Below are 72,089 nucleotides of genomic sequence, written 5' to 3'. Positions count from 1 at the left end.
AATGAACAATAATGGTATTTTCGTGTATAGAGAAACATATGTACTATTTGAAATATCCATTGCATGTATACTAAATTAGCACACCTAGATGTTTCTTTGATGTGATATATTCATGAAGCTGCAGATGTAGGAATTTTTTGTTATATGTGCTAACATGTAAAAATTCCATATATGTTGTCTATTGACTAATTCATACAACTTATGGAAGATCAATCATTGGACAGAATATAAAAATTCTAGGTATCGGTTCATATTACATACCATATGATGAACATAGGTTTAGAAGCTTCAAGCATGAGCAATTTTACACTGAACTATAAGGTAGAAACACCATCTAAGAAAAGATAGTTGAGTTGAGGATCCAAGCGAGTATTTTAATGTGGTTTAAGATATAAAATCACGGGGTTGGGGTGTTCTGGATACTACCAATGAGTTTATTAATCTATAAATAGTAAATCTTACTTTTGATGTACATGCAATAAGGTTTGTTTAGTAGTCTAGTGATCGGTCACCATTTTTACTGTGTTTTCATCACTTATTCGACAAGAAGCCAAGGATTCTGGAATACTTTGTTCGCATTATGTCACCTTTTAAGTTAGTTTTCATTTCTGTAAGTTAATTAAGCATTTTATCAATTTTTAGTTTTATTTCGTGTTTTCGGGATTTTATGATTTGGTTGTCTGTTTTTATTCCCTTCAGGTCCAAGTAAAAGACCAACGGACTCAATGCAAGAAAGTCGAGAATCCTGGCGTTCGAGGAAAGAAGTTATGAAGTTTCAGGGGGCCTGACACGGGCCGTGTCATCCCACCTGAGAGAAAGTTGAAGATGGAGGCCAAGGCAGGGGCCTGACACAACCGTGTCAGCCCGGGCACTAATTTTCCCAGTTTTTGGGCTTTTAGTCGGGCTTGAGCAGCAAAGGCGTTATGGGGTTTTCCGACCAATGCTAAGGGATTTTCACTATTTAAGAAGAGTTTCCACAAGAGGAGGAGTGGACTTTGGAGTGAGGGAAAAACAGAGCACGGAGAGTTGTTAGACGATCGAGAATTACAAAGATCAAGGAATTCATAGAGCATGAGATTTTCATGAGTGGAAGAACGGAGATATGCTTCTCACGTCAAATGGAAGATAAACCGTCATCCAAATTCACATGATATAATCTTTGATAACCCGGAGCATGAACGGAGATACGCTTCTCACATCAAATGGAAGATAACTCCGCCAAGGTACTTATGCTCTGATACGTTATTTCAATTGGGTCTGTCAGAAGAATTGGATAGGATGTTCCATGTCCTTAGAATGCTTGAATTTGTGCATTGTGAAGCGCCTACCTATGAGCGCATCACGTTAGAATTCTTGAGCACCATTGAGTTCAAGTTGAAAAAAGGTTGGACAGGTACAACAATGTACTTTGGAGGAACGATGACTTTCAGGTTATACAATGTCGACCACGAGCTGACAGTGGAGCAGCTGGGTGGAATTCTCCGTCTACCCCTATATGGCCCCGGAGCCGTACCAGATAGTTTTGATGCTAAGACTTTCTGGTTGGCCATTACATGGCGATCAGATTATGTGGCAAAAGAGGCGAAAGCATCTGCCATTCAGAACCCTTGTTTCAGGTATTCCCAAAAGGTGTTGGCTTTCACGCTTTTTGGTAGGGGTGATAGAACAGGTGTAGCTACCCAGAGGGAGCTCTTCTTTTTGTTTTCCATGGCAAACTGAGTAGTTGTGAGCTTTGCAGCATTTACAGCGGATTACCTGGGTCGAGTGGGAAGAGCAGCCTAAGGGGGAATTTTCATAGGGGGCATCATCACACAAATTGCCCACCATTTCGGATATGACCCTGCTGCACTTAATGAGACGCCGGTGGCAAGTAAGCATAAACTGGACATGAATGCATTGGTTCAGCAAGGTATGATATCACAAATTTCTGATTATTATGCTTTAATGAGTTATGGTCAGTTTATTATGGCTCTTCCTGACCCTGCATGAATTAGCATTTCCAACATGATCACTTGGCTATATGAGAGTGTCGTCCAAGATGATATGGACGAGCACAATGCTGAATTTGCTGCAGGTGACCCACAAGAGGAAGAGATGCAGGAACATGAGCAGTTTGTTGCTCCGCCAGAGGACACCACACACTCAGGTGTCGGGTCGTCATATGTGACGCCAGACCAATAGTCATGGATGCAAACAGAAATCGGCGATCTCCGAGCGGAGCAAACACGCCAAGGCCTAGAGAAAGCCCGTCAAGGGACTCTTATGGAGGAGATGTACGCGATGATGCAGCAGCTGATGTTATAATTTCCGTCACCGCAGTGAACCTGAGTGAGTCCCTCTCTATCTTGGATTAAACATTGCGGACAATGTTTAGTTCAAGTGTGTGTGTGTGTGGGGGGGGGGGGGGGGGTTATTATTTGTTATTTTTGTTCTTAGTATTTTTCAGCATTTTATTATGTGTGTTTAAAATAACTAGTTGTGTGGTATTCTGTGTGTTACAGATAGAGGATATTTGTTCCTGATGAATAATGAGGCTTGGAGCGATTGGATGAAAGACACACTCCTCTACTTTCTCTTCTGGAAACCCCCGAAAGTTGATGCTACTGATCTGAACAATCGGATGTGACTCTCTGTCACTGGACTTCTTAGGAATACTCTGTAACCGAAGCAAAGACGAAGCTACATCACACTGAGAGGTATCTTGTAAACCTGCAAGCTATACCAAACATGGTGAGGACTACAAAAAGCCAAACACTTATCATCATGAGAGCTTTCCAGGTATGTCTCTGTCTCTCTTAATTTGCATAAGAGATACTGGAATTTCATAACACACTTTTACACATTGAGGCATTGTTTTTATTTTAACCCTGAGCCTTTCCAGCCAACCCGCCATTATTACCCTTCGTTCATCCAAGTTGAGCCTTATTTCCTTTTGTTAGTTAGTTAACCACTGTATATAACTGCAAGCCCATACACTACCACGCCTTACTTAGATAAGTGTTGTTTACCCCGGATCTGTGGAAAAGCCTAAGTTTTGGGACACCAATAAAAAGTAGATAAGTGCAGAAAAATGAGAAAAGTACGAAACTTCAAAGAAAAAAAAGAGAAATGAAAAAAAATATTATGAGAAGTATGATGAAGCACTTATCTAGAATAATTGAGGTTGGTAAAAAGCATGCTCAAAAGAGCAATAAAAAGAAGAAAAAAAAGAGCCAATGAATTCCTACATGAACGGTGCCCAATAGGAATACCCCCTAATTAAAAGATTGAACATAGTTACGAGGGTAGCAACACAGACTCTGAGCCTGAACCCCTAGTATTTCCCCTTTTTGTTTTGACTCCCCACCTTACACCTTAGCCCCGCTACAACCCAAAAAGCCCTTGAATAGTGTGTGTTGTATGTTTCTTGTTATGAAGGTATCTGTATTTCAAACCTAAGAGTTGACTTTGCATGCTCTGTTTTTATTGAGTGCAAACACTTTGATCCCGAGAGATTTGGTGAGAGTGTGAAAAGTTACAGGCCGAAAGATACGTCAAGGTGAAAGTGTGGTGGAAGTCAAAAGTCGGGAAAGAGTAAAACAATGAATGAAAAGTGAACAGGAGATCGCAAAAGATCACAGTAGCATTGTGGATGCAAAATTTGGGGGTGACCGTCCTGATGTCTCGAGCATCACTTGAGGACAAATAATGAGATAAGTTTGGGGTTGTGATCAGTCTCCAATTCTACTTGTTTTCTGACACTCATTCGACACCTTTTTCACAAAGTCGGTAACACATTAGTCTACTTGTTTTATTATTCTGTTTAGTAAATTAGATGTTTTGCATTGTTGTTTCAAGTTGTTGATTATATTTGGTTTGCATCATTATACTCCATTTTATGTCTCTTTGTGGTAGTTCTATTGGTTTCAGGTGTAAGCAAGAGTACCGGAGGAATAGACAAGCGAATTGGACGTTTCGGGCCCGTCGAAAGAGGAAATTGGGCAACACAGTAGTCCTGACACGTCCACCTGTGTTGCCCAACACGGGTCGTGTCAGGAGAGGACTTCTTCACCAGACAGCCAACACGGCCTGTCGTGTTGCCTGACACGGCCAGTGTTGGCTGGGACACCTCATTTTCCAATTTTTGATGTATTTTGGCACGGCTGATCCCGGAGGGCATTTTGGACTTTTGCTACATCAAATTTGTCATCAGAAACTATTTAGGGGATTTTTGAATATGGAGAAGGGACGTTTTCACGATCACAAATTGGAGACGATAATGATTGAAGCGGTTAAAAGCGGCGAAGAACGGAGATTCTTCAAGAGCGGATGTGATTGAAGATCAACGGAATTCTCATTCTTTTGTAATGAATCGTTTTTATTTTGTATCTTATTTGAATAATATGAGAGGCTAAATACCCCAATGCCAGGGGGTCCCTGAATTGATCGTGTAATGACTCTGAAGTTATAATTTCCTTAATACATGTTATTTGTTGTTAATTTCACTGTGTAATTTACGTAATGCTTTCTTTATCAAAAAAATCAAGATTGATGTATGGTTAACAATTAACAGGATTGCAATTGTTAAGGTTTTTACACAGTGAAACCATAGTAGATATCACTAGGACTATGGATACCTTATGGTTACCGGTTTATTCTTGTTAAAATTATAATTGCTTGGTTTCATCATAATCGCCTAAGGACTTAGAGGTTTGATCGAATGACCAAAGGTTTCCCTCTGAGGACTTAGGGGGAAACATTCTTAAGATCTGGTAATTGAAACAATTTTCATTATTAAGGAGATATACACTCAAGGGTCATTACAGGAGATTCTCATACACCATCCTTGGCATATTATTATAACTTGTGAAAAGATTTATTTTATTTTCTCTTGCAGTAACTTTTTATAAAACCCCAATTATTAGTTTTGTTCAATTGAGTAACAATTTACACATATATTGTTGCGCAATCCTCGAGATTGATCTTTGGGAAACATCCCTATTATTACTATATCGGTAAAAAATAGTACACTTGTTATTTTCCCGATCAATAACAAATCATTAGATACCTCCTTGGCACCCCAAAACGTGGTTTATTTCTTCCTATTGATTCATCAATCAAACTACAAGCATATAGTGATGTTGATTGGGCTGGATGTTCATATATAAGAAAAACTACTATTGGATGGTGTATGTTCCTAGGGAATGCTCCTATTTCATGGAAATATAAGAAAAAAAATTCAGTCTCAAAGTCGTCCACTGAAGAAGAATATCGTGCAATGTCTGCCGCTTGTTCTGAAATAATATGGTTGCATGGTCTTCTTACTGAGCTTGGATTCTCTCAACAACAACCAACTCCGCTTCATGCTGACAATACCAGTGTCATTCAGATTGCAGCAAATCCAGTTTATCATGAGCGGGCGAAACACATCGAAGTTGATTGTCACTCTATTCGGGAAGCCTGTGATAGAAGAGTCATCAATCTACCACATGTCTCAACATCTGTTCAAATAGCTGACATTTTCACTAAAACCTTGACACGTCAGCGGCACAGTTTTCTGCTTGGCAAATTGATGCTTGTAGATTTACCAGCATCAATTTGAGGGGGATGTCAACATAATTATTGACAATAATTAGCTAATTATTAGAAATAATTATGTTGAGATTGTACATTTATTTGTAATAGTTATTCTCTTAATTAACATAATTAGCTATAAATGTACCTATGACAATTTAGCTAATTTAGTGGGTTGAAATTCAACCTAAGAGCTTGTAACTATACTATTTATATCATAAATTAAAATGAAAAACATATACCGTTTTTTAAACAAATCTTTCTGAGTTAACAATATTGGCTACTCATAATTCTTATCCGACAAGTTTGAATAATGAGGACCATGATTCCAACGTTTCTAAGCAGATGAGGGAAAGAGTCACATCACATATTTAGAGTATATAAAACATCCATTTTTAATGTTTTTTTCTATTTTTTGTATAGTAGAAGATTTATGCTAACATGGTTCATACAATTCTAAAGTTGAAGAATAACTAAAAGAAATTACTGACTTTGAATGACACGAAGGTAACATTAATATTTAATTGAGTGCTCATTGATTGAATGTTTTCATTGTCAAATAATGATGATACCTTCACCAAAATAAAATAATAATGATGCAAATAATTGTTTTGTATTCCCCCTAAAAATCTATGTATCTCAGTTGGTTTTTTTATGAGATTTTCTGTTTTTCATATTGTTTTTTCATGATTATGTTTTTCATTGTTAAAGTAAGTCATATATTTTTTTTATTAACATGCTTAAACTTTTTTTTTCGATCTATTTTATGACGAATCTTCTTTCATTTTCATAAATTGTGTTTATGGTTTTTTTTATTTGTAATAGGATATGAAACCGTACATCAAGTTTAACAATGCGTTCAAGTAAGAGATCTCAAAGATGAGACAGGTAAAAAGAATTCACCTTCCATATCTATTTATTTTCATGGTGGTTACTATTTTCTTTTTTCTATGAACATACTCTAATCATTTTTTCCCAATTTCTTCTGACGAGGTTTTATATTTGTCATGATTAGGAAATTGATTTTGTTTTTCATTATTCATGTAACTCCTGATTTCACATACAAAGTATTTGATTTCACATACAAAGTATTTGAGTTGTAAGTAGGGGTGGCAAACGGACATGCCCGCCCCGTTTAGGCTCGCCCCGCAAAAGCCCGCAAAAAAACGGGGCGGGACGGGGCGGTCATAGTTGAGGATGTGGGCCTAAAACTTAGACTCGCCCCGCAAAAAAGTGAGGGCGGAGCGGGGGAAAGCTCGCGGGCACTGCACTCTTTAAATCTAAAAATGCAAAAATTTATGTAAATACACGTGCCCGCAAAAGCCCGCGAAAAAAACGGGGCGGGGCGGACACATGTGAGGGTGAGGGTCTAAATCATTGGCCCGCCCTGCACAAAAGTTCAGTAAATTGTTTTCTTTTTCAATTACAAATTACTTTTTGACAACTTTCTAAAAAATTTAAAAATTTAGCGGACTGAGGATGAGAGAGGCAATATGTATTATATATTATTGAAAAAAACTCAAGTCCCACATTATTTAAAGACATAGTCCACAAAGTCTTTATATAAAGTGACACTCTTTATCTTAAAAATCAATTTTATATTAATGAGTTAGGGCAAACTCTAATCCTATTATATATATTTTTAGAATATAATTTAAAAATAAATGGTACATGTATTAAATTATTTTTTATTATTATTATATTACTTTCTTATATTACTTATAAAATATTTGACCAACCATTTATATTTGTGAGATAATTGAACATAAGTGTAATCTTTTTAACATTAACAATAATATGTATATTAATTAAATTATATTTAAAATATAATAATATATTAATTTTGTATGTAAAATATATATTACTTTAAAAAATAAATATTATTACTGTAATATTTTTTAAATTAAATAATAATAATGATTAAAAGTACATAATTATGAGATTTCAAATTCACAAATAGAAGTTATAAATATTTATCATTTATTAATATAACAAAATTTTAGAGACAATACTGAACCATGTTTATTGATAAATAAATATTACAACTTATAATATTAAAATTATGAATAAAAAATATAATATATTAAATTATTGATATACTATAATAATTTCAATTAAAATTTATAATTACCAATTATCTTACCTTAAAAATATAATTAATTATATGTAATAGATATTAACAATATACTTAACTATTTTATATTAAAAGATATTATATATAAAACATAGTTAATATTATCTTAGCAATTTGTATTACATATAAAACACATTTAACTATGTGATTGAATTTGAGTTTTATAAGATTTATCATATAAAACATAACATTATTTGTATACATTATTAGTTGAATATTAGTGGGGCCACATGCTTAATTCTATACATAACTCCGTCCATATATATATATATATATATATATATATATATATATATATATATATATATATATATATATATATATATATATATATTTCACAATAATAATAATAAATTATATTTTAATAATTATTCTATTTTTAAGCTTACAATCTACCATTAATTATTATCTAAACAACTTTATTACTTTATAATATTTTAATAATTTAAAAAACCTTATCTATGAACTATTTAACTATCATTGAATATTTTACTCTATTATTTTGGTCCATATCCTTTTGTTATTTGTTTATTTAATATTTATTGTAAAGAGTTATATATTGTCTAGAATTAAAAATATTAAATCATATTAAAACTCTAATTTCATGTACTGAAAAAAGTAATTAAAGATAATAATTGGCATTAAGTTTTACTTATGGTACAATATTATTTTGTATCGTTTGTACGGTTGTTATTAAAATATTATTATATTTTTTTGTGCAATTACAGGAAATAAAAATAAATATATTTAAAACAATGTATGAATCCAAACATGGAGTTAAATGTGTTGTTTTTTTAATTATTTATGTTACTAATAAATAAATAAATAAAATAAGACAAATATTTATGTTACTATTCTTTTATAAATGATAATAAATAGTTAGATCTAAAATAAATAATATTAAATAAAATGTATGACAATATAATTGTTAAATACATAATTGAGGTATAAATTAAAGAATGTTTTACAAAAATAACTCAGTTTTTAAAAAAAAAATCCTAAAATTACCCTGCTTTCAAAAAAACTATCAAACTGAAAGGAGGAGACATCAATCCAATTGACGTCTCCTCTTAAAATTAGAGTGCATGCGCCAATTGGATTGGCTAGGGCATATGATGCAGCCAATTCAATTAACGTCAATATGTATTTTTTGAAAAGAGACGTCAATTGGATTGACACCTCAGTTGCACATTTCTTTAGTTAAACAATGTACGTGATACATAATTTCGAAATATAACCAATTCATATTAATATAATTTTTTGTTTACACACAAAAAAAAAAGACTAATGTTGGTGACCGGATCACCTAACCGACATCCGATCCCACATCAGGTAGGTCCTACATCCCCTAGCTACTCGAACTCGTGGCCCTAACCTGCGTTGATGATTCACATCTAGTGTTTGAGCATTTGAGAGGCCAGAAACATCACTACCAATTACAGGAGATGGCCTTTTGAGATAATCAGACAAATTGAATTATTTTGGTAAAAAATTCTAAATTAAATTATACTAAAATTTGATACGATAGAATGAATAGCTCATAATTATTTTATGATCACAAAAGTAAAATTTACATATGGTTCTTCATTTTTTTATTAATTAATTATATGAGTTGTATAATCATATATATATATATATATATATATATATATATATATATATATATATATATATATATATATATATATATATATAAATAGGATATAAAATTGGAAGAGTGGAAATTTTAAAATATTTAAAAATATAATATATTCTAATATAATAAAATTATAAGATTATAAAGGATAGTGTCAGAAATAATAAAATTTATAATAAATAAATAAAATGGAATTATGCACATATGTTTCTTAAATATATAAATAAAAAGATATTAGACAAAAAAAACATAACTAATGTATTAATTAAATGATATTAAAATTAGGTTAAATAGTGAATGATAGAAATATTTATTTTTACTAATTAATTTTAAAGTTATAATTAAATTAATATTAAAAAATTAATAAATAATATTTGATTTTAAAAAATATATATTGAGTTACTAACTGAACTTTGATATTAAAAAATTATTAGAATAACTATATTTTATTATTAACAACAGAAGAATTATAAGTTTATCATTATGATATATTAAAAAAAATTATTTTAAAATTAAAATAGATTACTTATAATTATAAATACTATAAAATATATTAAAATATAATTAATAATATTAAAATTTAAATTTATGATAAATTAAAGAAATTATTTTGTGTTGTTTTTTTATAGTAGTTTTAATTAATTTATCATCTCATTTATAGGTTTTTAAATAATTAAATCATTTATTTATGATCATGGGAAAATATATTATTAATCAAAATATTTTTATATATGAAAAAATTATATTTATGATCCAAATATAAATAAAAATATGTATTTATTTAAAAATAATAAACTATTTTGGTTAAGCAATCTCTCTTACATTTCATTTTTATTGTATTTTAGAAACAAAGGTGTGTACAACAAATCTATTTTTTATATTATTGTAAGAAAAAAATTAAATATTAAAACTATCAAATATTTAAAATGAATATCATTATAAATACATAAAATGCCATTTTGTAAAAGAATGGATTTTAATATTCCAACCATTTCCCCTTTTTTATTGTCAAGCCATATATTACCTTTAATTTTTATTTTTTTGATTTGTTATTTTTCATTTATATTTTTGAAAAATAATACTGTAATTAAATATTTATTAAATTAATATTTATATATAAATAGATTTCATTTTCTACATATATTACTGTTTTAATTTAAATTTAATATTATTTTTAAGTTTTTTCTTTTTTCAATTTTCTGTTTTTATTATATTCTACTAACAAATGCGCATACAAAATTATATCATGCCAAAAGACACATGTATGTTAAAATGGATAGCATAAAATGAAAACCAATGACATTGAAAATATAATTTAGTTCTAAAATTTCTCAATTTATAAAAGTAACAAAAAAATTAAACTAACTTTAAGATTTAGAAATTAAAAAAAAATTATAATAAATTAGGAATAAATGAATGATTTAAAAATATTTATTACACATTTAAATACATTTAAAGATGATATTTTATATAATTAATGTAAGAAAAAGAAAAGGAGCATTGCTAAATAAAGTGATTTTTTCATTCAGAAACGTAACATGTGGCACAATTTTAAATTTTAATGATACAATTTAATATAGTCTGCATTTTAAACAATAAATTAATTAATTAAAAGACTGAAATGAAAGTAAATAAAGATAGTGTGGTGCAGCCAATAATTTATTTAATTATGAATTTTTGACACATCATTTTGGGTAAAAATTATATTGCAAATAAAATATATATAAAAAGTCAGCTATAGTTAATGTTATTAATTAACATTTATACAATTAAAAATTATTTTTTATTTAATTTTATGATTTAATAAAGATAAAAATAAAAAAATAAAAAAAGACTAATTTATCTAATAAAAATTTCATTAATTTTTATTTTTAATCTTATTATTCATAATATTATTGTTTACATTTTGTCTTCTACCTGTATTATTACTTCAACTTAAATTTATTATTATTCTTAAAAAAAATTTAACTTGTTATAACATTATGCAAACAAATATGCGTCCAAAATCATATCTCATTGAAAATGTATCTCGTGCATAAACACGAGTTTGTTATTAATTTTTTATGAAAAAAACTATACTATATACATAGATCAAAATATTCATAATAAAATCCTTTATTCTTTTAATTTATTATTTGCATAAATCATAGTTGTGATTTATTATTAGAGTCTTATAGCATGATATAATGATTTACTTCTTTATTATGAATTGTTTTTTTAGATGATCTTACACTACTATAAAAATTAGGAAAATGTTATTGAGTGCCTGAGATCAGAGATTAATATCGTAAGTTGAATATTATTTAAAAGATTAAAAAAAACATATTTTTTTAAATATATGTGTATTCAATACCTTAAAAATAAAAATATTTTTTTTTAAGAAATATCGTTAGTATTCAATGAACTGAACATAACATATTTTCTTTATTTGAAATTTTTAACTAATGCCTCGGGGCACTAATTAACATGACCCTAAAAATTATTAAATTTCAAAGACTCTGCATCCTTGGATGAAAATCACTTTTTCTTTAAGGCTAGTCGTGATAAGATGTTGCAGTTCGATTACACTCATATCATTTCTAAACACCATATTATCTTTGTTCCTCCTGCTTTGACACATAGACATATTGACGTTATATTTGATGATTATGAGAGTCATATGATACTAGAGGATGCAAGAAGTACCATAGTTGAGAGCGACTGGAGCTACGTCGACGAGTACATCAGGTGGTTCTTCAGCGTGTCACACTTGTACAGGGTCAGGCTGCTCTAGGAGATCCATCGAGGTCAGCTCATCAGGAGATATTAGAGGAGGTGCATGCACATGGGACATTGCATAGGACGTATTGTCTAGATGTCATTGCATAGTAGAGATTGCGCACAGGGGACATTGATGTATCAAAGACAACGTCAGAGGACGGGGGTATTGAAGGCCGAGGAGTAAGAGGAGTCAGAGGAGATGTAATCCGACATGCACAATAGTACAATAGTATATAGTATTTGTACTTTGGATTTATTATGAATTGTACTTTATTTTCACCTCATGTTACTTTATGGTATATTTCGACTTTATTTATATATGACATTTTTGGACTATCTAAATTTATATATGTCATTTTTTACTTATCGATTATATGATTTAAATCTCACATAACATAAATAACGTTTATAAATTTTCATATGAATAAACATAAATAAAACATAACATGCACTATTCTTATAGGTTACAGAAGTATATCTCCAAAAAATAAACGGAGATGCATCTTCGGTATAGTATGTGTGTCAAATATCTTTTATAGTTAATGTATGGTGTATGACTTTTAAAATATTATAAAAATGCGTCTTCGAATCATTTAAGGTTTCGAGATGTACCTCTAAATTTTAAAGACATTTTAATATTTTCTCATGATATATTAATAATGTATAAGATGAATTAAGAAATTTTCAAATAATTTTAGGTGTATAAAAGCTCAAACACTAAATAATGTAATTCCAAAGTTTTTTAATGGATTTTTGTTTATATATATATAATATATATATATATATATATATATATATATATATATATATATATATATATATATATATATATATATATATATAATAACAAAAACGAAAAAAAAAACACGAAGAAAACCGAAATGCAGTATCTTTTTTTACTTTTGAAGTAAATAAAAAATCACACTTACCTGTTGTTTTAAATTGGTTTGTGAAAAAACCTGAAATAAAATAATAAATAATTAATAAGCTTCCTCCAACTTTTTCTTGAAGTAGTGTGGTAGTAAGTTATACTTGAAGCATCAGGAGATTGAAAGTTTGACAAAAATCAAGAAAGAATAACGATCGCTTTTTTATTGATTTGAATTGTACTCATTTGCCTTCCACTCTTGCCATGCAGCTTAACTGTTTGATAAAATGCTTCAAACAATTATCCTAAATTATACTTAGCTTCATTTTCAGCTATCAGGGCATTGTTTTGTTGAGTTGTGCCTTTGCAAGAATGCTCTTCAGGAGGTTATATTCTAGTACCAAACTTCAGTATCTGAGTCTGAGGTGTTTTTCATCTGCAACTCCTCCTCTTGTACTTAAACATGGTGATGTTTTGAAAAAAACAAGGGTTTTTACTGAGGAAGATGTCCTTCAATACTCCAAAGTGAGTCATGATTCTAATCCTTTGCATACTGATTCCGCTGCTGCTCGAAATGTCGGATTTGAAGGTCCACTCGTACATGGGATGCTTGTTGCTTCACTTTTTCCTCATATCATCTCATCACATTTTGTAAGTTCCATGCTAAACTTCTCTTTAACTTTTCATAACACTGTTAGAAATGATATCATAGTGTACAAGAATTTGATCAAATCCGCTAATACTGCACTATTTATATGATGGTCGTGAAGGTATGCATACATGGATAAAAGGCTTCATATTCAATTGCTTGACTAATAATGTGAATTGAGGCAGAGCAATAACATGAGATTTTTCACTCTAGTTCTTTGATAACACCTTTCATAAGATTCTTCCTTTTCTTCTCTGACCCCTTATGGACAATTGTGTAGCCTGCAGCTGTGTATGTGTCTCAAACCTTAAACTTTAAGTTACCAGTCTATATTGGAGATCAGATTGTTGGTGAAGTAGAAGCAACTAATCTAAGAGAAAATAAAAATCGATATCTGTAAGTCTTGAAATTACTGTCTTCTGCGTTTTGAATTGAAAATCATGTTGTTTCTACTCAAGTGTTTGTCATTGTTATTCAGTGCAAAGTTTAAGACAAGGTGCTTCAAGAATGGAGAAATTCTTGTCATTGAAGGTGAAGCATTGGCTTTGTTACCAACCCTTGATTATAAAGCAGTGGAAGTATAAGAAGCAATAGAAGCTACTCACATCATAATTTCATGGGCGATAGATCTGGTAATGTTTTGCAATATCAAAAGGGACAAAGGGTATAATCTATCAGTATGACTGATAAGTTTTTGGTATTGTATACGTTTAACACTAATGGTTTCGGAATAAAAGTAAGTGTGCTGTAATAGCGAGTAAGGTTTGCCTGTATTTGTTTTTTATCTGTTGTGTTTGCAAATACTTAGCATGAAACCAAGAATCTGTTCTCCAATCATTCTTCTTATTCTTTATTGCATTGTTTTTAAGAAGTACTAATATTAAAATGAAATTTATGATAAATTCATGGAGCATAAACTAACACTCCACCCCTTTTTATTTTTATAAGTATAATAGATGACATTCAAAGACAAAGCTAGTTTGAATATTTGAACCACCTCATAACAAAGTTTGAATATTTGAATCCACCATTACAAAGCCAATAGAAAATCATCAAAACATCCTCTGATATAACTGAAATTACATCAAAAAACTGGTGAACATCAAGACTAAGATAACCCCCACGAGTGAATGGTATATCTGAAAGGTGGATGAAATTGAAGAACCATCACTTTCTTTGGGAGCAGGCGCAGGAGCTGGTGGAAGATGGTCAAGAACATTAACAGCAACCTTCACCCCTTGCCAACAGAAACCTCCTCCACTTATGAAGTAATAGGTCTTCGCCTCCGACAGCTGGAAAACGTCTCGTCCGGCTCCTCCCGTTACGTTCTTGACGAATCCTGTATCTATGCATTTTTCATAGCTTGTCTGGTTCACCTCTAACACATTGAAACTGTGTCTGTCATATCCAAAGTCTTGCAAAGTATATATAAGAAAAACAAATCAGTCATGGTAAAAACTATAAACCTTTAAAAAACTACAATTCTAAGATCAACACCTAAATCTTATCAGAACCACCAAATCAAAATTTGACTAAGCTATGAATAACATAGTTAGCTTCACTATAAACATGAATAACTGAACAAGTAGAAAACTTACATAGCCAAGATTCACCAACAACAAATTGTTCATTCAATGACCATTGTGTCAGGTTAACACCAGGTATCCATCCAAATTTATTTCCTCCAACATAGTGAAGCTCAGATTTTGCTATGTTCCACATCATAGCCATCATCATCATCATCATCAACATGTTTTTGTTAAAACTTAAAACCTCCATTTTTTTTCACTCACAGCCTCTATTTTTTTCTACAGCTATAAGAGTAGTATTGTACAATGACTATAGGGGATTTTATTCCTGTTGAGGGTGTTACTTTTTTGGAATTAATTAATAAAATAAAATTGTTTCCAAATTCTGCTGATTTGGCCAGAATGTGTTTGAAATTATTAATATGCATACTAAAATATACTATTTTTTTGACTGATGTATCCATTATATTAATTAATCATATCAATACTTGCTTGTGAAATGGAGAAACATGTCATCAATACTTATTAACATTAAATAATATTAGCATTCTCGCTCCTATGTGTCCTTTTTTTAAATAAGTATCAATAAAAATATAAGTGATATTTTTTACATAAATATAATTTTTTTTTAATATAGTATGTGGAAGTTAATAGTAGCAAATTACTTAGAAGTTAATAATGATAATTTCAAGAAGTTATTAAATAAATTATACAAAAAATAAAGGTAAAAATGGTAAAAAAAATAGCTACACCAAAAATAAGTATTTTCTTTATATATTATATATATTGTGATATATTAGACTATTTCATTTTTATAAAATAAAATAAACTAAATCTTTGACTACTTTTAATAAAATAGATGTTACATTTTAATATATTTTTATGGACTAAATGGTAATAAATAAAATAAATTTACACACATCGAAAAATCTCTAGTTCAAATTCAGGTGTTGTGTTTTTACATATTTACCTGGAGGGCATTGCAGTTGAACTAGAATTTACGGATAAATAAGTGTCACATTTATAAATAAACAAACAATGTCATAATTTGAAAAACTAAATGGGTTCAAATTCTTGTCTTTGCAATAAGATCTCATTACACCACTAACAAAGATTTAATTTAACACAACATTAATAATTTTAATTATTTCAAAATATCTAATTCGATAAAGAGAACCATTAGTCTTAAAAAAATAGTTCCTCCAGTTTAATTTTTCATAATAAATGAATCATTTGTAAAAATATTTTATATTAAAATAAACATTTTCAATTATTTAATTATTTATTTATTTGTTTATTTATTCTCTAGTCAACTCTTTCAATTTTTAATACAATATTTATTATATTTTTTAATTGTATCATTTAATTATATATATATATATATATATATATATATATATATTATATATATATATATATATATATATATATATATATATATATATATATATATATATATATATATATATATATATATATATATATATATATATATATATATATATATATACTGATTATATCTAATGAGAATATTATTTTTATATGAGAATGATAAGAATAATTATTAATTTTTAGATTAATATTAAATAATTGAGATTAAAAAATTTATTTAAGAAATATGTGTTTCCTTCGTATAAATAATAAATGAAGAAAGAGACCTAATATTCTTTATATGAATTTTTTAATTTCAGTCATTTATTTTTAATCTAATAATTAATAATTATTATTATTATTTAATAAAAATAATATATATATATATATATATATATATATATATATATATATATATATATATATATATAAACTTAAAGTCTAATTTGCGTTGTATCGTAGATTTAACTTTAAGCCTTCAAAGAACCTTTTCAAAAGTTTGATTTTAAATTTTAGCTTATTTAAAAATCAACTTTATATAAATATATTTAAATAAATCGTTTGGTCTATGTTAAAATAGACTAACAAACTAATAAATTAATAAGATTAAATTTTATTTCAATATTTAAAATACACTTTATAATATTATAGCTCATTTTACATTTATAATAAAAAATTGACGTAAATACAATTTTAAATAATAAAACTTAATGGTAGTGAGTTGTTGGGAAAAAATTGGTCGTTGGATTGTCAAAAATTAAAATATTTAAATAATTAAACTTTATTAATATAAACATGTCAAATATTTTTTCTAACTTTTTAATCAAATATATTTTTTTGGATTTTTTTACTTAAATTTTGTTGATAAGAGATAATATCCATCTATCCTTTTATATGTGAATAAATTGGATCTTGCGAATTCAAATTCGTCTTCTTATAATTATATGTATTTGTATAATTATTAATTGAGTTGATGTAACAAAGCTTTTAATATATATTTAAATATAATATAAGTAAAATTAATATTAAAATGTCAAATATTTTTTCTTACTTTTCGACCGAATACTTTTTTGGTTTCTTTACTTAAATTTACTATAAGAGATAATAGTCCATTTTAGAGTATTAATTAGATGATTTCGTTCATTGTGATTATTTTAGTTGTCTTAGTTAGAACTATCAAAATGAATTATTCAATCTTAAATGAATCAGCCTTGTGCTTCGGATTTTTTTTTAGGGCTACATGAAAAACCTGGTTATAATATAAATTCAAAAATTACTACTCAAATTCGGCGTTATAAGGATTTCGAGTTACACAACTCTAAATTGATTATTTTTTAAAGCAAATATTAAAATAAAACCACATAATATTTATAAAAAAAATACAATAAAAACTATATTATTTTTTATAAATATAATAACATGTTTTTAAATATAATATATGTTTAAATTATATATGTTTTTAAATATAATATAACTAATTAATATTTTATCTTTTTAATATTTTGTAACTTTTATTTTGTATTCTTGAAGACTTTGCAAAAGAATTTTGGTAGTCAACTTTTTAATATTTTTTAACTTTTATTTTATATACTAGAAGATTTTCCAAAAGAATTTCGATAGTCAATTTTTAATATTAACTTTTATTTTGTGTATCGGAAAATTTTCCAAAAGAATTTTTGTAGTAAGTGTTTTTACCATTTTTTAGCATTTATTTTGTACACCGAAAAACTTTACAAAAGAGTTATGGTAATCCATTTTTAACTTTATTATTTTGTATAACAGGAGATTTTGCAAAAGAGTTTCAATAGTGGGCTTTTAAACATTTTTTAGTTTTTATTTTATGTATCAGTGACTTTGCAAAAGAGTTTTGGTAGTCAGTTTTTAATATTAACATTTATTTTGTGTACCGAAAGACGTTGCAAAAGAGTTCCAGTAGTTAATTTTTAAACATTTTTTAACTTTTATTTTATGTATCAAAAGAATTTGCAAAAGAATTCCAGTAGTTAATTTTTAAATATTTTTTAACTTTTATTTTATGTATCAAAATACTTTGAAAAAAAATTCACTAATCAGTTTTTTAATATTTTTTAATTTTTAATAAAATAGTTATATCCATTCAAAAAATATTATACGGGGATAAGAGAATAAATATTGGGATTATGTAGTAAAATTTTCTAAAGAAAACATAAAAAAAAATTGGATTAATAATGTAATAAGGCACAATAAAGATAATTATAAAAACTAATAGAATTTTTCCTTTAAAAAACCATTTTCAAGATAAAAATTTAAATAATTTAATTGATATGGTACATTAAACTAGAACAATGCAAACTTTGTTAAAAATATAAAGATGAAAATGCAAACAAATTTATTATACACATGCTAATATATGGAAAGTTGGATCTTAGGTAATATCATTAGGTTGTCCATATATTTATTTATGTTGTATAAAAAGAAATGTTTAAACGAGAAGAAGTTTCGACATTCAGGTTCGTGTTAGTATTTATCTTGCTCTAAAATTGAGTTCTTATTAATATGTTGTTGTACACTAAAGGAAACATATAAAGCAAACCTATATTTTATTGGGAATAATAGAACAAAAACATCCTCCATTCCATTAGGGAATAATAGAAGAGTCATATGTCTAAAGAAGCATGCTTTGAAAAATTGTTCCCTTTGAATAATTATTTTTTCTATTATGAATTACTTCAAATTAATTAATAACAATTGAATGTCATAAGTGGCATAGATCCTCAACACCAGTGACCTCTCTTTTATTTTATTTTTCAATCCTTAAATTTTTGTGTTTTTGTTTTATCCTGTTTTTTTGCTATCTAGGCGTACTTTGTGCATGAAACACAAACAGTTGAATACACTAAACTCAAGACAAAGATTGCTTCAAGTGAGACATGAATGAATCCGTGAAGTATGACTAACTGCTGTCAGGATCTCATATGCTTCTAAATCACAGTTTATCGAAAATTAGGGTTTTACAAAAAAAAAATTCTATTGTAAATAGGTTTCTTAAGTCGAAGGAATTGGAGTTGAGGGAGGCTGGGATGGAGTTGTAAAGGCAGAAGAAAGAGGAAGTGATGAGGAATGAGAAAGAGATAGAGATAATATAAAGGAATGAGAGGAATGATAAGAGAGAGAAGGAGAGAGAAAAGAGATAGAAAAGGAAGAAAGAGTATAGGCAAAGAATGCTTAAAGTTAAGAATAATTCATTTATGAGTGTCAATCTTTAGTATCGAATGGAAAAGGATAAATTTGTGATTAATGAATTTGGAGTCATTTTTTTCTTGATTTTTTATATGATTGTGGTGTATAGTTATAAGAAACAGAATAAAGATTATGAGGACATGGTAAAGATTCAGAAAGTTGATGCTGAGGAGAGGAAGAAGATGAGGGCGTTGGAAGCCGAAATGGGGTAGACTAAAGTTGGTGCTGATGATGATGAAGGTGATCCAGGGGAAGTAGAGGGGAATCATTATTTGAAAATGACAAAGCAGTTTATGAAATCGGGGGGCACGAGTTCGAAGAGCGCGGAATAGAAGTCTTCCTCAGTATCTTGAGAGATGTGTTGATGTGAAGTTTACTAATGTTGCTAGTTTTAGTAAAATACAACTTGAACTTGAGGAGATTGTCAAGTCCTTCACTCATGGAGAGATGTGCCGAAGGAGAGGAGTGAAAATCCAAGGTCTCATTTGCCTTAACTCTTAGTTAACCATTTAGGAGAGTTTTAGTTTATTATTTCTTGCATTTTGTCAATTTGGTGCTCGCGGAAATATTTGGTTTGTTTTTTGTAGTAACAAAAATTTTCATTTATGTATTGGAAATAAGATCAAAACACTCAATATTAAGAGAGTTTAAACTTGACTAAATGAAGGTTAAATTGGTCACTTAATCAGGTGGCATACTTCTTTGTGACTGATAACATGAAATAATATCACATTTTTGGACTCGATTTAATTAAATTATATTATTATTTGTTTCGATTTATTTCATTTTATTCGATATTACTTGGTATTTTTCCTTCTATTTGTCTCAAGTAACTTATTTGAAGCATAAGTGAAAAAGGAAGAAAAGGGGGTGCAAAAAGATAATGAGAAGCAAATTCCACTAAAGCCCAGCCCACAATCACAAGCCAGGAGCGCTGAAGCTGTGACGACCGCCACACAAGCTGTGACGAGCGTCACGCCCTGCTACCTTGTGTTACGAGCGTAACACATGGTGTGACAAACGTCACACCCCTCTCCTATATTTTTGGCTTTTAACGCGCAACAGAGGCACGTTGAAGCCTATTCTTCCGCTTGACTCTTGGAACGTGAAGACTACTTACGGAAGGCATTTTCGGAAACCGTTACAAAAAGTGGATTAATATAAATAGTTGCTTTTATCCAACCCTGGAAGCCCCGTCTCTTTCCGCCGTGCAAGCATATTTTACAGCATTACTTTTCTACAGCTTTCTATTTTAGTAGCAATTTTTATTTCTTTCTTTTCCAGTCAATCTTTCAAGCACTTAATTAATTTTTCACACAATAGTTTCTACACCGGAAACTATTGTGTATCTTTTACTGGATCTAACCTTACGTTAGATCATAGTATTTTATTCCTTCGCTTTTATTTTCCTGTCTGATTGAAGAGTTCAAGAACAAATCCAATCGGTCTGTGGTGGAGTGTTCAAGATTGCTATTAATTATTCAGGTTCTTTAATTTATTGTTTTAATTTATATATGCTCTGCATTGCTGTTTATTTATACTGTTTCCCTGAGATGGTTTTATTTAAGCATGATGATTGTTTAGACCCGCTTAGCATGTCCGGCTAAGTATTTTAGATATCGGTATGTAAAGTAAGCGGAATGAAGGAATCAAAACTAAGTTGGTTTAATTTCATTTAAAAATAAAGTCACTATTTTTATGGTCTCAATTTACAGGGTTAATCCCAAAGTTTTTGTACGAGAGTAAAAGACATAAAGAAGTTAAAATCAATAGAACGAAAGTTTGAGTTTTTAACTGAACAGTGTAAATTGGACATTAATTCTAAATCAGGGCGAAAGCAATTTTTAGAGTTAATTAAATTCTAATCTTTTTCAAAAAGTATTTTTAAAGGTTAAATGTGAGGACGAGAGTTAAGCATTTAAGTTTAATTATATAATCTAAGTCAATAGAGCGAGAGTTTGAGACGAGGGTGTTTAAACTGTTAGTGTTTTCTTAAAAAAAGTTTCTATAGATTCTGTTGTTTTCAAAAAGTGATTTTGGACTTAACTAATAAGTGACAGCTACGTTAATATAAAGTCATGGTCTATTCAACAGAGCGAGAGTTTGAGAAAAGGCTTTTAATCAATAGTGTCTACTGAAAAGATTTATTTTAAAACGAAGAAACCAACGAAGATTTGATTCCCTAATTACGACGAACTACATATCGATATCCGCTTAATTGATATTTAATTTAGATCTAATTTTAGTTTTACTTTTTCCCCAAACAATCAAAGTATCATCCGCCTTAGCTTTACGAAGTAACCTTAGAAAACGGTATATCGATTCATAAGTCCCTGTGGGATCAATATCTTTTAAAACTACGCGATAGAACTGTGCACTTGCAGTTAGTACCCCAAATCGACTCATAAAGTCGTGATCAAGTTTTTGGCGCCGTTGCCGGGGACTTTTATTTAGTCGATATCGTAACTCTTCTGTTACGCTGTAGAGACTAAGGCAATTTTTATTTTTCTTTTTTTTTTCTTTCGTTGATTTGTATGCCACACACTCGCTCACAAGACGAGCCGTTTTACTTAGGAATCAACGGCGTTGAACTATATCTCCGAGTCTTACGACGAATTCGGGAATATCGTGCTGCAAACAATCTCCCTCCTATCGAAGTGCCCGACCTCAAAAATCTTCTTCCTTCGCCGATACCCGAGATGGCAGAACCAGCTCGTGCTCTTCGAGATTACGCCGCTCCATCGCAAGATGAGCCGCATTCGAGTATTGCTCCACCCGCAATCGAAGCAAACAACTTCGAACTTAAACCTTCGCTGCTACAAGCAGTGCAACAGAATCAATTCTCTGGAAATCCTACCGAGGATCCAAACCTTCATTTATCCGTATTTGTCCAATACGCTGATACTGTTAAAGCTAATGGTGTCACTTCAGAGGCAATTCGACTTCGTCTCTTTCCTTTCTCGTTAAGAGATAAAGCTAGAAGATGGCTTCAGTCTCTTCCTTCCAACTCAGTCACCACATGGAACGAGTTGAAGAAAGTCTTTCTTGCTCGATATTTTCCTCCAAGCAAAACAGCTATGTTGAGAGCCCAGATAAATGGATTTAAACAGAAAGATAACGAGTCTCTTTTCGAAGCATGGGAAAGATACAAAGACATGATGAGACTTTGCCCACACCATGGTTTAGAGGACTGGTTAGTAATTCATACCTTCTATAATGGTCTCTTGTACAATACAAGGTTAACAATAGACGCCGCCGCAGGTGGTGCGCTTATGGATAAACCTTATGCCGATGCTTATCAACTTATCGAAAGCATGGCCCAAAATCATTATCAGTGGGGAAGCGATCGAACAATGGTAGAGAAACCTCAAACGAAAAGTGGCATGTACGAGATAAGTAGCCTTGATCATGTTAATGCAAAAGTGGATGCTCTGGCCCAGAAAATTGAAAGTTTAAATGTATCACCTCTTGCCACCATGGTTGCCACAACTCAAAATTGCGAAGTCTGTGGAATCCAAGGTCACACTCCTAACAGGAATCCAAGCAGAACAAGTGAATTATGCTCAAGGAAATCCCTACTCGCATACCTATAACTCTAACTGGAAGAACCATCCTAATTTTTCATATAAGAGTAATAATGCTTTTACGCACCAGGACAAGCTCCCAATCAAGCCCCAGCTATACCTCCGGGATATCAAAAGCCGATCCCATCTACACCTAACAATAATGTTCCTAGAAAGTCCAATTTGGAAATCATGATGGAGAACTTCATAGCTTCTCAACAGCAAACCAATAAGGACTTCTTAAACCAGAATGTACACACTAGCGAACAAATTAAACAACTAGCAAGTAAAGTAGATGCCCTGGCTACCCATAACAAAATGCTGGAAACACAAATCTCACAAGTAGCTCAACAACAAGCGCCTACTGCTGCCTCAACTGGTACATTTCCTGGACAGCCCCAATCTAACCCGAAAAGCCACGCTCATGCAATCATATTAAGAAGTGGAACAGAGGTAGAAGGACCGTCTGATCCAAGGATGGAAAACCAAAACTCTAAAAAGTCAACTGAGGAAGAAAGTAAACCTAAGGAAAAGGAAGAGAGTAATAAGGAAACCGTAGAAAAGAAAGAACCTTATGTACCTCCACCACCATATAAACCACCTATCCCTTACCCTCAAAGGCTTATTAAAACCAAAGATGCGGGCCAATTTAAAAAATTTGTTGACCTACTGAAACAATTAAACGTCACAATCCCGTTTACAGAAGCTATTACGCAGATGCCCTCATATGCTAAGTTCTTAAAAGAAATTCTTTCTAATAAAAGGAAACTTGAAGATAGCGAAACCGTTACACTCACTGCTGAGTGTAGCGCAATAATCCAGAATATGCCTCCAAAACTTAAGGATCCTGGTAGTTTCTCTATACCCTGTCACATAGGAAAACTTGTCATAGATAAAGCCTTATGCGATTTAGGAGCCGGTATCAGTGTTATGCCTTTATCCATATGCAAGAAACTGGAAATGGGAGAATTAAGACCAACTAAAATGTCTGTGCAACTAGCAGATCGTTCCGTTAGATATCCCGTAGGAATTCTTGAAAACGTTCTCGTGCGCATAGGACAATTCTACATTCCAACCGATTTTATAATTATGGACATTAAAGAAGATGAAGTTACACCCATTATATTGGGAAGACCATTCTTAGCAACCGCCGGTGCGATCATAGACGTAAAACGAGGATGACTCACTTTCGAAGTAGGAGAAGAGAAAATTGAGTTCATTCTTTCCAAATTTTTGAAAGCACCTGCAATAGAAGACACATGTTACTTCATGGATATCATCGATGAATGCATAAAAGAAACAGAGTTAGAGAATGACAAATTGTCTGACTATCGTGTAGAAGACAAACTTAACCAATGTTTAGCAATAACACTGGACCCTACGCAATGCCTTAAGAAACCAACCCTCGACCTGAAAACACTTCCCAAAAATCTGAGATATGAATTCCTAGACTTAGAACTTGAACGACTGGTGATAGTTAATGCAGACCTAGGAAAACTCGAAACCGAAAAACTCCTACATATCTTAAGAAAATATCCAACTGCACTAGGATACAACATCATCGATCTTAAAGGAATAAGTCCTTCTATTTGTATGCACCGCATCATGCTAGAAGAAGACTGTAAAACCTCTAGGGAACATCAGAGGAGACTAAACCCGATCCTGAGTGAGGTAGTGAAGAAGGAAGTAACAAAGTTATTAGAGACAGGTATCATATATCCTATATCTGATAGCAAATGGGTTAGTCCTGTACACGTAGTACCAAAGAAAGGAGGTATAACAGTTATTGAAAATGAAAAAGGAGAAACTATAACCAAACGAATCGAATCGGGATGGAGAATGTGCATTGACTATAGGAAACTAAACAAAGCAACCCGAAAAGATCATTTCCCTTTACCATTCATAGACCAGGTGTTAGAACGATTAGCAAAACATTCTCATTTCTGCTATCTAGACGGTTACTCAGGCTTCTTTCAAATACCAATCCATCCTGATGACCAAGAAAAGACAACATTCACATGTCCTTTTGGTACCTTCGCTTATCGACGAATGCCGTTTGGCTTGTGCAATGCTCCCGCAACCTTCCAAAGGTGCATGATGGCAATATTCGCCGATTTTCTCGAAAATATCATGGAAGTATTTATGGATGATTTTTCCGTATGCGGACAAAGCTTTGAAGAATGTCTTGAAAACCTAGAAAGAGTTCTAGAGCGATGTGTAAAAGTAAACCTAGTACTTAATTGGGAAAAATGTCACTTTATGGTACAAGAAGGAATTGTTTTAGGACACATCATATCAAATAGAGGAATTGAAGTAGACAAAGCCAAAATAGAAGTAATCGAAAACCTTCAACCTCCGAAAACTGTGAGAGAAGTACGAAGCTTCTTAGGACACGCCGGTTTTTACCGACGATTCATTAAAGATTTCTCTAAAATAACTAAACCTTTGACCGGATTATTAATGAAAGATGTTGAATTCATCTTTGACAATAAATGTTTAGAAGCATTTCAAACGCTTAAACAAGCATTGATCTCCGCACCCATAATGCAGACCCCGGATTGGAATGAACCATTCGAAATAATGTGTGACGCAAGTGATTACGCCGTGGGCGCTGTTTTAGGACAACGAAAGGATAAAAAGCTTCACGTCATATATTACGCAAGTAGAACCCTAGATGAAGCACAAATGAATTACGCCACAACCGAGAAAGAACTTCTAGCAGTAGTGTTTGCACTAGATAAATTTCGTTCTTACTTGGTCGGAGCTAAAATAATCGTTTACACTGACCACGCCGCCATTAAGTACCTCTTAACAAAAAAGGATGCTAAACCTAGACTCCTAAGGTGGATCTTGCTGCTACAAGAATTCGATCTGGAAATCAAAGATAAGAAAGGAACTGAAAGCGTAGTAGCAGATCACCTCTCTAGACTTGAAAACCTGGAACCGGAAAGGACTTCGATCAACGATGATTTCTCGTACGATAAACTTATAGCTACTTTGGAAGAAAATAAAGCTGATAAACAGGTAGAGACCACCTTAGCTATATGTGTTACACCATGGTACGCTGACTTCGTCATTATTTAGCTGCCGGAATAGTTCCACCTAATTTATCTTACCAATAAAAGAAACGATTCTTCCATGACATAAAACATTATTACTGGGATGACCCTTTACTTTTCAAAAGAGGCCCCGATGGTATTTTCCGTCGGTGTATACCTGAAGAAGAGATAGAAAATATAATCCAACACTGTCACTCCGCTCCTTATGGTGGACATGCAAGTACATCCAAGACCTGCTCCAAAATCCTACAAGCCGGTCTTTATTGGCCAAACATATGGAAGGATGTGCATGAGGCTATCAAGAAATGTGATAGATGTCAACGCACAGGAAACATATCTAGACGTGACGAGATGCCACAAAAGGGCATTTTGGAAGTAGAGATTTTCGACGTGTGGGGAATAGATTTCATGGGACCTTTTCCACCTTCTTTCGGTAACAAGTACATACTCGTAGCGGTTGACTACGTATCAAAATGGATTGAAGCTATAGCTTCTCCAACAAACGACACACGAGTAGTAACTAGACTCTGTAAGAATATAATATTTCCGAGATTTGGTGTCCCAAGAATAGTAGTCAGTGATGGTGGATCGCATTTCATATCTAAGATACTCGAAAAACTACTGTTTAAGTATGGTGTAAGACATAGAGTAGCGACACCTTACCATCCTCAAACCAGTGGACAAGTGGAGGTGTCTAACAGAGAAATCAAACAAATATTGGAAAAAACAGTCGCCACCTCAAGGAAAGACTGGTCATCGAAACTACCGGAAGCTTTATGGGCATATCGAACCGCTTACAAAACTCCCATAGGGACAACCCCATTTAAGCTTATTTATGGAAAATCTTGCCACCTCCCAGTAGAATTAGAACATAAATCCTAATGGGCTATTAAAAATCTAAATTTAAACTATAAGGTTGCTGGTGAAAAGCGAATTCTTGACATAAACGAATTAGAGGAACTTCGACAAGACGCCTACGAAAATGCCAGAATCTACAAAGAAAGAACGAAAAAATGACATGACAAACGTATATCCAGAAAAATCTTCAAACAAAGCGATATAATCCTTTTGTTCAACTCTAGGCTTAAGTTATTCCCGGGAAAACTACGATCTAGATGGTCAGGCCCTTTCCAAGTTACTAATGTTTTCCCTAGTGGAGCTGTGGAAATCAAAGGCAAATCTATGGAACCATTTATCGTAAACGGGCAGCGTCTAAAACATTATCACTATGCAGAGAACAATGAAGATTCGCAAGTCCTGCACTTAGACGTAATGCCTCCAGAATTTATAGATTATATTTGATAGTTTTTATGTCGAGCTTGCGACATTAAACAAAGCGCTTCGTGGGAGGCAACCCACAAATATTTTTATTTTTATTTCTTCTTAAATTATTCTTTTAAATTTTATTTAGTATTCATTCTTAATTTATTTTAACTTATAAAAAATTTCTTCTTTTCTTCTTTCGGCATTTGGCCAAATCCTGACTAAAACTCTTGTTTTTCTTTTCTCTAGCTAACACTAACCTGATGGGACAAATTGATCGTATGGGTATCAAATTCAGAGGGAAAGCTCAGAAACAAAAGTTTGAGGAACTAGCAGAGAGAGAGATGCTACCTAGTTTGTATGCTGATGATTGGGCAATGACTGCCCTTGGACTAAGAGAGAGTGTCCTGTATTTGCTGAGTCAAATAGGGTGGGAAACCACTCCTATCCGAAGACAATTCGTCACTTACCGGAGACTAACGCTAGAATTCCTTAGCTCCCTGATCTATCTACCCAGCCATGGAAAAGGAATAAGCAGAGGTTTCATTCAGTTCAGAATGTTCAACATGGAGTATCAATTTAACATTCAAGATTTTACCAACCTTTTAGGTTTCCCTACCTCTTTCGATACATTCACAGTGAGCCAAGAAGACCTTTTTGAATATAGAGAACTTGAACATTTTTGGGGAAGCTTGACTAAAAATGACGACCCCGAGGAACATGAGTTTCTCTCTGGAAACATACATAACCCGACCTTTCGTTATTTCCATAAGATCCTGGACCACACCCTTTTTGGGAAGAAGTCAAATATTACTACAGTATCACGTGATGAACTCTTCATCATGTTTTGTGCTTCCCAGAACCGTCCTGTGAATGGTGCCACTTTTATGTTGGCGAACTTTGACCGCCTTATCCAAGATGAACAAGCACCAATTCAAATAGGCGGATTGATAACCATGATTGGTAATGCTATCGGATTACGTCAACCTATGCTTGACCTAAGCCCTTTCTGTGGGATTGCGACTATGAGTATACCCTTCCTCTTCAACATTATGTTTATAGCAAACCTCGGGCCTGAAGAGTTTGAGCTTATAATTAACAACCGAGTTCTTTGCCTATTCACCTTGCCTAGTCCGAGGACTAGTGTTCATAACCGCAATAATTGGCTCTACAATCTGAACGGAATACCCTCTCTTTCTAGATCTACTGAATCCATCCAGGACTATGAGATTTGTGACGACCAGATTCCTTATGCTGAGTCTGACCCTCAGACACCATCTGGTTATTATAATATTGACCCTCCTCCTCAACCCATCCCGACCGAAGAGCCGGCAATACCCGATCCTAGACATCATATGCCCGGAGATAATTATAACACCATCATTCAAGCCTTGATGTCAGAACAAGACGCCCTCAGAGAAGAGTTAGCTAACATGGGACAAGAATTTCTGGGATACATGAGCAGTATGACAAATCAATTCCACGAGTTGCTAAACCGTGTTAACTCCTTTGCTCCTCCAGCCAGAGATCATGCAAGTGGCTAGAAGTTGTTTTTCTTAGTTACTTAGTTTTAGTTTAGGCTATTTATTAATTTTGTTTCACATTATTTTTAATATTAGTATTTGTTTTTCTTTCGCATGTTTGCTTTTGGTATTCCAATGTTACATTATGATTATTTTATGAAGCTATTGCATTATTGGTTTATTTTATTTTGATCTATGCAACTTCTATAATTACAAATAATGATATCCACTATAAGCTAATAATTACTATGCCTGTTAAAGAAATACACATATTATGGTAGTAGAATAGCATGCAAGGAAATTTAAAAGTATCACAATAGCAAAATAAAATAAACAGAAGCAAAACAAAATAACAAAAAATAAAATATAATAGTAAAAAAAACAAATTATGAAGAACGCAAGCAGTGACCGTTGCAAACTTACTGTGTGACGAGCGTCACACACACCATCACGGTCGTCACACCAAGTGCCTGTGACGCCCGTAACACCTCTGTCACGAGCGTGACACCTTCAGACTAGGTGAACGTTAGTAACCGTTGGAGACACGACCGTTACACCACCCCACTTTTTACCTTCCCCATTCATTCACCCATTTACTCACATTTACCCACATTTATTTATTTTTCACCCACTCCCTTTCCAACTTCCAAATTTTTTCCTTTAAATACCCACCATACCTTTCTTCATACACCACAAACCATTCTATAAAATACATTTCATTTTCTTTCCTTTTACTTCTTTCAACCCACTTATCAGTATGGCGGGAAACCAAGAATTCGGAAATATCATCTTCCGATCCGAAGATGATAATTATCAAAGGGAGCAGTTCGAGCGGTTCCAACAGCGAGGTGTCGTATCCACCAGGTATCCTGATTCAACTTGTTTACAAGAATTAGGATTACTTCAAGGTATACAATGGATGCTCCACCTTGCTGATTTAACCTTTCTATGCACACACAATCAACCTACCTACCCATCTCTCACCTTAGAATTTTTAAGTTCTTATTCGTACAACACTCCTACCGGTGAAGACGAGTACTTAACCGGCACCGCAACCTTCCGCATGTTCAACACCGAGTACTCACTATCCCAGGATCAGCTGAGTGCCATGCTGCAGTTCCCTGTAGGAGACCGCGTCCACCCAAGAATCCCTCCGAACTCCCAGTGGCAAATAAACGCCTTCGACCTCTTTAGGAAAATATCCGGTGTGGAAACCAACAACTGGGATGTACTGCTTGCTTCGCATATACATAACCCAACCATCCGGTACTTTATCCGCATCTTGCAAAACACAGTTTTTGGAAGACCGAACAACAGCAAAGTCAACGCCAAGGAATTATTCTTCCTCCACTGCGTCTTTGAAATGGATACAAAGGTAAACGCTGCTTCTTTCTTATTTCATCATATCCGCACCCTATGTGCTAGAGGCCGCCAACCTTTCGTGATTGGAGGATTAATAACCTCCATAGCACTTGGTTTAAATCTAGGGGACCGACTTCAAAATTTACAAGCTCTCCCACCCCTATTTATGGATATAAGTTATTGTCGGTCCAGCCGCCTAATCAAAAACAGGGTAGGCGGAGGGTATTATCTTATGGTGAATAATCACGAAGTCCCAAGCATTGTTTTACCCAACATTGCCCTCACAGATGTCACCAACCCCAACCGCTTCATCTACGATTTGACTGCTCCCGAAGCTACCGAGCCTTCACACGCAAACCCGACTCCAGACGAGTTTGAAGAAATGGAGCAAGGTGGTCAGGTTCTTGCACAACAATCAGCCCCGCTCAACCCTTCCGATAACGCAGTTGGTCCATCCTCACGACGTCGTCGACGAAGAAGGCCAGCAACCAACGACGACATCATGGATGCTATTGATGGTATGCAAGCGCAGAATCTCGAAATGATGCAAATGATGCGCCAGATGCAACAACAACAGGAAGCGAGAAATGCCATAACCGACAAGCGGTTCACTGAGTTGCTCAGCAAGTTTGACGACTTAGAAGTACGTCAACGATCACCAGGTCCAAGAACAAGAGGCGGCGGGCAGCATTGACTTTAGTTTCTTTTTTTCTTTTTTCTATTTCTTTTGTTTTCTTTGAAACATTGGGGACAGTGTTTCAGTTAAGTGTGGGGGGAAAAACCTTGTTCTTTCAACCTTCCCTTTTCAAGTATGTTATTTTCCCTTTCATTGTTATTTCCTTTTCTTATTTTAAAAAAAAAATCTTATTATCTATTCCCCTTAATTTTCTTGAGCCATAACAAAAATTTAATACACTCAATAAGTATAAAGGTTGCTTATTCTACAAAACTTGAGTAAAATTAAGACAAAAATTATTACCGCCCCAACGCTCTAAACAAACCTCAACATGTTAGATCAGGAAAAGTACCTATTATACCAATCCCTTGAACTTTTAGTTTTATAGTAACCCCGAGTAGTTTATACAAGAAGTCAGCACCATCTTAATAGCAAACTACGTGGAGAGCCGATGAATATAAGTGAATGATTCCCAAAACAATATATATATATATATATATATATATATATATATATATATATATATATATATATATATATATATATATATATATATATATATATATATATATATATATATATATATATCAGGAAATGCACTAATTAAGTTAGGTGATCCTTACCAGATCATTTAATCTAAAGGTTGCAGATCATACAAAAGCATGATACGAAAGATCCATTATGAGTTGGTTCAGCAGGTATCTGGTGCTGAACTTGGTAGGGCGGACTACGGTCTGATCCCCCGTAATTTGCAATGGACTAAATAACGAAGTTATCCAACTTATGTACCAGAACTTCAAGCTAAAAAGGGGATCAGAATCACTAACCGGTCACTCCACTATGTGCGTGAAACGATAAAGGGCTTAATATGATTTTGCTAGAATGAAAACGGGTGAAATAAGAGTAAAGGAACTAGGCTAGTTATAATAGCATGACTCGAACTGGTTTGCATAAGGTGAGGTTATCTGAGGTTGTAACGGTAGTTGTTGATGTCAAGATTAAACCCAGGTTACTTTTAAACAAGGTTTACTTGCAACCTAGTACGAATTGATGTGTGTTTTGAAATTTCATCTGGCTAAATTTTTAAACGATTTCTATACTGTATCTTGCTTGAGGACAAGTAAAGGTCTAAGTATGGGGGAGTTTGATAACATGAAATAATATCACATTTTTGGACTCGATTTAATTAAATTATATTATTATTTGTTTCGATTTATTTCATTTTATTCGATATTACTTGGTATTTTTCCTTCTATTTGTCTCAGGTAACTTATTTGAAGCATAAGTGAAAAAGGAAGAAAAGGGGGTGCAAAAAGATAATGAGAAGCAAATTCCACTAAAGTCCAGCCCACAATCACAAGCCAGGAGCGCTGAAGCTGTGACGAGCGTCACGCCCTGCTACCTTGTGTTACGAGCGTAACACATGGTGTGACGAACGTCACACCCCTCTCCTATATTTTTGGCTTTTAACACGCAACAGAGGCACGCTGAAGCCTATTCTTCCGCTTGACTCTTGGAACGTGAAGACTACTTACGAAAGGCATTTTCGAAAACCGTTACAAAAAGTGGATTAATATAAATAGTTGCTTTTATCCAACCCTGGAAGCCCCGTCTCTTTCCGCCGTGCAAGCATATTTTACAGCATTACTTTTCTACAGCTTTCTATTTTAGTAGCAATTTTTATTTCTTTCTTTTCCAGTCAATCTTTCAAGCACTTAATTAATTTTTCACACAATAGTTTCTACACCGGAAACTATTGTGTATCTTTTACTGGATCTAACCTTACGTTAGATCATAGTATTTTATTCCTTCGCTTTTATTTTCCTGTCCGATTGAAGAGTTCAAGAACAAATCCAACCGGTCTGTGGTGGAGTGTTCAAGATTGCTATTAATTATTCAGGTTCTTTAATTTATTGTTTTAATTTATATATGCTCTGCATTGCTGTTTATTTATATTGTTTCCCTGAGATGGTTTTATTTAAGCATGATGATTGTTTAGACCCGTTTAGCATGTCCGGCTAAGTATTTTAGATATCGGTATGTAAAGTAAGCGGAATGAAGGAATCAAAACTGAGTTGGTTTAATTTCATTTAAAAATAAAGTCACTCTTTTTATGGTCTCAATTTACAGGGTTAACCCCAAAGTTTTTGTACGAGAGTAAAAGACATAAAGAAGTTAAAATCAATAGAACGAAAGTTTGAGTTTTTAACTAGACAGTGTAAATTGGACATTAATTCTAAATCAGGGCGAAAACAATTTTTAGAGTTAATTAAATTCTAATCTTTTTCAAAAAGTATTTTTAAAGGTTAAATGTGAGGACGAGAGTTAAGCATTTAAGTTTAATTATATAATCTAAGTCAATAGAGCGAGAGTTTGAGACGAGGGTGTTTAAACTGTTAGTGTTTTCTTAAAAAAAGTTTCTATAGATTCTGTTGTTTTCAAAAAGTGATTTTGGACTTAACTAATAAGTGACAGCTACGTTAATATAAAGTCATGGTTTATTCAACAGAGCGAGAGTTTGAGAAAAGGCTTTTAATCAATAGTGTCTACTGAAAAGATTTATTTTAAAACCAAGAAACCAACGAAGATTTGATTCCCTAATTACGACGAACTACATACCGATATCCGCTTAATTGATATTTAATTTAGATCTAATTTTAGTTTTACTTTTTCCCCAAACAATCAAAGCATCATCCGCCTTAGCTTTACGAAGTAACCTTAGAAAACGGTATATCGATTCATAAGTCCCTGTGGGATCGATATCTTTTAAAACTACGCGATAGAACTGTGCATTTGCAGTTAGTACCCCAAATTGACTCATAAAGTCGCGATCAGTGACCCTCTTGGAGTGGGAAAGACATTGTTTGCAAAAGTCGTAGCTGGTGAGGCAGGGGTTAATTTCTTCTCAATTTTTGCTTCACAATTTGTATAAATATATGTTAGTGTTGCGGCTTCTCGTGTACGATCTCTTTACCAAGAAGCCAAGGAAAATGTATGTGTATCTTTAACTTTTCTATTACACCCTCACATTTTTATTATTTTCTTAAAATCAAATTACAAGAGTTTGATTCTTGCAACCTATTTTCACTAATTACTTTTTTTTCAATTATAATCCACACATGTCACATTCTGTTATTACTCATTTTATTTGTTTCAAGCTGGTATGTGCCCTATCTTTTTTATCATATTATGTATATGTCATACCCTCAAATTTACCCTACGTCTACATCATCCTCTTGAACCCAAATTTATGTGCATACACCCCATACATGTTATCTCATATGAATTTTTACTTAATAATCCATAATGTTCCACAAACCAAAGGCATGTGGTTCATCTATAAAGCCTTAAGATCCATTGATCATGTTAAGGTGTGCCCAAGCTACCTTAACCCTAATCTTTATCCTCAAGCATCCAACAAAGCTTGGAGGATCATTCAATACATCTCACTCACTCTCCAAAACCCTAATTGGATGGTGAGTCCCCATTGAAGACACATCAAGATTCATTTGGTCACCCAAGGACCTCAGCCCTAGCTATTCACCTTCATTGGTTTGTACAAGTCATGATTCACCATGAATCTTGACCATGTCATAAAGGACCCCTAAAATCCAAAGTTTGTTCATGCCTCAAACCTTTGAAACATCTCAATATATTCCTTGCATCACCAAACACTATTTTTTATGACCATGGTTCTTTATTAAGCTTGTGATTCAAGAAACCCTAATTTGGGCATCTTTTGATCATTGAACTTGCTTCATTTTGATCACCCTATCATACTACCACTAATTCAACATCAACTTAAGTCATTTTCAATCATAATTCACCATTCAACTGTCCATTCAATTCATGTTACAAGTACTTGATTTGGTCATGGTTTTTGAACATTCAAGGCATTTGATTCACCCATGAACTTGACCTATAATCACTACATAAATTCCCAAGCCTCATTTTACATCATGATATGATTATATGAGCTTCAAAAATTCATCGTTGCACCATAAAAATCAAGAAATCTCAAAGTCACATTTTTAGGTCATGTTGGTTGGTCACATTTTGGCAAGAATGGCCTATGGCAAGTTCCAAAGTCCATAACTTTCTCATATTAGAAGATTTTTAAGTTACACTTTGAGAAAAATGTCCTAATTGAGTCCCTCTCCAACTTTATTTCAAGGTCCAAGACCTAATTCATTGAGCAAGAACCTCAATTTTTGTATTGGTCAAGTTGGTCCAACATGCCTAGCATGCCCTAAAACATGACCAAGACCACCACTTTACCACATTGCCATTTGCAAACCACAACTCCTTTTGACTTGGTTCTTTTTGCATCTGATCAAGGATATGGCAAGGAACATTTTGCATAAATTTTATGTAAAATGCACGAACTAATTACATTTGGCATTGGTTCAAAGATTAGAAATCATCCTGATGCACAAACCAGACCAAGTCAGTCAGATTTTGCAATTTGATCCGCCAGGTCCTTAAATCCCTTTTTTCTGACCCCATTTGACCCCAAACACATTGCAAAACACCTCAGGACAATAATGAAAATCAACTTTGGGTTGGGAACCTCTTGAATTTCCAAACCCGATGCCATGTGAAAAGTGAACATTTTCCCAAAATGGCCAAAGTTCAAACGCACAGTAGACCATTTCATTGCCTTTGTTTGTTCCTAATTGGTGTTAAGAAACAAAACCAAATGGTTGGTGAAGGAAACTAGCTCACAATGTACCATTTCATGTCTCCACAAAGCCGTTTTCGAGCATGTTCCAACTCACATGTGATTTCTTGCCAAACCACTTCATTCTCCCTCCAAAACTATTCCATCACCTTCCCTATAAATAAGGGAAGGTGTCTCTCTCAAGAACCAAGCTTCAAAATCCAAATACACTCTGCTGCAAAATCGATTTCCATCTTTAGAAATAGAGAATTGATTTTTGAGTTCCAAAGCATTTAAACTCAAACCAACCATCCAGAATCCACCCCTAGACACCATTGAAGCTTTCCCAAACACTAACTCACCATGCAAACACGTCCTCTGAGATGTCCTTTGTCATCGGACCACCACTTTGAAACTGATTACAATCAGGTAGTTCTACTCACCCATTTCACTCAAACAAGTTACCATCCAACTCGAAATCACTCATTGATCATTAACCCTATGTTTTAATTTCTCATTAACCATTATCCATCATTTAATTTTTAAATTAGGACAACTTGTTCTTCTGAGTTTCTGGAAAATACTCCACACTCAGAGCCAGTCAATGGCTCATGAGTGTCGAGGCTTATTCATTTATATTTGTAGAAGATGATTCCATGTTTAAATCCCATGAAAAACTAATGTTTGGAGGATTTGATTTTAGTGTCTCAAGGTTGAAGACGAGTATGAACACGCGCGTTTGAATTTGAAATTTTGTGTTGGCCACACTTGATTGGCCAGCTTGCGCGCGCTTCTCATTTTATTATTTGTTTTTATTATTTATTATGTGAATTGTGTTTCTTATCACAAGTGGGCGCTTGGCCTAGTGGGAGAGGGGGTTGATCCCCCATGACCCTAAGGTCAGGGGTTTAACCCCTAGCATATGCATTTTGTCCCTTTTTTATTCCTTTCACTTGTATTTTATTTTTTTTCCACCCTATTTATTTCTCATTTATTTTTATTTTTTATCTCACTTATTTTTATTATTCTGAAAATATTCCCAACATAGACCCTTGTTATTTATGCCTCTACGATTTTATTATTCTTTGCTTCATGTCATTTGAGAATTTTTTTCATTAACTTATGAGGTCTTGAACTTAGTGGTTAATGAAGTTTATGGTTGTCATGATATTGGATTGATTAGGGTTGCTTGAACCTTCTATGTTTCAAACCTACTAATGGATGATTAAGTATTCATTCATGGTACTTTGAAGTATGGGTAGGTTGTCTTTATATCAACCAAGCTTGGATCATTTGACATATAGATGAAGCCTTGTTTATGTACATACTAACTTGTGGTTCCTTTTGTTCCATTTTGTCTCCATTGTTATACTAACCCACTAACCCTTATTATCAACTTGTTCATATTATACATTGATATTTATAACTTGTCTAACTTAATCATTTAATAAAAATATTAACTTTTAACCCTTGAGTTAGTATGGTCTTCCTTTTGTCAAGTTATTGATAGATGGACTTGGGGTTTACATAACTTTCATTGTTACAAATATATTGTAAGTTGATCATTTGATCATCTTTAATACTTTGCATCAGTGATAAGTTATCTCCTAATGCGCCATATTTTGAATCTTTTGACCTAAGGATAGATAATCCTCAAGTGTTGGACTTGTACATACTACTAACCATACTTAACTTTACTAACTTTGATTACCACTAACCATTATTATTGTTATTATCATTGTTACTTTTCTATTTAATTATATGTTGTTACTTTGTAATTTACATTCAAGTACTCATCATCATCATACTCATTGTATAAACTCATCATACATGTTTATTATTGTCATTTATCTTTATTATCATCATACATTAAAAACAAAACAAAAAAACATGATAAAATGATAAGACAAAAAGATTTATTCCACTTAATCAACTTGGACTTAGAGGATCTCATTTAGGACCTTTGCTTGGAGGACATTTTCCTTATCTTTGGGATACTTGGTTTCAACTTTGGGTTTCATCTATAACTTACATACCGGTTGTAAGAATGACATCATGGCACCACCCTAGGGGGACATGTTTGTAAGATCATTATTCGTTGTTTAGCTTAGGTCACCTTTGAACACATAAGGCTTTCTCTTGGGATACCTTACAATGAGACCCTCTATTTTCTTATTGGTCACTTTGTATATTCATTTCTACTACCCAATTTCATAATTAAATAAATAAACTTTTGATTTAACGTCAAGTGGCATTTTCATAATCAAATTCAAAAATACTTAGAATTATGATTAGTATTGTGCGCCACGAGCCTTAAGTGGTGGAGAATGAGTAAGAATGAAGTTTTCCTACCCTTACTCTGATTATTTTGTACGCAAGACGCTTGACTTGTTGTCTAGAATTTTCACCTCCGCCGGTAGACTTTAGTGCAATCTAATCACAAACATTCTTTTCATAAACCCTTATTCTAGGTAAAAACAATACAACCCATCAAACCTTATTTTTGCGCCTTAGGGCACCACTCCGAAAACTCTTTTCTCAAAGGTAAAATCAACCAACACACAAACATTTTCTACTATGAACTAGGGAGATCTGATTCCTCATCACCCGATGAGTGATACATAGGTACAAGGGCCACAATCCTTGGCGAGTACAATAACAAAAAACTCCAAAGTCATATCATTTTGTACACTCTTTAGAAAATAAAACAAGAATAAATGAGATAAATATCCACATACGCAGACAATCTAAATGGTTCCCATGGAGTACCATGGACATGAGGGGTACTAATACATTTCCCTTACGTAACTGACTTCTGAACCCAAGTCTCGGTTGCAATATCGATTCTTTATCCTTGCACTAACCATGTGCACCTTTTCTTCTTTGAGGGTTTTACCGACTATTTCCCCTCTCCTCTCCCATAGAGGAAATCCAAATAAATATCTGTCATACGGTGAACTGGACTTTTTGTGTTTTTTATCGCAATGTCGCGGTTAGCAAGAGTCGCCACCGACTTTTCTTTTATCCAATAAGGAAAGGTGGAAAAGAACAGGAAAGACCTTAATTTAGATTTTGGGTTCGGGAGGTACATTATACAAAGGGAAGGTGTTAGCACCCTTTGTATCCATGGTTATCCATGGGCTCTTAATTGCTCGATCACTTATATTATTTTTGTCTGAAAAAAGTGTTTGTGAATTGTTTAGAAAAATTGTTTTGAAAAGAGAATTTAACTTTGTAATGATTCTCGTATGAATGTATACAAAGTGATTATCTCGTTTAGTTTTGAAAATTGTTTAGAAAAATATAACTCGGTAATGATTCTAGTATGAATGTATACCAAGTGGTGATTTTCTGAAGGTATTTTGAAAGGTGTGAGGTGTGAAAAAATGTTTTAGGTGGTGAGCCAGCAATTAAGAGTTATACCGATCCAAGGTCTTTATGAGTATTTCCTATCCTTATGAGGGTAAAACTGTCCTTATTATTGAGAAATAAGTAGTTTTATCCTTTGGATGTAAAAGGGTCATCGTAGGGTCATCGATTGGTCATTGAAGGCAACAGTTACGAGGATACCTTAGCATTCGAAGGGACTATCATCTTTTAACCGTAGGCAACATCGGAGGGTCATCGAGGGACAAAATTGTATATTCGAAGGCAACATCCGAGGGACTATAATTTATTTTATGATGATTTAACCGAAGGGTCTTTGCTAAGGGTATCCCCACGTTCGCGGGACATGACCGTAATATCGTAATCGTAAGGCAACAAAGAGAGGTCCAAGATCACTTATTCAAAGGCAAAGTTTTACAATTAATTATATAATTAGGATGAAACTCTACATTAAAATTATTAAAAATAATATATTAAAAAATTAATACATTAGAAATTAATACATTAAAAATTAATTTAGGGTGAAACTCCACAAGGGTATCCCACAAATAAAGTGGAATACCTAGCCAATAACCTTTTCCTGGGATATGTGAACCTTTACGAAACTCAAAAAAAAAAAAAAACATGTCAGAACACCAAATCAGGGTGCAATCGAAGATTACACCGGAGAAATATCACAACAATAAATAGGATAGGATGAATAATGCATGGCTATGATAAAACATAAAAAAAAAAGAATAGAAAAGTCAGCTACTGTCTCGTTCGCCTCTGCCTCGCCTAGCGAAGGCCAGGCGAATACTCGCCCCAGGCTCGCCTAGCGAGGTGCTAGCGAGCGGCCACGGATTTTGAATTTGAAAACAGCCCCATGTTAGGAACTTTGAATTTTATGGCATTTTATCACAGGAATAACATGGTCAAACATTCAGGGTATTCAGGCATATTTAAATTCCCATACGAAAGCAAATTATATATCAACATTTAATCATGATGCATTATATATGTAGATATGGCCAATTGAAAGTATAAACAATAGAGATACGCAAACCTGTTTGCCAATTCAAGGTTGAAGGGATTGACCACTTGTAGTATCGGAATAAGTTAGGCAGCGGGAATTGGACGGCGATGGCTTCGGTGCAGATGGGCTGTGTAACACCCCTTCTAAATACCCCAAATATTTAATTAAATTATTAACATATAACAATCAGAGTAATTATGCACCAAAGGGTGTCACACAAAACTTTCACACCATATCTCAAAATAACTGTCATGCTCTTTATTTAATCAATCAAACAATTGCATAAATCGCAGCGGATAAAATTCCAATCCATCAAATTATGTAAAACATGTAACATTCACATGTAATTTATTCAACAACATAAAACGTCCCATCCCGATGTTACATCTATCAGAGCACGACCCACTAAGGAGACTACACTAGACTCCAAGTATTCACTTCAACTCAACTCATTTCTCGTTACCTGAAAAATAGTTGTAAGGGTGAGTTCCTCAATCGATAAATAGGCATTATAAAATATTATGTCATGTTAAGTAATTCAACACACCAATCACCCTAACTGCAACATACATTCAGTATCAGCACATCAACTTAACATCATGCTCAACACCAACATAAACACAAGTATAATCTCAAATCATACTTAACAACAACACGAACACACGTATAATATTGGAATACATCCATTCATATTATACGCCATACGGATATTTATGCAATGAGACTCCACACATGCGGTACCGACTATTCTTGAACATATAGCTCAAGCTCACCGATCAAACCCAGATACGGCTACTAAGCTCACTAGTCCCACTCATTTGAGATCTAATGACTCACTCACTAATTCCTCACCATGGGAATTAGCTACAGCCCCAAAGGCTAGACTATGCACACTAATCATCTAGCATGCAAACATCAACAACAAATCCACAATGATTCACTCACTAATTCCTCACCATGGGAATTAGCTACAGCCCCAAAGGCTATGCTATACACGCTAATCATCTAGCAATGCAGCATCAACAACAATTCACAACGGACATAAGCTCACACTCTAAGCCATACAACAGTCCATTCACAACACCGGCAATATATATACATTCACATCATTAGGCATGCCATCATACATCAATCAACACATCATTATCATGTAAGTCAATTAAACACCGTATTAGCACTCTCTACTAATACCTATACGGCTCACAACAGCGGGATATAATCCCTATTACATCACGTGCCAACATAGGCCAGCTCTCAATTATGTACACAACATTAACATATCCATTTTTCCACTCTGCAACATACGATATCCAGTTTCGATGATGACAAAACCATTATGCACGTCCATGAATAAAGAATGAAGGCTTTTCGTCGACCATAGGGGTCAGCTCAAGGCTCGCTGGTCGGCGCAAAGGCTCTGCTCAACTGGAGGGAGTCAGCGCAAACCTCCTTGCGTCGACGCATAGGGTCGACGCTTAAGTCACGGGTCGGCGAAAAATGCCTTGCGTCGACGCATGCAGTCGGCGCATGCCCCACGGGTCAGCGCACGCCGACTCTATGGTCGACCGTTCGCGCGCAGACTCAGATTTTCTGAGTTATTCCAAAGTTCCGTTAGCTTAACGCCTATCCGGTTTTCCGGCTGCTCCCGCATCTAAAACCCAATTTGTCTCTAAATTGGTAGTGCCGATTCAAGTTTCTAATTGGGATCCGTGCCATAGTCTAACATTTACGACTCACACAACTATCGATTCAATTTACAGTTTTAACACAGTTTATTCCACATCAATTTCAGCATATACAGTCCCAATTAGGGTTAAATCAACGGCTTATCACTACCCATTACATATTATCCCATAATACCCATTAATCGACGATAAACCCCCTTTACCTGAGTTAATCCGGCAATTCTTTGAGTTCAAGCTCTTCCTCTTCTCCAACTTTCTTCCTCTTGCTCTGCCTCTTCCCTTTTCCTCTTCTCTGCAGTTTCTCTGTTTTCACGTGAAAACACTTCTTTACCAAATGGGATTCTCTTTCCTCATTTCACACTTATATATTTTCCAATAATAATTATTATTCCAAAATAATTAAAATAATCCAATAATAATAATCTAATTATTTAATTAAATTAATAATATACTATTAATTCAATTTGAATAATTATTTTATTTTATTGGGGTGTTACAACTCTCCCCCACTAAAAGAGTTTTCGTCCTCGAAAACATACCTCAAGCGAACAACTCTGGATAAGACTCCTTCATCTTACTCTCCAGTTCCCAAGTCGCGTTGCCACCTGCTGGTCCTCCCCAAGCTACCTTCACCAAGGCAATCTCTTTACCCCGCAACTGCTTCAACTCTCGATCCTCGATCCTCATAGGTGATGTTTCAACAGTCAGGTTATCTCTCACCTGTACATCATCTACTTGGACTACATGCGACGGATCATGAATGTACCTCCTCAACTGAGACACATGAAAAACCTCATGCAAATTCGCAAGCGACGGCGGTAAAGCGATACGATAGGCTACCTCTCCTATCCTCTCCAAAATCTGATAAGGACCAATAAAACGAGGTGTCAACTTCTTCGACTTCAAAGCTCGACCAACACCAGTTATCGGAGTAACACGAAGAAACACATGATCTCCCTCTTGGAACTCAAGTGACTTCCTCCTCTTATCATGATAACTCTTCTGACGACTCTGAGCAATTCTCATCTTCTCCTGAATCATCTTAATCTTTTCCGTAGTTTGTTGAACAATCTCCGGTCCAACCACAGCACTCTCACCGGACTCATACCAACATAAAGGTGTCCGACATCTCCTACCATACAAAGCTTCAAACGGTGCCATACCAATACTCGAATGAAAACTATTGTTGTAGGTAAACTCAATCAAAGGCAAATAACAATCCCAAGCACCTCCTTTTTCTAAAACACAAGCTCTCAAAAGATCCTCTAGTGACTGAATCGTCCTCTCAGTCTGACCATCAGTCTGCGGATGATATGCAGAACTCAATTTCAGCTTAGTTCCCAAAGCCTTCTGCAAACCTTCCCAGAATTTCGATGTAAATCTAGGATCTCTGTCTGAAACAATACTCGACGGAATACCATGCAAACTTACAATCTTCTCAATATACAACTCAGCTAATCTCTCTAACGGATAATCCATTCTGATCGGAATGAAATGAGCCGACTTCGTCAATCTATCAACAATCGCCCAAATGGCTTCAAAATTCTTACTTGTCCTTGGTAACCCAGAAACGAAATCCATACTGATACTATCCCACTTCCACTCTGGAATAGCCAACGGTTGCATTAGCCCAGACGGCTTCTGATGCTCAATCTTCGACTTCTGACAAGTCAAACAGGAATACACAAAACTTGCAATTTCTCTTTTCATTCCCGGCCACCAAAATAACCTTTTCAAATCATGATACATCTTCGTAGCTCCAGGATGAATACTCAAACCACTACGATGTCCTTCCTCAAGAATACTCTTCTTAAGCTCAGTAACATCCGGAATACACACCCGATCACCAAATCTCAAAACACCATTCTCATCAACTCTGAATTCACCACCTTGCCCTTGATTCACTAGAGTCAACTTGTCAACCAAAAGCATATCGGATTTCTGACCCTCTCTGATCTCATCCAGAATACCACTCGTTAACTTCAACATTCCCAATTTAACACTATTGTGAGTACTCTCACACACCAAACTCAAGTCTCTAAACTGTTCAATCAAATCCAATTCCTTAACCATTAACATAGACATATGTAACGATTTCCGGCTCAACGCATCAGCTACTACATTTGCTTTACCCGGATGGTAATTCAAACCAAAATCATAATCCTTCAGAAATTCTAACCATCTCCTCTGTCTCATATTTAGCTCTTTCTGATCAAACAAATACTTCAAACTTTTATGATCACTGAAAACCTCAAATCTTGATCCGTACAAATAATGCCTCCATAACTTCAGAACAAATACCACAGCTGCCAACTCTAAATCGTGTGTCGGATAGTTCCTCTCATGAACCCTCAGCTGTCTCGAAGCATAAGCTATAACCTGCTTATTCTGCATCAACACACCACCCAAACCCAACAATGAAGCATCACAGTAAACCTCGAATAGTTCCGACGAACTCGGTAATATCAGGATAGGAGCAGTAGTCAACCTTCTCTTTAACTCTTGGAAACCTTCTTCACATTTCGAATCCCAAACAAACGCTTGCCCCTTTCTAGTCAACATCGTCAACGGTAACGCCAACTTAGAAAATCCCTCAATGAACTTCCTATAATAACCAGCCAAACCAAGAAAACTTCGAATCTCAGCAACAGACTTCGGAGCTTCCCACTTAGACACCGCTTCTATCTTAGAAGGATCAACAGCAACACCACCTCTTGAAATCACATGACCAAGAAAACTCACCTCTTCTAACCAAAATTCACATTTGGACAGTTTAGCAAATAACTTCTTTTCTCGTAGAACTTCTAAAACCACTCTCAAATGCTCAGCATGCTCTTCTTCAGATTTCGAATACACCAAAATGTCATCAATAAACACCACAACAAACTGATCTAGATACGGATGGAAAATCCTATTCATATACTCCATAAATACTCCAGGCGCATTAGTCACACCAAAAGGCATCACAGAATACTCATAATGTCCATACCTTGTTCTGAAAGCAGTCTTCTGAATATCTTCAGTTTTCACACGTATCTGATGATACCCAGATCTCAAATCTATTTTGCTGAACACACTCGCACCAACCAACTGATCCATCAGATCATCAATCCTCGGCAAAGGATACCGATTCTTGATCGTCACTTTATTCAGTTGCCTGTAGTCCACACACAACCTCATAGTACCTTCTTTCTTCTTAACCAATAGCACTGGAGCACCCCACGGTGACACACTCGGACGAATAAATTTCTTATCCAATAAATCTTCCAACTGACTCTTCAGTTCAGTTAACTCAACAGCAGACATACGGTACGGAGCCATCGATATCGGTCTAGTACCAGGTACCAATTCAATCGAGAACTCAACTTCACGCTCTGGCGGCAATTCATTCACCTCTTCCGGAAACACATCAGGAAAATCACACACCACAGCTAGATCACCAATCACCAGTTTATCTTTAGCTTCCATAGTCGCTAACAGCATAAACAACTCTGCCCCATCTACTACTGCCTCATTCACCTGCCTGGCAGATAGGAACAAATTCTTTCCTTCCTCAATCTCAGGAAAAATCACAGTCTTATCAAAACAGTTGATATAGACTCGGTTAAACACTAACCAGTTCATACCCAGGATAACATCAACCTGTACTAGTGGAAGACACACAAGATCCATTCCAAAGTCTCTACCAAAAATACTCAAAGGACAATTCAAACAAACCGAAGTAGTAGTCACTGAACCCTTCGCAGGAGTATCAATCACCATACTACCACGCATCTCAGATATCTCTAACTTAAGTTTCACAGCACAATCCAAAGATATAAAAGAATGAGTAGCACCTGTGTCAATAATAGCTACAAGAGGAAAGCCATTAATATAACACGTACCTCGGATCAAACGATCATCTGCAGAAGTCTCAGAACCCGATAAAGCAAAGACCTTGCCTCCTGACTGATTCTCTTTCTTCGGCTTAGGACACTGGGGACTGATATGACCCAACTCTCCACAGTTGAAACAAGTTACAGTCTTCAACCGGCACTCTGCAGCCAAATGACCACCTTTGCCACACTTGAAACACTTCATCTCAGCACTGGTACACTCATGAACACGATGTCCAGCCCGACCACATCTATAACACTTAACAGGAGCACTAGAGTCTCCCCCACTAGGCCTCTTCATCCCACTCTGCTTCTGGAAACCCTTGCCAGCTGCATACGGTTTCCCACGATCAATCTGATTCTTACCCCTCCTATCAACCCTTTGCTGATAGCTCTCTGCTCTAGCCTTGGAATCCTGTTCAAAAATCCTGCAACAGTCAACCAAATCAGAAAACACCCTGATTCGCTGATATCCAATCGCCTGCTTGATCTCGGGACGCAACCCGTTCTCAAACTTCACACATTTCGAAAATTCTCCCGCAGCCTCATTATAGGGAGTGTAATATTTCGACAGCTCTGTGAACTTAGCAGCATACTCAGTAACCGACCGATTGCCCTGCTTCAATTCCAAGAACTCTATCTCTTTCTTTCCTCTGACATCTTCTGGAAAGTACTTCCTCAAGAATCTCTCTCTGAACACAGCCCAAGTGATTTCAGCGTTCCCAGCAGATTCCAACTCAGTGCGGGTAGCAACCCACCAATCATCAGCTTCTTCTGACATCATATGTGTACCGAACCTGACCTTCTGGTTATCAGCACACTCAGTTACCCTGAAGATCCTCTCGATCTCCTTCAACCACTTCTGAGCGCCATCTGGATCGTATGCTCCCTTGAACATTGGAGGATTGTTCTTCTGGAACTCACTCAGTTGACGAGCAGCTCCCATTCCCATAACATTCGGATTTCCTCCAAGTACTCCAGCTAGCATACCCAGGGCCTCAGCAATCGCAGCATCATCTCTACCTCTTCCAGCCATCTCTATTCTGAAAACCCAACAAGCTAAAACAATAAGTACTGATAGGGTTACACAACACCTATCCCGTACAGGGAAAACAGAATAATTACGACTCGACTCGACCAACTATGCTCTGATACCACTTATGTAACACCCCTTCTAAATACCCCAAATATTTAATTAAATTATTAACATATAACAATCAGAGTAATTATGCACCAAAGGGTGTCACACAAAACTTTCACACCATATCTCAAAATAACTGTCATGCTCTTTATTTAATCAATCAAACAATTGCATAAATCGCAGCGGATAAAATTCCAATCCATCAAATTATGTAAAACATGTAACATTCACATGTAATTTATTCAACAACATAAAACGTCCCATCCCGATGTTACATCTATCAGAGCACGACCCACTAAGGAGACTACACTAGACTCCAAGTATTCGCTTCAACTCAACTCATTTCTCGTTACCTGAAAAATAGTTGTAAGGGTGAGTTCCTCAATCGATAAATAGGCATTATAAAATATTATGTCATGTTAAGTAATTCAACACACCAATCACCCTAACTGCAACATACATTCAGTATCAGCACATCAACTTAACATCATGCTCAACACCAACATAAACACAAGTATAATCTCAAATCATACTTAACAACAACACGAACACACGTATAATATTGGAATACATCCATTCATATTATACGCCATACGGATATTTATGCAATGAGACTCCACACATGCGGTACCGACTATTCTTGAACATATAGCTCAAGCTCACCGATCAAACCCAGATACGGCTACTAAGCTCACTAGTCCCACTCATTTGAGATCTAATGACTCACTCACTAATTCCTCACCATGGGAATTAGCTACAGCCCCAAAGGCTAGACTATGCACACTAATCATCTAGCATGCAAACATCAACAACAAATCCACAATGATTCACTCACTAATTCCTCACCATGGGAATTAGCTACAGCCCCAAAGGCTATGCTATACACGCTAATCATCTAGCAATGCAGCATCAACAACAATTCACAACGGACATAAGCTCACACTCTAAGCCATACAACAGTCCATTCACAACACCGGCAATATATATACATTCACATCATTAGGCATGCCATCATACATCAATCAACACATCATTATCATGTAAGTCAATTAAACACCGTATTAGCACTCTCTACTAATACCTATACGGCTCACAACAGCGGGATATAATCCCTATTACATCACGTGCCAACATAGGCCAGCTCTCAATTATGTACACAACATTAACATATCCATTTTTCCACTCTGCAACATACGATATCCAGTTTCGATGATGACAAAACCATTATGCACGTCCATGAATAAAGAATGAAGGCTTTTCGTCGACCATAGGGGTCAGCTCAAGGCTCGCTGGTCGGCGCAAAGGCTCTGCTCAACTGGAGGGAGTCAGCGCAAACCTCCTTGCGTCGACGCATAGGGTCGACGCTTAAGTCACGGGTCGGCGAAAAATGCCTTGCGTCGACGCATGCAGTCGGCGCATGCCCCACGGGTCAGCGCACGCCGACTCTATGGTCGACCGTTCGCGCGCAGACTCAGATTTTCTGAGTTATTCCAAAGTTCCGTTAGCTTAACGCCTATCCGGTTTTCCGGCTGCTCCCGCATCTAAAACCCAATTTGTCTCTAAATTGGTAGTGCCGATTCAAGTTTCTAATTGGGATCCGTGCCATAGTCTAACATTTACGACTCACACAACTATCGATTCAATTTACAGTTTTAACACAGTTTATTCCACATCAATTTCAGCATATACAGTCCCAATTAGGGTTAAATCAACGGCTTATCACTACCCATTACATATTATCCCATAATACCCATTAATCGACGATAAACCCCCTTTACCTGAGTTAATCCGGCAATTCTTTGAGTTCAAGCTCTTCCTCTTCTCCAACTTTCTTCCTCTTGCTCTGCCTCTTCCCTTTTCCTCTTCTCTGCAGTTTCTCTGTTTTCACGTGAAAACACTTCTTTACCAAATGGGATTCTCTTTCCTCATTTCACACTTATATATTTTCCAATAATAATTATTATTCCAAAATAATTAAAATAATCCAATAATAATAATCTAATTATTTAATTAAATTAATAATATACTATTAATTCAATTTGAATAATTATTTTATTTTATTGGGGTGTTACAGGCTGCCTTCAGGGTTTCTTTACTCTGAATTCTCCGGGTAGGCAGGGTTCCTATGCCAAAACTTCTATTCCTTCTTCTCTGTTCTCCTCCTCTCTTATTTTCCCAGTGAATCTCCCAGTGTAACTCCAAGTGTAACTCCCCTACTGAAACTTCAGTATTTATAGACTAATTTCGTGGGTAATGGGCTTGGAATGAGGGAGACCCAAGTCCAAAATAATTTGTTATATTTTATTTATTTATTTATTTTAATTATTTAATTAATTAATTAATTAATTAATTAATTAAAAAAAATTCTCTTTTTTTTTTTTTCGTTTCTCGTTTTTTTTTTTTTTTTGGGCTCAGAATGAAACCCGAAATTTTTGTTGTCTGTCAGCTTCGCTAGGCGAGCGCGTAGCGAACAGGCCAGTTTGGGCCATTTTCTGGATTGGGCCATCCGTGAGCTGGGCCTTTGTTTCTTCAAGATCAGTGTTATATATGAGTCAGAATGCCTTGCAAAATGTCTTGAAATATTAATGGGCAAATTTTGGGGTATGACAGTTGCCCCTGTTCAATATTCTTGGACCGAGAGAGTTAGAATGGTGTATACGCCATTCGTGGTCTGGAGGTGGAAGATTATTGAACACTAGAATGCCCCAAAAATTTGCACTTGAGAATCGACAGTTGGTCTTGATGGAGATGGGCTTAAAGATGCCATCCGGGAGGTTTGATGACGAAAGCTTCAGATCGCGCCGTATATTAGGCCAATTTGAAGACATGGGTGCCACACTGGGTCGTACGTTAGATCGTATAATGAGTCATCCATTAGGCTGCCGACTTCGCTGGGGAGTCGGAGTGTGTCATATGCTGTTGGGGATAAAGGATCAGAATGGACCATACGCTAGATCGTATCTGAGTTGCAGAATGAGCCGTACGTTAGGCTGAATCTGATGACGAAAGGGGTAGTCGTACGTTAGACTACACTTCAGAAATGTACCGTATATTAGGTAGGATCTGATGATGAAAGGGGTAGTCGTACGTTAGACTACACTTCAGAAATGTACCGTATGTTAGGTAGCATCTGAGGGTTGTAAGATCCAAACGGGTCGTACGTTAGACCGTGTTGGGGTTGTTGAAGTTCAGAATGGATCGTACGTTAGATCGTATCCGAGTTGTAGAATGAGCCGTCCGTTAGGCTGCATCTGAAAAAGAAAGTAGTCGTACGCTAGACTACACCCCTGAATGTACCGTACGCTAGGCAGCATCTGAGGATTTGAAGGTCCAAATGGGTCGTACGTTAGACCGCATTGGAGTTGCTGAAGAAGTCATATGTTGGGCTGAATCAGAATGAACCGTATGTTAGGCTGTATCTGATAACCTGTATATGTTGTACTTGCAATAAATGTCTGGGATGGGCTTAGAGATGCCATCGTTAGGAGGATATCGAAGTGTTGTCAGAATGAATGTTCCCATGAACTGTATTTGAAATATGTATCTGAATCTTGAATGTGATTGATAAAGGTGTCTGTCTGAATGAACCTTCTACTTTGACTATATCAGGAGGATAATTAACCTGCAAAGAAAAAGTTAGCTTCATGCTATGTCATGATGCATGAGATGTTTCGTGTTATGCTAAAATAAATGTGAATGTTGTATGCATGCGTATGCTGTGAAAGGATGTAATGAATGAGTTATGCGTATGAGAAGTTCTGCTTGGGGACTCTACTGGGGAAAATAAATCCCCATCTACTGATTTGAGACATTTGTGTCGATGACCCTTTCTCGGCTGGGGATGCTTGATTTCTGTCTGATGGTGGAAATATTCAACAGAGCCTGGCTGGGGATGGATGAGATGATCAATCTGTCTGGTGACGCCGACCTCTGTTGGGGAGTAACTGGCTGTGCCTGGGGATACTGCCATTTTCTGAGGAAAAAAAAAACAGGCTTGCTAGGGAAGAGAATTGGTAGCGGATTCATTGGAAGCATGATTAGACCTTTTCCTTGATCCTGAAGTCGGGTAGTAATTGCTATTGCTATTCTATGCATGTATTTTGGTAAACATCAGTCATATTCAAATGCACATATTAATTCAAATTAAATCAATGGACATTTACGCAACCAAAACAGAAAAGTAAAAACAAAAGCATCTTTTTTTTTGAAAGAGGGTTGTATTGATTTTGAAAGGAGGCCTATAAACAGGCAATTTGTGTACAAGGAGACAGAAATCCTAGTAAGAGGAAATTGTCGAAAACAAAGAGAAAGCTATGTGGAAGAAGTCCTATTGATTTTAAGCCTACTACTGTCATTATGTCTTCGAGCATCTCATCCCTTGCTGTCGGATAGAAGTGATTGGCTTGGTCAGTCCCTCGAACTTGGATGAAAGTTGACTGAGAACGGGACATAGTCATACGCTTTAATCCCTAATTTTTGCCTGGACCGCCTTTTCAGGTTTTCAGTCCACCAGGATACCCTTTTTTGCCCAAGCCGCCTTTTCAGGTTTTCGACTTGCCGGGTGTACATTTTTTTTATATATCCCTAATTTTTGCCCGAACCCTTTTGGTTCGCCGGGATGCCCTTACTTTTGCCTAGATACGTCGATCTAGCGGGTCTCTTTTATGCGTAGTATTTTTTAACTATGTCCGCGTTCACGGGACGTGGGAAGTCTTCACCATCCATTGTGGCGAGTATCATGGCTCCACCTGAGAATACCTTCTTAACTACAAATGGCCCTTCGTATGTGGGAGTCCATTTGCCTCTGGGGTCAGTTTGTGGTAGGATGATGCGTTTGATTACCAAGTCGCCAATTTGATACACTTGTCTCTTGACCTTTTTGTTGAATGCCCTGGTCATGCGCTTCTGATATATCTGCCCGTGACATACAGCCGCAAGTCTCTTCTCATCCATCAAATTTATCTGATCGAGTCGAGTCTGAATCCATTCGTCCTCGTCTAAGCCCGCCTCTTTCATGATCCTTAGAGAGGGAATCTGAACTTCCACTGGTAAAACGGCTTCCATTCCGTAGACTAAAGAGAAAGGAGTTGCCCTGTCGAAGTTCGCACGGAAGTACGATAACCATGAAGAGCAAATGGTAACATCTCATGCCAGTCTTTGTATGTTACCGTCATCTTTTGTATAATCTTCTTAATATTCTTATTAGCCGCTTCTACAGCGCCGTTCATCTTTGGCCGGTACGGAGAAGAGTTATGGTGTTTGATTTTGAACTGCGTGCAGAGTTCAGTAATCATCTTGTTGTTCAAATTAGTGCCATTGTCAGTGATAATTCTCTCAGGGACGCCGTATCGGCAGATGAGGCTGTTCTTGATGAATCGTGCCACCACATTCTTAGTAACAGAAGCAAATGAGGCTGCCTCCACCCATTTTGTGAAGTAATCAATAGCAACAAGGATGAAACGATGTCCATTAGAGGCGGTAGGTTTAATCTCGCCAATCATATCAATCCCCCACATTGCAAAGGGCCACGGCGCGGTCAACACGTTTAATGGAGCAGGAGGCACATGTACTTTATCCGCATAGATCTGGCACTTATGACAAGTTCTGGAGTGATGGTGGCAATCAGTTTCCATGGTAGACCAATAATACCCTGATCTCAGAATCTTCTTGGCCATCGTATGTCCACTAGAATGAGTCCCAAAGATACCGTCGTGCATGTCTTCCATAATCTTCTCTGATTCCTTTCTATCCACACAGCGAAGCAAAGTCGAATCATGGTTACGTTTGTACAATATTCCATTACTCAAAAAGAATTTAGCGGAGAACTTCCTCAGAAATTTCCTGTCATTGATGGATGTCCCTTCAGGGTATTCTTGAGCTTCTAAATATCTTTTTATCTCGTGGTACCAAGGCTTCTCTTCTACTTCATCAGCGTTAAGTTCATAACAATATGTTGGTTCGTCTAGTCGTTCAATGGTAATCCGGGGAGCTTCATTGTCCCATCTGACTCTGAACATAGATGACATGGTAGCTAATGCGTCTGCCAACTGGTTCTCCTCTCGGGGAATATGTTCGAATGTGATCTCTTCAAAGTATGGGATTAATGTCAACACCTGCTCTCGATAGGGGATGAGGTTCGGATGTTTAGTGTCCCATTCTCCCTTGACCTGACTGATTACTAAGGCTGAGTCTCCATACACCCTCAAAAACTTGATTCTCAGGTCTATAGCAGCTCTGAGTCCCAAAATACATGCTTCATACTCAGCCATATTGTTGGTACACTCAAAACATAGTCTAGCGGTGAAAGGCGTATGGCCACCCTTGGGGGAAATGATCACGACGCCAATACCGTTGCCCAATGCGTTAGACGATCCATCAAAAACCATAGTCCATCGGGATCCCACTTCAGGTCGTTCCTCTGGTCCAGGTTCTTCATAATCAGTAACAAGCATGACATCCTCATCTGGGAACTCAAAATTCATAGACTGATAATCATTCACTGCCTGATGAGCCAAATGATCAGCTAGCACGCTTCCTTTGATTGCTTTTTGGGTGGTATACTGGATATCATACTCTGTTAAAATCATCTGCCATCTTGCTATTCTTCCGGAGAGGGCGGGTTTCTCAAATATGTATTTGATAGGATCCATCTTAGAAATCAACAAAGTGGTGTGATTCAACATATACTGTCTTAGTCGGCGAGCAGCCCAGGCCAAAGCACAGCAAGTTTTCTCGAGCAGTGAGTATCTTGTTTCACAGTCGGTAAACTTTTTGCTAAGGTAGTATATGGCATGCTCTTTTCGACCAGACTCGTCATGTTGCCCCAACACGCACCCCATTGAGTTTTCTAAAACGGTCAAATACATGATTAGAGGTCTTCCCTCAACTGGTGGTACCAGAATCGGAGGTTCTTGGAGGTACTTCTTGACTTTGTCAAAAGCTTCTTGACATTCATCATTCCATATCATCTCTTGATTTTTTCTCAGTAACTTGAAGATGGGTTTGCAAGTAGCGGTCAAATGGGAAATAAACCGGGCAATGTAATTCAAACGTCCCAAGAAACCTCTGACTTCTTTATCCGTACGGGGAACTGGCATTTCTTGAATAGCTCTCACCTTGGCCGGGTCAACCTCAATACCTTTACCACTGACAATAAAGCCCAAGAGTTTACCGGATCTTACTCCAAAGGTGCATTTGTTCGGGTTCAATCTCAACTTGTATTTCTTCAGCCTCTCAAACAGTTTGTATAAATGATCGAGATGTTCTTCTTCAGTATGAGACCTGGCTATCATATCGTCCACATATACTTCTATTTCATGATGGATCATGTCATGGAACAAAACCACCATAGCACGCTGGTACGTTGCTCCTGCGTTCTTTAAACCAAACGGCATTACTTTATAACAGAAGGTGCCCCATTGCGTCACAAACGTAGTCTTCTCCATGTCCTCAGGTGCCATTTTGATCTGGTTATAACCCGAGAATCCATCCATGAAGGAGAATACCTTGTGTTGAGCGGTGTTGTCTACCAGAACATCAATATGTGGCAGTGGAAAATCATCTTTGGGACTCGCTCTATTCAAATCTCTGTAATCCACACACATTCGCACCTTACCATCCTTCTTTGGCACTGGTACCACATTAGCAACCCATTGAGGATAAGAAGTAACAGCCAGAAAACCAGCGTCAAATTGTTTCATCACCTCGGCTTTGATTTTCTCGGACATTTCAGGACGCATGAGACGAACCTTTTGCTTAACAGGATGACAATCTTCCTTCGTCGGCAAACGATGCACTACTATATCGGTATCCAGCCCTGGCATGTCTTCGTAAGACCAAGCAAAAATCTCCACATAGTCATGTAGCATTTGAATCAATCTTCTTTTGACACTGATTTCCAAGCCTGCTCCTATTTTGACTTCTCTCTTGTCCACCTCGGTACCCAGATTTACAGTCTCAACTGACTCCTCATGCGGCTGTATAGTCCTTTCTTCTTGCAGTAACAGTCTGGCAAGTTCTTCAGGTACTTCACAATCTTCCTCACTTCCATCTTCGGCTCGGTAGATCGGATTTTCAAAGTCATAATGAACAGTAGTAGAACTATTATCAACAGGATCCAGAGTGGATAGGGATCTGCAATTCGTTACGTGCGTGTGTGTAAGAAAACATAGCTTGTTTGAAAGATGATAGGAAAGACAAAGAGCGCAATATTTGAATGCAAAACGTCCATTGATTTATTGAATGTAAATATGCTTATGAAAATGACAAAACCCTTAACAAATTAGCTATTGTGCCTCGGGCATAGACACAATGCTTTAAGAAGTTTGATTGTAAAAGAAAATTAAAATTTGCAATTCTAGAATAAACAATAACAATTACTCCTGACTAAAGGAAATCGGGATAATGTCTTCAGTCTTCCAATTGTTGAGTCCGTCACCAATTGTTGGGAAAATCCAGCTATCCAAGTCGCAATCACTATCAGCATCTTCCATAGCATTAATCTGATTTTTGACTATCTTTCCAGAGTTAAACCCCAGGCCAGCTTTATCAGACTTGTACGGTACATTGATCAGTTGACCCCAACCAGCACGATCACCATTTTCAATCGCGGCTTGAGCATCTTTCAGAGAGATCATGACAGGGGGAGCACGAACAACCTTGGGCACAAGGGGAGTTGGCTTAAGGACAGGACTGGGAGGAGGAACCACTTCAAATGACTGAGAAGGAGTCTCAAAGAATTCACCATCCATCTCGACGTATTTGAAGGCTTGCACACTACTGACAATATACTCTTCTTCTCCACATACAGTGACAACCATGCCTGCTATTGGATACTTCAGCTTTTGATGAAGCGACGAAGCTACCGCACCTGCCCCATGGATCCAAGGGCGCCCCAACAAGCAGGAGTAGGCGGGACGAATGTCCATCACGTGAAAGGTAGTGTTGAAGACTTGAGGTCCTATCTTGATAGGGAGAACCACTTCACCATAGACAACACTCTTCGCACCATCGTAAGCACGCACCACAACATCACTAGGTTTCAGTTCAATGCCTTTGTAGTCAAATTTATCGAGTACAGCTTTCGGGAGCACATTCAAGGAAGAGCCGTTGTCGATCAACACGTGAGCCAGGGTGATCCCCTCACACTCGATGGAGATATGCAGAGCTTTATTGTGATTCTTTCCTGCTGGCGTCAGGTCAGCATCGGAAAAGCCTAGGCCATTGTCAACAGTCAAATTAGCAACATAATGTTCGAATTGATCGACGGATGTTTCTTGAGGCACATGAGCGGTCTTCAAGAATTTCATCAATGCATTGGCATGGGATTCAGAGGATAATAACAAGGACAACATTGAGATTTTAGACGGAGTATGCCCCAATTGTTCCACTACATCAAAATCGCTCTTACGGATGATTTTCAGCATCTCTTCCATTTCCTGTTTGGCAACATCTTCAGAAGTAACTTCGACCGATGTCTCTGACTGAGGAGGATTGACTGGTCTTTTTCCTCGAATTTCGGGAGCGGGAGGTGAGATTTCTGGGGAGTAGATCCTTCCACTTCGAGTAACTTTACTAGTCCCCACAATATCATTAGGATTAGCAGAACTACCAACCTGCTTTACGCCATGGATGTAAACGTCGCCTCCATAGTTCCACGGAATAGCTTTGCTGGAGGAATATGGCACGGGGCCAGGTGCGGTAATAATCAGGGGAGCCACTTTGGGCTCAGCGGTAATCTTCACAGGCACTCTAGTAGCGGTAATCTTCACTGGAGCTTTGGACCTAGCAATCACAGATACCTCTTCAATAGAGTTGTCCACCTTAGGAACCCTTTCAAATAGAATTATACGATCATCCATCAGCCGTTGAATGCCGTTCTTCAACTTCAAACAATCATTGGGTCGGAGTACACAGAGATCGCAATCTTCAGCACAACCTGGAAATAAACCAGCTTGCAATAAATTCTTCTTAACGATCAGGAGAGGAGATGCTAAATCAGCAACGTCAGTAACGTGAGAATTGTCGTCCACAACATTAACATTCTGGTCATGATTAGGCATAGGTGCTGTGATGACATTGGGGGTCGCCGGAGGATCAAATTCAATTTCTCCAGCGTCGATCATATCCTGAATCTTGTTCTTTAACAACCAGCAATCATTCGTATCATGCCCGGGGCTATCGGAGTGATAGGCACACCTGGCGTTGGGATTATAACGAGGAGAAGTAGTGTTGGGATTTGCAGGAGGGCCTCTGAGGGTAATTAAATTGGCCTTTAACATACTCTGCAGTGCTTGGGTTAAAGTCATATTGATCTTGGTAAACTGTCTTCTCGACCTGTCTTGTCTGTGTTGGAAGTTCTGAGATGGCGGTGCGGCAATTGTAACTGCCCCAACAGTATGGTCACGATTCTTCTTGTTATGCTTCCTCTCACTGTACACAGCATTTGATTCATTCTTTCCCTGATAGGACTTTTTGGTGCTTGCAGAAGTAGCTGCCTGTATCTTTCCACTTCGAATGCCGCTTTCAACCCGTTCACCTGTCAAGATAAGTTCAGTGAAACCTGACGAGGAACTTCCCAGTAGATGGCTGTAGAATGGGCCAGTCAGTGTACCCATGAACATGTCCACTAACTCTCGATCAGTCATAGGGGGTTTGACTCTGCCAGCCAAATCTCTCCACTTTTGAGCATATTCTTTGAAACTTTCTTTAGAGCCCATAGTCATATTTTGTAGCTGTATCCGAGTAGGCGCTAACTCAGAATTATACTGGTAGTGCTTGTAGAAAGCTGTTGCTAAATCAGTCCATGTGCGGATGTTAGAGCTCTCAAGCTGATAATACCACTCTAACTGTGTGCCAGACAGACTCTCTTGGAAGAAATGGATCCACAGTTTCTTATCAGTAGTGTGCGGCTGAATCTTTCTCACATAAGCCCTTAGATGCATCTGAGGACAAGAGGCACCATCATACTTAGTGAAAATGGGAACCTTGAATTTGCGGGGAATGACCACATCAGAGACCAGACCCAAGTTTTCGAAATCCAGACTGGGCACTTTCTGCCCCTCCATAGCTAGCATACGTTCTTCCAGCAACTTGTACTTATCATCCTTCGGAGAGTACTGTTCATGTTCATAATCTTCATCGTCGTCCTCAGAATTGACGAGATTAGGATTCTCATCTTCCGAATCATTCTCGATCTCTTCTTCTGAATCCTTCGGAATTCTAATCTTGACTCCTGTAACCTGTCCCTTAAGCCTTCTCCCCGGGTTGATGTAACCCACAGGTTTCTGGTCCTTCTTCTTCTCCATCAAAAGAGCTTTCAGTTCTTCCTGCCCCTTAGATAAGCTCAGCATCATTTCCTGGAATTGAGCATTCTGGGCCTGGAGATCTTTGACAGTTTGTTCGAGAGCCATTGTTCAATCTGTTTGAATCTGCTGGAATCTGTTTGATAGGAAAATCGTGAGAACACTGATCCTTTAGAATACCTGTTATGCGATGCAATGCAATGTATGAAATGTTTTCAAGGACTTTCGGGATTTAACTTTGCATAAACTAACAAAAAGAGCTTTTTTTTTCTTTTCTCTTTTGTTTTTGCTTTTGTTTTTGTTGTTTTTTTTTTTTTAGCAGAGTTAAATCCCTAAATCCTTGAAATGGTTAGTACAATGCCATGATGTTATGATGTTATGTTGTTATGATGTCATGTTGTTAGATAAATAACAAGCACAAGCAAGTCACACAACAATCATTCCTAGGTCTTAAGGCTTGCGTGAGTTCCATAGGTAAATACCCTCCCCACTGAAGTTTGGTTGGTTCAACCTGTCTTAGAATAGTAACCGGGTTCTAGAAGGATCTCAAATCATTGACCTTTCCTTAAGTCCACTTCAGTGCAACACCAAGTGGTTGACCGAAGCTTCCCTAAAGTCCAATCTCAAAGAGTGTAGTATCGAGTCTCAACCAACTCCAGTCGGAACCGAAGCCAGTTATCTCACTACTTTCTAATGGCCAGGATGAGTCAATTAGGGTTCTAAAGGTCTGGTTAATGCTTTTATGACACCACGCGAATGCCAAATATTTCCTCAACTAACATGAGGAACATCAGGACATCCAAAGTGCCACATTAACCGTAGCCATCATTTTGACCATTCTAGTATACGCCGGACAGTCGCGATGATCTCTTGCTACTTACCTAAGGTACACTAGATCCGGGTGTAGGATCTTTCACTCAAGCATAACATACCCAAGCAATCCCTTAAAAATAAATCAGACAAATTGAATAAGTGATCTTGTTTTTAAGGTAACCTCTCTTTTTAAGGTCCCCAGCAGAGTCGCCAGTTCTGTCATACGGTGAACTGGACTTTTTGTGTTTTTTATCGCAATGTCGCGGTTAGCAAGAGTCGCCACCGACTTTTCTTTTATCCAATAAGGAAAGGTGGAAAAGAACAGGAAAGACCTTAATTTAGATTTTGGGTTCGGGAGGTACATTATACAAAGGGAAGGTGTTAGCACCCTTTGTATCCATGGTTATCCATGGGCTCTTAATTGCTCGATCACTTATATTATTTTTGTCTGAAAAAAGTGTTTGTGAATTGTTTAGAAAAATTGTTTTGAAAAGAGAATTTAACTTTGTAATGATTCTCGTATGAATGTATACAAAGTGATTATCTCGTTTAGTTTTGAAAATTGTTTAGAAAAATATAACTCGGTAATGATTCTAGTATGAATGTATACCAAGTGGTGATTTTCTGAAGGTATTTTGAAAGGTGTGAGGTGTGAAAAAATGTTTTAGGTGGTGAGCCAGCAATTAAGAGTTATACCGACCCAAGGTCTTTATGAGTATTTCCTATCCTTATGAGGGTAAAACTGTCCTTATTATTGAGAAATAAGTAGTTTTATCCTTTGGATGTAAAAGGGTCATCGTAGGGTCATCGATTGGTCATTGAAGGCAACAGTTACGAGGATACCTTAGCATTCGAAGGGACTATCATCTTTTAACCGTAGGCAACATCGGAGGGTCATCGAGGGACAAAATTGTATATTCGAAGGCAACATCCGAGGGACTATAATTTATTTTATGATGATTTAACCGAAGGGTCTTTGCTAAGGGTATCCCCACGTTCGCGGGACATGACCGTAATATCGTAATCGTAAGGCAACAAAGAGAGGTCCAAGATCACTTATTCAAAGGCAAAGTTTTACAATTAATTATATAATTAGGATGAAACTCCACATTAAAATTATTAAAAATAATATATTAAAAAATTAATACATTAGAAATTAATACATTAAAAATTAATTTAGGGTGAAACTCCACAAGGGTATCCCACAAATAAAGTGGAATACCTAGCCAATAACCTTTTCCTGGGATATGTGAACCTTTACGAAACTCAAAAAAAAAAAGAAACATGTCAGAACACCAAATCAGGGTGCAATCGAAGATTACACCGGAGAAATATCACAACAATAAATAGGATAGGATGAATAATGCATGGCTATGATAAAACATAAAAAAAAAAGAATAGAAAAGTCAGCTACTGTCTCGTTCGCCTCTGCCTCGCCTAGCGAAGGCCAGGCGAATACTCGCCCCAGGCTCGCCTAGCGAGGTGCTAGCGAGCGGCCACGGATTTTGAATTTGAAAACAGCCCCATGTTAGGAACTTTGAATTTTATGGCATTTTATCACAGGAATAACATGGTCAAACATTCAGGGTATTCAGGCATATTTAAATTCTCATACGAAAGCAAATTATATATCAACATTTAATCATGATGCATTATATATGTAGATATGGCCAATTGAAAGTATAAACAATAGAGATACGCAAACCTGTTTGCCAATTCAAGGTTGAAGGGATTGACCACTTGTAGTATCGGAATAAGTTAGGCAGCGGGAATTGGACGGCGATGGCTTCGGTGCAGATGGGCTGCCTTCAGGGTTTCTTTACTCTGAATTCTCCGGGTAGGCAGGGTTCCTATGCCAAAACTTCTATTCGTTCTTCTCTGTTCTCCTCCTCTTTTTTTTTCCCAGTGAATCTCCCAGTGTAACTCCAAGTGTAACTCCCCTACTGAAACTTCAGTATTTATAGACTAATTTCGTGGGTAATGGGCTTGGAATGAGGGAGACCCAAGTCCAAAATAATTTGTTATATTTTATTTATTTATTTATTTTAATTATTTAATTAATTAATTAATTAATTAATTAATTAAAAAAAATTCTTTTTTTTTTTTTTTTTTTTTTTTTGGGCTCAGAATGAAGCCCGAAATTTTTGTTGTCTGTCAGCTTCGCTAGGCGAGCGCGTAGCGAACAGGCCAGTTTGGGCCATTTTCTGGATTGGGCCATCCGTGAGCTGGGCCTTTGTTTCTTCAAGATCAGTGTTATATATGAGTCGGAATGCCTTGCAAAATGTCTTGAAATATTAATGGGCAAATTTTGGGGTATGACAATATCGATGGCGACTCTCCTGATTTTTCCTTCCTTGGCATTTCTTTAGTTCAGTCCGTCCAGTTTCCTCGCTCCGAAACCCTGGTAGCGACAGTATACTATCATCTCTTGGAATTAACCTACTTCTCAAGCTTCATGTTTGTATCTAATTAGCAAATATTTTGAATTATACTTTCAGGCTCCACCTGTTGTCTTCATTGATGAGTGGATGTTGTTGGAAGGAAGCATGGCTTGGTTAAAGGTTCAGGTGGATAAGAACATGATCTATTCTTAATTAGGTTAAGCATAACACCGTTGAACTTTCCGATTATTTTTTAAAGTAAATTTTGCATATAATTTGTTGATGTTTCCTTTTGGCTGAATGCTACAGCTCTTGGTGGAAGGGGAGAGGTGATCACTATTGCATCCATAAACCGACCAGACATTCTGGATCCAACACTTGTAAGACCTGGTCGGTTTGATCGAAAAATATTCTGCAAGATTACTAACATTGTTCCAAAATTTTCCATATTGCAAATTTATAGTTAAAAAACTTTTATATTATAATTTTTCATTATACATTCTCCATTTAGAATAAATGAATTTTTTTACAGGTATATCTCAATATATTATTTCTACAATACCAAAATAAATTTACCTATGCGGGATCACGGGTAATTTACTAGTTAACCAAAACAATAGGTACAAAACGATCGCAAAAGGGATCCAGCCCACAACAGATCAACACAACAAAAAAACCGAAAACTAAAGATAAACTATCTCAAGAGTAAATTAGCTATGTGTTTTCTCATATTAGGTCTAGTCCAACTTCTATAAGTAATACTATCTATAATTCTTTTTTTCTATACTGGTATCCACAATATCATTTCCATAAACCTTCTCATTCCTGTAATTCCAACATTTCGTATATAGTTTTCGCAAAGACTGACTTAAGGAGCCTAGCTTTCCAATTCTTGCATTTGCTAGAAGTCAACACCCAATCCTTCATTCTTCCAACCCCTAGGAGTATGGTCGAACCCTATCCAAGCAGTAACATGATTCCAGATTGTTTGCATTGCATAGCATGTGAAAAGCAGGTGTTTCTGGTTCTCTTTCTAATTATAGAAGACACAGTTATCATCATTAATCAAGCCTAATTTTAGGAGCCTTTCCTTGGTTGTCAATCTCTCATAGCAAGCCAACCATATTAGGAACAAGGCTCTTGATTTAGCCAAATTATTAAAGAATAATTTTCTCCAAGAAACATTATTTCAATCACCCTTAGACTAGTATATTTTTAATATCAATGACGATGTTTTTAATATATTCTAACTAATTGGTGTGAAAAAAATGTAATTGTAACTCATTTTTTATCATTTCTAGTAAATGAATTTTTATTATTGTTTTTACTTAAATTTATACATTTTTACTTTAAAATTAATTGTTTATTAATGTATTTTGACAAATTATAAATTGTTGTGTAGCTTTTACATCCGTATTATTTTAACTTCAAACATCAAGAAAATTCACAAAGATGTTAGTATGGGATTTTTTTTTAAAATAACCAATATTTTCAAATAAAAATTTAAAATAACCAAATTTTCAAAAAAAAATACTAAAATAACCACTTTTTTCTACAGATGCGTCAGTTCAACTGGCGCATCCAACTAAGGTACATAGAAGGCGCCCAGAGCCATGGCGTATGCAAGCAATGCCAATGCATATAGGCGTTGCATGCATTGGCGCATGCATGTCTTGATGCCACATGCATTGGCACATGCATACACTACATAGTGTATGCGCCAATGCATGTGGCACATGCTCCTTTCATTCTTTTCTTTAAATTTTAAATGTTAAAATTATAATTAATTAAATGAAATACTGAAAAATAAATATTATATTATATTTTACTGAAAAAATACATAGAATTGACAAGAAATTCAATGACCTGCCCGATTAAAACGCCCACATGTTCCACATCCAGATGTGTTAGTATGTCTTCGAAGTCTCCCACAATTTCCCTGAGGTGTTTGGGGTCTTTGAGTACTGACATGATCTAATGGTGGCTGGTGTGAAGATCTGATGGAAGGTCCAGCAGTATTTGATAGATGTGTCATCATTTGTCCCCAATAATTAGGGGGTTGTCGCCAACGACGCTTCCATAATTGAGTTGGTGCCCATGTTGTCGTAGTTGGGTCGTTGTGGTTGGGTGAATTGTGGACGGTATGGTTGCCTGAATTGGGACATTGAATCGGTTTGGAAACGAATCAATGGTTCCTAGGGTGTACTGTAGTCAAACAATGGTTGGGTGTTGTGGCGATGGGATGTTTGGATGGTCATTGGTGGGGGGTACGATGGCATGATGTTGAATCATATTAATCATATGGGCTATAAACTGTTGTGGTGACTGTGTATAGTTGTTGGTGGTTAGGGTTTGATTCTAGGTTTTGAGTTTGAGTGTGTGGCATGAATGGGTTGCGAGGTTAGGTGTTTGATTGTTGGGTATATATGGTAGGGTGATGGTGTGAGGTTGATCGTTGGGTTTGGGTGGGTTGACATTGTTCTTGGACGGGGATTTGTTGTTGGGCGTATGATGACGAAGCTAGTTGACGTGGATCAATCAAATACTTTGGCTCAAACACAAATTGTGGCGTTGTAACCGATCTAAACCATGCCATATAATGTTGAGTTGGTCTAGCACCATGTATGATTGGTTCGTTTAAGATGTGTTGTCGTCGATTCCTCCAATAACGATCATCTCTTTTACAAAGTCTCTCTAGTCGGAATAATCCCATCGACTCTTTGTTGATGCCAATTTCCCAAACACGTCGGAGGTTCTGGAATTTGTTGTTGCATGCCGAACTACAGTTTTACACGGTCACTCTGGTGCATCTCCACAGTAGTGAACCGGATAATTGGTGTTTTTGTTGTCCAAACTACAACATCATCATGGTTAACCTGATGATCAAGACCTAGCTCCAGATAAACTGTACAAGAATATGACATGATTAGATGATATGTAATTGGATATATTTTTTAAATCAAAAGTAGAGTTATGTAGTAGTATTACATCGGTTGGTTCAATGTCGTCCAATAGATTGCGATAGACTGCTACATCGTGTTTCGGACACCTGTTGTAGTTCATCTCTTTAACTGACCACCTAGATCAAAAACATTTGAAAAATATTATTTACAGTTAGTTGTAATATAAATTATAATAAATTAGATGGTAAAGTTTTAAACTTACTTTGTTGCAAAGGGGGATATGAATGACTTCTCGTTTACCGGGGCGAGTGACGACATTCTTGACCAACCCCATGCTTGTAGCAGATACGCGCATGAATAAAACGTACAAGTATTTTTTTTGGCATTTTTACACAATGCATTATATAGATGGGTCAAAATAGTTGAACCCCAACTATATGTGTTTACTTTATTTATGTTTCATAACAACGATAAATACATAATATTTACCATATTACCAGTACTTTCAGGAAATAAAAAATTACCGAATAGAATCATAATATAACACCGAGCTTTAATTATTTTTTCATACTCGGTATATTCTTCGGTTAATGTTATACTCGCATAATATTATTTGAGATATGTTAAGTTAATACCTTGACCCCTAGCTTGACCAGAAGTCTCTCCCGTAATTGTGTCGTCACACAAAGGGGCACCCAACATTTCATTACATATAGAGTTATCCTGGTTAACTCTACCATTTACGGCTTTACCATTGATACATAGACCTAACAACATGTAGACATTCTCAAGTGTGATGGTACACTCATCGAAAGGAAGGTGAAATGTGTGGGTCTCGGGTCTCCATCTCTCTAATAAAGTAAGAAAAAATTTGTAGTCAACCGAGTATGAGACTATGTTGAGGAGATTACCAAAACCGCATCCTCGAATATATGGTTCTATCAAAGAATCGTGGGGTAAATATTCATGTACACGACCTCGAAATCGCTTTGGGTCCTAATAAAACATAAGTAAGAAATAAAGTAAGAAGTAATAAACAATAGAAACATAAGTAAGAAATAAGTAAGAAGAAGTAATAACATACAAATGTCGTGATATTGTTGATTGTTCCTCGATATTCATCACCCATAGTCAATAGAGACATAATGTTGCAGAGGTTAAGTGTTGTATAAGTTGAGTGTTGCAGAGGTTGAGTGTTGTATAGGTTGACTGTTGCAGAGGTTGATTGTTAGTGTTGCAGAGGTTGATTGTTAGTGTTGCAGATGTTGAATGTTATGAGTTGTTGCCCTATTTATAGATGCGATAGGTAGCATGTGAATGCAGCATGTGAAGCATGGGATAAAGGTAAGGCTAGGGCACATGCATGTGAGGATTGGTGTAGGCTCCAAGGCAAGTAGCGCATGCCTTGTTTAAGACATGCATGGTCATAGGTGCCAAGGTTAGTGACGCATGCATACCTTTTTATCCATGCAAGGAATAGGCGCCAAGGCAAGTGGCGCATGCCTTGCTTTATGCACCATTGATAAGGGTGTTTGCCTTGGATTATTAGGACAGAAGCATCTTCTTTGAAGGCGTATGCTTTGACTACTCTTGGATTATTAGGGCAGAGAATCATGCAGGCGCATGCTTTGCATTGTCTTGTCTCTGCATGGATTATTTGCATTGCATTGTCTTGTCTTTGCAGATTACTTATGTGATCAATACATATATCGTCTCCCGTATTTAACTGCATGCAAATATGAGATCAATGCATTCACCATCAAACACCAAACTTACATTTAAAAAAATGTCTCCATCACCTCATTACATGCTCAGTGTCCATACCGATGATGAAATATTTGAGCATCAATTATTCGATTTTTATTTTTGCAACACAGAAGTAACTCGGTTTATAATAAATCGACGATCAAATTTTTCACATTTGAAACAAAGAATAGAAAAGAAATTGCAGTGTAGTTAGGTAGACCAAATTATCTATAAAAATCCGATGTGGTTTACAGACAACCAAGTAAAGTTTTATCAATTGAAGATTCGAGATGATGACGATGTTCATCATATGTTTGTCAGTAATGAACAATCTGGGTACAATGATATAGAGTTATATATATTACCACAACAACAATAATTGTCTCAGTTTGTTGATCAGTCACAAGTGTTTTGTGAAACTGATGACGACGAACAAGCTGAAGTCAATGTTGTTGATGAGGAAGAAGAAGAAGCCAGGTTATTGGTTGATTCAATGGTGAATGATGAAGAAGGGGAGTCATTACCAGCTAGTCATGTATATTGTCCACCTCAACACATGACAAGCTCGAATTTGGGTGCCGATGAACCTTCATCAGATATATTTTATAATTCTTATGTGCAAATTCAAGGATCATTGAAAGAAGGAGACACATTTCGCACAAAAGAAGACTATGTAAAAGTCATTAAAAAGTATCACATGGAACTATCAGTTGATTACAGAGTTGGTCGAACTAATGCAATGAGGTATAAGATTTATTTTCGAAATGAGCGTTGTCTTTTCCGATTGTCAGCTTCTTACCGGAAGAGGAGTGATTCTTAGGAGATTGGTTTCATGGGTCCAGTTCACACATGAACGCTCACGAACCCAATGCAAGACCGTCGTAAACTTAGCTCTCAATTAATATGCAATGAAATTTTATCTGTCATTAGCGAAAATCCGTCGTTAAATGCGAGTACAATAATCTCGCATATTGTAACACAATACAACTATACTCCATCATACAGGAAGGCTTGGATAGCTAGGACAAAGGCGGTTGAAAAAGTGTATGTCAATTGGGAAGAGTCTTACAAACAACTTCCAAAATACTTGGTGTCTCTTAAACAGTATGCTCCAGGGATTATTGTCAAGTTGGAAACATTGACGGCGTATACCCCAGACGAGACTTGTGCTATTAGAAATAGAATATTCCACCGCCTCTTCTGGGCGTATCAACCATGCATCAAAGATTTTGCTTTTTGTAAACCTATTATACAAATTGATGGTACATGGTTGTATGGAAAATATAAAGGAATGCTACTGATGACAGTGGCACAAGATGGCAACAACAACATTTTTCCAATCGCCTTTGCCCTAGTTGGAGGGGAGACTACTAAGGGATGGAGTTTTTTCCTAAAAAATCTTCGATTTCACGTTGCTCCTCAACCAACTTATGTTTGATCTCTGACCGACACCCTTCAATAGTGAGTGCCTACAAAAACATTGATAATGGTTGGCAAGATCCTCCGTCAACACATGTCAACTACATTAGACATATCGCTTAAAATTTTATGCGGGAGATCAAAGACAAAACGTTGCGGAGAAGGTTGTCAATGCAGGTTATACATTAATAGAACCTTCTTTCAAACACTACCGCGAAGACATCAGATTGTCAAACACAGATGATGTACGGTGGCTCGACAGTATTCCATTGAAGAAGTGGAGTAAGGCATACGACAACGGTCAATGTTGGGACCACGTGACAACAAATCTTGTGGAATCAATGAACTCTGTCTTCAAAGGCATCTGAAACCTACCTATAACCGCTTTAGTGCAGTGTTACAATATGTGTAGTTGTTCAGTGATGCTTCAATGAAATTCATTAAACACGAAGCTGCCAAAGCTAACACGCACGTGGTCATGGTGTTTGACCGTACTAAAGGTTGGTACAGTGTTACTGAGTCCATGGATCACAATGAAGGCATGTCGAGGGGATAATATAGTGTGGAACTAGATAGAGGTTGGTGCGATTGCGGAAAGTTCCAAGCCTTTCGTATGCCCTGCTCCCATGTCATAGCGACATGTTCAAAGGTTCAAAGGGATCCATCATACTTACTATTCGACATTTACAAAGTCATAAGCATGTCCAATGTTTACAAAATTAACTTTTCAGTGGTAGCAAAAGAGAATTAATGGCCTAAATATCAAGGGGACATTCTCTGGCACAATGAAGTAATGCGAAGAAAGAAAAGGATCGCCCAAACAACACTCGTATTCGAACCGAAATGGATACAGCGAACAAAATGGTTTGATTATGTAGTTCATGTCGTCAGCCCGGTCACGATCGTACTAACTGCCCCAGTGTTGGAACAAGCACAACAAGATAATTTTAATTGTACCTCTTTTACTTTATATTAAAAACAACATTTATTTCATATGATAACTTTGTGAGGAAATACCATCACAAACAAATACAACACATTCAACACACAAGCAACACACAAACAACAACACAACAGACTACAACAAATAAAATACAATTACTATAACTATGTGATTACAACCATGAAAACAATTTTGAACATACTATACATCATCATGTGAACGTCTCTGTCAGTCTTAATATTCACACATACATGCACTTCTCCATTTTGGTTGAACGTGGACTCAAGCCATTGAATTCTTCTAATCCTTTCACCCTCTGCAATTTCTCCATATAACCAACGGTTCAACGTCCCATTAAGACGTTCGAACGATTTTATATTCCAAAGTCGAATCTTTATCGGAGGTTGCACTACTGAAAAGATTAAATCAGCATTTCTGTTGTGAATGTATTCAGACATGGTTAAAGAACACAAAATTGAAGGAGATTGAAGGAAAATAAAAGAAAATGAAAGGAGAGTAAGAAGTTGTCTGAAAAAATATGGGAGATGCGCATGGTATTTATATATCAAATCATGCATGCATGCGTCAATGCCCTAGGCGCCACACACACATGGCACAAGCACACATGCATGCGTCGGATGCATGGGCGCACACACTCAACCACACATGCATACGCCAGCTCCAGTGACGCCTCCTTTAAATGGTTATTGAATGCGTCAATTCAACAGACGCATCAGTAGGGAAAAGTGATTATTTTGATAATTATTTTAAAAAAATAATTTTTAAATTTTAAAAAAATGATTATTTAAAAAAAAAACTTAGTATGGAGGTGATGACAGTCGAGAAAACATATCTTATAATATAATTTTTTTTGGATGAAGATTAAATTCATCCGTATAATCATTACGTTTCAAGTGTATTATTATATTCCACCTCTTAGAAATTATAACTAATAAATAATTGAGAGATATATGATAATATTATTTTTGGAGATTTCTAAATTGAATAAAAAATGGATATTTGAATTTTCGGAAAAATTTTACAAAGAGATTATTTCATTGTTCATTAAAGAGGAAAATGAGAAAAATAAAATCGATGGTATTATACAATTTTATTTTTAAAAAAAAATTATAAAGAAAAGTATTAGAATCACACCTGTTTGTAAACTAATTTTCGAAGTGTTAAAGCTTTTATAAAATGTAATTTTTTTTAATAATCTTAAATTTTTTATAAAATGTAATTTTGAATATTTCATCTTTTTGTTTTATTTTTTTAATATTAAAATTTTAAGAAACCACTTAAATTTAAAACTATTTTAAATAATTTTCGTAAGAGAAAGGAATATGCATGCACAACCTTTAACCTCTTCTCATAAAATCATATAATATATATTTATATTCAACCTTTAACCTCTTCTCATAAAATCATATAATATATATTTATATTCAATAATATATTTTCATAAATTTTTCACTAAAATATATAGTTTCATAAACTTTAACTATATTATAAACTTCAATAATATATATTTATATTATAAATATTGTATTAATCTTTTACTTTGTTAAAAAATAAATAATTTATTATTTAAAAATTATTTTTCATAAAAATTATTTTTAAAAATATGAACTTAGAAACGATGGTCAAATTCCTTGAGGGTGATTATACTAGTATGTAACTTGATAAGATGTTCAATCACATCCAATCAAGGCACTAAATAGCATTTTGGTGTGACAATAATAATTACATCTAAAATGATTGAGCATTTAAAGTTACAATAAGAAGATCAACACTCTTATTGTTCAAATTTGGCAAAGGAATAGTATAGTATAAAGTACAACCATTTTCCTTCATTTTCACCACCATCAAAATTAAAAAGACAAAGATCCTACTCCTCCATCTTATGTTTGTAATGTTGACAACATCTTCTAAGTCTATCATCTTATCTTTATGTACACAACAACATTTGAAGGCAAGAAAATGTGCCTCCCCAAGTCTACATGATCCATCAATGAAAAGATCAAAGTGTATACACCATATAGAATGATCCATCAAAGAAACTTTGAAAAGACTTGGTAATCATCACCAACCAATCTCAATCTCAATCTATATATAGAACAAACAAAAGGATCTTTCCTTTTTTTCCCATTCAAAAGGAAAAACGCATGCCGCTACGCAAACTCATATTGTCTAAGTTGTTAGGGTAAATTTCCTTTCAAAACTGTGGATGCCGTCAAAACTCATGTGCCACATGTATTTACTATTTCAAGGCATATCATCATCATTCAAACTTATTTGTGACGTCTTTCGGTGCATTCTTTTCTTTCGCACGGAAATCCTCCAAACTTCGAAACTCTTCTTTGAGCAACTTATCCAGTTCAGGATGTTTTTGCAGTGGTTCTTTTTGGTTGCGCATCTTGCGATAGTGGTGAAACGCCCTGTCAATGCCATGAATATATGAACAAGGTGTAAATCGCGAGTTATGATAGTGTGAAGTGAAGTGTCGAAAAGTGAGATGAGAGTAAATCAGCTTTACCAATATTTTTCCAGGCCATACAGGTTGCCTTTATGATAGTAATCCAGCGTCAGCTGTTCGAAATCCTTGTACAAGTCATCTCTAAATTCCTTCTCCAAACCATAACTGAACAAGGAATTGTTTAAAAAAACAGATGAATTGGATGCATCAATGCTTTAAGGTAAAAAACAGAAGATGAAATCTAAATGATGATTCCAGCTTCTCAAGCACATGAGAAGGGCGTAATTCGAAATTGTTACCTGTAGAACCTGAAAAGGCACTCCATGCCATAATAATAATTAGCAGCTGCGTCTTCCTTTGCTAACTTCTTAAATTCATCGTACATAGAAGGAACAAACATGTCTCGAAGAAAATAGCACCAGAATCTGTATAATGTATTCATTTCCTGCATACATTACACGAAAGGAGGTAATAAGCAAGTGTATGACTGAAAGAAAATAAAAGTTGCAAATAACATAGAAAATGCACAGGCTCGATGCACAATAAAAGGAACTGGAACAGAAAGAAGCATTAGTTAGTACGGAGATAATGATATTAATGTTCTTCATAGATAGTTATGAAATAAAGTTCACCTCACTGCAGCCAATTCCAAGTTTCTTTCTATCATTCAAGCATTTTTTATGATATTTCAGGTACCTGAAAGAAAATAATATTCACATGATGAAACATGAAAATGTAACATTAACATATCTTATATCTAGCTAGTGCGCATGAACACATACAGTAAGGCAGCATTATACTTACTTTTGTTGTTTGAAACCATTTTCTTCTAAAAGCTGGTGGCTTGGATGCTGAAAAGGTGGAAAAGACTTTGGCAGCGAACCTACAGGCGGACTACTTCCAGAAAGACCGCCATGGCCATGGGGTGAACTACTCAATTTGGAAAACTTGAGACTGCAAAATTAAGATAATTATCGGAAATAGCTTTCCAGGAATAATCAAAATCATCTGCCCTTTCGTTACAGATTGTAAACAAAGTGGTTTTTGCCTTCAATAATTTAGAGATTATCTTTAAGAGATTTTTAAGAAAATCAAAAGCTAATTAGTGTTTGTTTACTTACCATAATGATTTTTTTTTAAAAATCTACCAAAAGTGATTTTTAAGATAAGCTACTTA

At 35.7% G+C, this 72,089-nt stretch overlaps 3 protein-coding genes, 1 non-coding gene and 1 pseudogene across 5 annotated transcripts in view; 2 read left to right on the top strand and 3 right to left on the bottom strand.

The window, feature by feature from the left end:
- The first annotated feature begins 12,977 nt into the window (after positions 1-12,977).
- On the top strand, positions 12,978-14,446 carry LOC127117909 (uncharacterized). 2 transcript variants are annotated; one of them, XR_007802054.1, is made up of 4 exons: positions 12,978-13,602; positions 13,881-13,996; positions 14,079-14,290; positions 14,338-14,446. XR_007802054.1 is itself a non-coding variant. In XM_051048036.1 (3 exons), the coding sequence occupies exons 1-3, from the start codon at positions 13,324-13,326 to the stop codon at positions 14,182-14,184; spliced, it is 501 nt and encodes a 166-aa protein (XP_050903993.1). In that variant the 5' UTR covers positions 12,978-13,323; the 3' UTR covers positions 14,185-14,446. The 2 variants fall into 2 exon arrangements, 1 of the variants encoding a protein (XP_050903993.1); XM_051048036.1 differs by having other exon boundaries at positions 14,079-14,446.
- A 45-nt stretch (positions 14,447-14,491) lies between these two features.
- LOC127117908 (lamin-like protein) lies at positions 14,492-15,462 on the bottom strand. The gene is made up of 2 exons (XM_051048035.1): positions 15,199-15,462; positions 14,492-15,014 (listed from the first exon to the last, which is right to left on the bottom strand). The coding sequence occupies exons 1-2, from the start codon at positions 15,377-15,379 to the stop codon at positions 14,680-14,682; spliced, it is 516 nt and encodes a 171-aa protein (XP_050903992.1). The 5' UTR covers positions 15,380-15,462; the 3' UTR covers positions 14,492-14,679.
- Positions 15,463-19,454: 3,992 nt separating this feature from the next.
- On the top strand, positions 19,455-61,892 carry LOC127121814 (probable inactive ATP-dependent zinc metalloprotease FTSHI 2, chloroplastic; annotated as a pseudogene).
- LOC127124948 (small nucleolar RNA R71) lies at positions 22,797-22,903 on the bottom strand. The gene has a single exon (XR_007804422.1). It is a non-coding gene; the product is annotated as a small nucleolar RNA R71 (small nucleolar RNA).
- Positions 61,893-70,179: 8,287 nt separating the features above from the next.
- LOC127117907 (la-related protein 1A) overlaps positions 70,180-72,089 on the bottom strand; it is a 6,545-nt gene continuing 4,635 nt past the window's right edge. Inside the window, exons 10-14 of the mRNA XM_051048034.1 lie at positions 71,717-71,866; positions 71,545-71,608; positions 71,212-71,357; positions 70,973-71,077; positions 70,180-70,874 (exon numbers count right to left, since the gene is read on the bottom strand). Coding sequence (XP_050903991.1) covers positions 70,718-70,874; positions 70,973-71,077; positions 71,212-71,357; positions 71,545-71,608; positions 71,717-71,866 — 622 coding nt within the window. The 3' untranslated portion in view covers positions 70,180-70,717. The remainder of the gene's footprint in view (positions 70,875-70,972; positions 71,078-71,211; positions 71,358-71,544; positions 71,609-71,716; positions 71,867-72,089) is intronic.

Source organism: Lathyrus oleraceus, chromosome 2, assembly GCF_024323335.1.
Source record: "Lathyrus oleraceus cultivar Zhongwan6 chromosome 2, CAAS_Psat_ZW6_1.0, whole genome shotgun sequence".
NCBI lineage: Eukaryota > Viridiplantae > Streptophyta > Magnoliopsida > Fabales > Fabaceae > Lathyrus > Lathyrus oleraceus.
Note: the sequence above shows the minus strand (reverse complement) of the source record. Positions and strands in the feature narration are given on the sequence as shown.

What these genes read in the sequence shown, in the direction of transcription:
- LOC127117908 (XM_051048035.1), bottom strand. Translation starts at nt 15,379, where the DNA reads ATGGAGGTTTTAAGTTTTAACAAAAACATGTTGATGATGATGATGATG. An exon ending in TGTTGGTGAATCTTGGCTAT is followed by an intron (nt 15,015 to 15,198) that starts GTAAGTTTTCTA and finishes ATACTTTGCAAG; the next exon opens with ACTTTGGATATGACAGACAC.
- LOC127117909 (XM_051048036.1), top strand. Translation starts at nt 13,324, where the DNA reads ATGCTCTTCAGGAGGTTATATTCTAGTACCAAACTTCAGTATCTGAGT. An exon ending in ATATCATCTCATCACATTTT is followed by an intron (nt 13,603 to 13,880) that starts GTAAGTTCCATG and finishes ACAATTGTGTAG; the next exon opens with CCTGCAGCTGTGTATGTGTC. An exon ending in GAAAATAAAAATCGATATCT is followed by an intron (nt 13,997 to 14,078) that starts GTAAGTCTTGAA and finishes ATTGTTATTCAG; the next exon opens with TGCAAAGTTTAAGACAAGGT.